Here is a 72,089-nt window from a genome sequence, read left to right on the forward strand (position 1 = left end):
TTCCCCTCCCTTTTGTCAGAAGCACAAATTTGTTTTCAGAAAAATAATACATTTTATCTTGGGAAGGAAGTTTAACTTCAAGTATTAAACCTTTCATTTCTTGAAAAAAAATTTTTAAAGCAAAACAAAATAAACAATTTAAGTTGCTTTCTCAAGACCATGGCAAAAATCCAAGACCATGGTCAAATCTTGTGGTGGTCATGGTTTAGAGATCATTAAAATGTATCTAAAAAAATAAAATGTTTGCCTTACCAAAAAAATAAATAAATAAATTAGAGAAATCTTTTACCACAGATTCCAGATATTCAGATGCACAAAGAGATGTGTATGTAGGTGATAAAATAGAACATTTTTTCTTGGGTTTTATTCCATTTGTAAAGATTACTTAAAACCAGTAGATAAGATGACATTGAAGAAGAGCAAGGATCTTATAACTAAACTAGAGGCCCAGTGCACAAAATTCATAAATGGGTAAGGTCCTTAGTGGCTGCCAGCTGCTGGCCTGGGTCTCCCTTCCCTGGCTGCCAGCTGCCAGCTGGGCCTTCCTTCATTCCGCACCGCCCCCTGGTGGTCAGCACACATCATAGCGAGCGATCAAAGTCCCGGTTGAGCCCCTGGGTCCGGGTGAAGCTGGATCCTGGGTTCAGGTGAGGCCGTGCGCCCCTGGATCCAGGTGAGGCCACGCGACCCTGGGTCTGGGAGAGGCCACGCGCCCCTGGGTCCGGGTGAGGCCACGCGCCCCTGGGTCCGGGTGAAGCTAGATCCCGGGTCCGGGTGAGGCCGTGCGCCCCTGGATCCGGGTGAGGCCATGTGCCCCTGGGTCTGGGAGACGCCATGCGCCCCTGGATCCGGGTGAGGCCATGCTCCCCTGGGTCTGGGTGAGGCCACGCGCCCCTGGGTCTGGGAGAGGCCACGCGCCCCTGGGTCCGGGCGAGGCCACGCGCCCCTGGGTCCGGGTGAAGCTGGATCCCGGGTCCGGGTGAGGCCATGTGCCCCTGGATCCAGGTGAGGCTGGGTCCCGGGTCCGGGTGAGGCCATGTGCCCCTGGATCCAGGTGAGGCTGGGTCCCGGGTCCGGGTGAGGCCACACGCACCTGAGTCCGGGTGAGGCCACGTGCCCCTGGGTCTGGGAGAGGCCAGGTGCCCCTGGGTCCAGGTGAGGCCACGCGCCCCTGGATCCGGGTGAGGCTGGGTCCCGGGTCCGGGTGAGGCCGCGCGCACCTGGGTCCGGGTGAGGCCACGTGCCCCTGAGTCCGGGTGAAGCCGTGCCTCTGGGTCCGGCCGAGACCAAACCAGAGGGAGTCCGACCTGCATTACCACCATTTGTCCACCATCCAGAGCTGAAAAGTCAGTGCCGACATGTACACATAAGGAATTGGTGGACATTGAAATTGGGTCCAAAAGAACTGTTGGTCCAGAAAGAAACTCACTATAGACTGATTCATTTGCCTGTCAGCATAACTATTATTGCTCGTCTCACATTCAGTTCTTATAAGTATATTTCTAGTGACACATGATCTTGCTCATCTAGGGGAAATGATGAACAACATAGACTGATGAACAAGAACAGAACCAGAAACAAGGAGGCATTGATCGGACTATCGGGCCTCAGAGGGAGGGTATGGGAGGGTGGGGAGACGGGGGAGAGATCAACCAAAGGACTTGTGTGCATGCATATGAGCCTAACCAATGGTTAAGATCAACAGGGGGTTGGGGCATCTGTGGGGAGGGATGTGGGATGGGAATGGGGGGGATGAGGACAAATATGTGACACCTTAATCAATAAAGAAATTTAAAAAAAAAAGTCCCGGTTGATCAAACTCCTGAGGGGAGACTTTGCATATTAGGCTTTTATCCTATCTAATAAAAGAGTAATATGCAAATTGACCCTCACACCAAGACACAAGATGGCCGCCCCCATGTGGCCAAAGATGGCTGCCCTCATGTGGCCACAAGATGGCCACCACAAGATGGCTGGCAGGGGAGGGCAGTTGTGGGCAGTTAGGGGTGACCAGGCTGGCAGATGAGGGCAGTTTGGGGAAACCAGGCCAGCAAGGGAGGGCAGTTGGGGGGACCCAGGCCTGCAGGGAAGGGAAGTTGGGGGGGACCAGGCCTGCAGGGAAGGGCAGTTATGGGGGGGACCAGGCCTGCAGGGGAGGGCAATTATGGGGGGACCAGGCCTACAGGGGAGGGCATTTGGGAGGTACCAGGCCTGCAGTGGAGGGCAGTTGGGAGGTACCAGGCCTGCAGGGGAGAGCAGTTTGGGGGGACCAGGCCTGCAGGGGAGGGCATTTTCGGGGGACCAGGCCAGCAGAGGAGGGAAGTTTGGGGGTGATCAGGCCAGCAGAGGAGGGCAGTTGGGGGTGATCAGGCCAGCAGGGGACGGCAGTTAGGGGTGACCAGGCCAGCAGAGGAGGGCAGTTGGGGGTAGACCAGGCCAGCAGGGGAGGGCAGTTGTGGGGGGACCAGGCCTGCAGGGGAGGACAGCTTGGGGGGGAACCCAAGCCTGCAGGGGAGGGCAATTGAGTGGGACAAGGCCTGCAGCGGAGGGCAGTTGTGGGGGGACCAGGACTGCAGTGGAGGACAGTTGGGAGCGGGGGACCAGGCCTGCAGTGGAGGACAGTTGGAAGGGGGGACTAGGCCTGCAGTGGAGGACAGTTGGGAGGGGAGGACCAAGCCTGCAGTGGAGGACAGTTGGGAGGGGTCAGGCCTGCAGGGGAGGGCAGTTGGGGGGGGGGGGACCAGGCCTGCAGGGGAGGACAGTTGCGGGGGACCAGGCCTGCAAGGGAGAGCAGTTGTGGGGGGACCAGGCCTGCAGGAGAGAACAATTAGGGGTGACCAGACTGACAGGGGAGGGCAGTTAGGGGTGACCAGGCCTGCAGGGGAGGGCAGTTAGGGGTAATCGGGCTGGCCAGGGAGCAGTTAGGTGTCAATCAGGCTGGCAGTGAAGTGGTTAGGGGGCGATCAGGCTGGCAGGCAGAAGCGGTTAGGGGCAATCAGGCAGAGGCAGGTGAGCGGTTGGGAGCCAGCAGTCCTGGATTGTGAGAGGGATATCCGACCACCTGTTTAGACCCTATCCCAGTGGGTTGGACATCCCTCAAGGGGTCCCAGATTGGAGAGCGTGCAGGCTGGGCTGAGGGACACCCCCCCCCCCCATGCATGAGTTTCATGCACCGGGCCTCTAATATAGATAGATAGATAGATAGATAGATAGATAGATAGATAGATATAGATAGATAGATAGATGATAGATAGATGATAGATAGATAGATATAGATAGATAGATAGATAGATAGATAGATGATAGATATAGATAGATAGTTAAATTGGATATCCATATTGGGGGTGGGGGGAGGAATCTTGAACCAACCTTTTATTATTAAAAAAAAAAATTCTGAGTAGACTACAGGTGTAAAGATGAGAGGCAGAATAATAACGCTTCCAGAGAGTTACAGAATTTACTAATGGTCTTGGTCTAGGCAAAGATTTCTTAAGCAGGACACAAAAAACACTACCCTTAGAGGAAAATGGGCTACATTAAAATAAAGAACTTCTGAACTTATATACACAGACAGTGCGGTAGGCCTGGGATGAGGGTGGGGGCAGGGTAGAGGGGGTCAATGGTGGTAAAAGGGGACATCTGTAGTACCCTCGACAATAAAGATGCATTTAAAAAAAATAATAAAGAGCTTATGTTCTTTAAAAGAAATCATGAAGAAAGAATAAGTGCAAGACACCAGATTGTAAGAAAATATGTTGCCCGGCTTGTGTGGCTCAGTGGTTGAGCATAGACCTAGGAACCAAGAGGTCACAGTTCAATTCCCAGTCAGGGCACATGCCAGGGTTGCTGCTCGATCCCTGGTGGGGGGCATGCAGGAAGAAGCCAATCAATGATTCTCTCTCGTTGCTGTTGTTTTTATCTATCCCTCCCTCTCCCTTCCTCTCTGAAATCAATAAAAAATACATTATATATATTAAGGCCCATAACCTGGGCATGTGTCCTGACTGGTTCTTAGGTCATGACCTCCTGGTTCTTAGGTCAATACTCACTGAGCCAGGCTGGATGGACTGTCCTGTTTTATTTTCTGATATCAGAGTTTTCACTGGGAATTATATTCTGTGATATGCTCTGATCATAAAATGACAAATTTAGTATCTCAGATGTTTAGCAGACTATATTAGTTATCTTTTTAAAATCTCACCTCTCCAGGGAATATGTATGACTACATCCTCACTTGAGTTTGATAGAAAAATTAAAGAGGGGGGGAAAAGGCCTCATAAGAGAGGAACACTGGGCAACAAAGAAGGCAGTCCTTCTTTAACGTTACTCTTTAGAGCCCTCTCACTGATATAAAAATGGATCATGGGACACCTGCAAGGAACCTGCTTTGTGGAGTGTCTTATTGCTTTCAGACCACTAGAGGGACCAACTAAACTACCAAGTTAGAAATGATCTCTAGAGAAGAAACAAATCTGCTGTTGAGAATGTATTTCTCAGAGATTGGAACATAGCTGAGCAATTTCCGAATGTGGATGACACCTCCATCAACATTTAGAGAATGGGTGGGAACCTCTCTCAGTCGCTGGGAACTGAGGTCTAGAGAAAATGAGAAATCTTGCCCTATTAGAGTCAATGACTTCCAGGTCTCACTGATCCTCAAGTAAACATCTTTATTTCTAAAGTACTCAAGCTTATCACGTGGGAATAACAAGCTACAGGAAATGTGATTTGAGAAAATTATTAGCAAGATAAAGCATGAGTTATACATAAACTGAATGAGGTATAACCCTAGTAGCAATAATAATAAATTAGCTAATCATTTATTATTATTGTTGTTATTATTATTATGATCACAAAGCACTTCTGTGACTGGCACAGCAATAAGTTCCTTCATGCATTTTCTCATGTAATCCTCCTCACAGTTTCCTGGGTTTACTGGTGAAGGAGGCTTAGAGATGAGTCTCCTCTACTCAGAAGTGTCCATCCAGATCCTAAACCCACATTTGCCTGACACTACAATCCAATCTAGCGAGTTATGCTGCAACGACAAGAATTAGACATACTTTTCGATCTCTTCTTCACACATTGCTCCAATTTTGAATGCAATAATTTGATGGACTTTCAAATTTCCATAACCAGGTCTTAAGATGGATAGCATTGCCCAGCCAGGGTGGCTCAGTGGTTGATCATCTACCTATGAACCGGAAGGTTGCCGTTCGAATCCCAGTCAGGGCACACGCCCAGGTTGCAGGCTCCATCCCCAGTGGGGGGCATGTAGGAGGCAGCCAATCAATGATTCCCTCTCATCATTGATGTTTCCATCTCTCTCTCCTCTCTGAAATTAAAAGAAAAAAAGTTTAATAAAAAAGGTGGATAGCATTAATTTGGGTGGGGGGGCCCACTTTTCTGGCTTCATGGGTTATGGCTATCGAAGGGTCTTTAGATTGGCCAGAGGCACCTGGTGACAGCATTCATGGGAGAAGGGGACTTTCTGGGAGATTTTGATGTCCTATGCCAAAAATGGAGCTTCTGTTTTTTCCATTTTAAAGTATTTCCTCATCTATTACCCATTATCTTATTTGTCCCCATAATAATTGTGTGTGTTAGATAAGCATTTATTAGCATCCTGATGTCAGAGAAGAAATTGTCGCCATAAGTGTGAAGTGATTTGCCTGACATCAGAGAGCACGCTGATTGCAGCTTTGGTACAAGAACTGTTTCATTTCTTCCTTTTGTGTGTTAATTGAGCTGCATATTATTTTCCTTCTGAAAATCAGATTTATTGAGTTACACTTTATATACCATAAGATTCATCAATTTTAAATGCAATAATTCAGTGAGTGTTGTAAAATGTATGCAACTGTGTAACCACGACTACAATCAAGGAACAGAATGGCTCCTTCTTGCCCTCTGCAGTCAAGCCCCTCTCCCCGCCCCCACACCTGGCAACCACATACCTGCTTTCTGTCACTCTAGTTAGTCCTTTCCTGGAATTTCATATAAATGAAATCCCACATTCTGTAGTCTTTCATGTCTGCCATACTTGGATTAGCATAATGCTTTCAATATTGATTCAGGTTATTACATGTATCAGAAGTTAGTTCTTTCTTATTGCTGAATAGTATTACATTGTGTGGCTGTACCATAACTTGTTACCCATTCATTAGTTATTGGACATTGAGTTGTTTCCAATTTGGGGCTATTATGTTAAAGCTATTGTGTACATTCCTAAGAAGTCTTTATAGGGACATGCAGTTTTGTTTTTTCTTGGGTAGATAGGAGTGGAATGGCTGGATTGTATGTTAGATGCATGTTTAACTTTATAAGGAAGTGCCAGACAGTTTTCCAAAGTGGCAGCAGCATTTTACATTCCCACCAGCAGATTGTGAGTTCCAAGTGTTCTATACCACGTCAGCCATTTTAGTGACTATGTTGTGATATCTCACTGGGGTTTAAATTCCATTTCATAGTGACTAAACTAATCAGTGTTGTGTGGGTTGTTTTTTTTTGTTTTGTTTTGTTTTTCACAACAAAATATGGTGAGGAATAGAATTGGAAGTAGGAATTATAGTCCCTAGCCTCATAGACAAGTTACTCAATCTCTCTACGTCTGGGTTTCCTCATATTTAAATTGTGAGTTGAATATGTGAAATGTTTAGAACAGTGCCTGGGGCTTGATACATGTTTAATGAATATTAGCTGGGTGCGTTGTTGTAACATGATCATCATTTTTGCTCAAAAGGGAGTGGAATATTGTTGCTATGACATCACAAAGATGATAAATAATCTTTCTGGAGCTGTGAGTGAAGTATGGTAGCAACCATACTTAGGTAAAAACTGCTGTTTGAATTTTAACCCTGCTATTCTGGCTTCTGCACGCACTTACTTGCTTAAACAATAGGGTAGTTACCTCAGCTTCCAGACTGAGACCTGGAAGCCCACATAAATCCATCCCACATCACAGAGGTAATGTTCCTGTGCCTGTGGACCAGAACCACAGGAGATTGATTCCCATTGACTCAGTAGCTCCAGGAGTTGAAACTGTAGATAACCTTTAGAGATTATTAACTCTGCTTGATTCTGCTTCTGTAAAAACTGCTTTCGTAAGATAGGGCCACATTCCAATGTCCAGCAGGATGTGGCTGGGAACGGCCCTGCGGGTTATTCCCAGCATTTAGAATTGAGAACAAAGGAAAATTTTTGTGGTTTGGACCTTTAAAAAGGACTGCCTACACCTGAAACGGCGCGGTCGTGAGGGTGGACTCCACCTGCGTGTGGTGCTCTCGCGGCTGTCGCTGGCCAGCTCAATAAATCCTTGCCTGCTTTTTTTAATCAATCAGCAGCCTCCGGTGGTCTTATTTTTGACTCCAGGGTTCGACCCCACAACAGTGAGGTCTGTGACAACTGTTTTATAGTTGAGAGGAGAAGCTGTAATAAGGATGGTTTGGAGGCATGTCCACTTCCTCCAGCTCCAAAAACTCCAGATACCATACCCACTGGCAGGAAACAAGGCCTTAGTTAACCGATTTCCATACAGAGAATGGGAAAACTCATTTAAGGAGCTACAGACAATTGGCAACATTGGGGTTGTAGTTAAAGGTAAAAGAGACAAAAACAAGAGAAAAGCAGTTCAGGATATATGCCTCAGGGATGGAAGGAAGGAAGGGTTAGCAAGTAAAGCAGGTTAGCCAGTGCGGGCAGATATCGGAGGCGCAGGCTGGGACAGGCTAAAGAAGCATCATGGGCAGCTCTGGGAATGATGGCTCGGATGAAGTAGGCAGACAGGATGGGGAAGATTAGAAGAGCAAAACCTATGCTTAACTAAGGAGAAGATCCAGAGGATCCTGGAGAATTAAATCGGGTTTGGGAAAAGGGAACCTGGTAGTTTCTGTAGGCTAAGATAGAATCTTTTCCAAAATATACCAGTTTTTCCAAGTTGAGAATAGAAACTCTAGAATACCTGCACAAAAGGCAGCAGGTATTACTGCAAACTAAACAGCGAAACGTTCATGGTGGATGGAGCAAGCCTATGCCAATGACAGAATGTGGGTGCAAGCCCTCTGCAGAAAATTCCCCACCTTTACCTTGTAGTCACTAAGCTTCAGGGTCTGAGTGATTCTGAGTCACTTGCCCACCCACAGCAACCTTCCTACTGACCCCTAGGCCAATCAAGGTTGTATTCACTGTGGCTTGTTTGGTTTCCTTTTGTGTGTTTGTTTTTGTAACATGATGTTTTGACATGATGTTATTCAAACTAGTCAGTCCTAAATAATGTAGCTTGCCATGTTAATTGTTGACTGTTAGCTATCCTGTACCCACCTAAGTAATGTGTCTACCGTTTTACTTTTTATCCAATCCCAGAGGTTTCCCCGAATTGCTTTCTCCGCCTCCCTAATCCATCACCAATGGATTTCCTGTAACCCACTTCCGTCTCCTCCTTTGACTGTAATGTATAAAACAAGGTGAAGAACTGCCATTCTCCAAAGCTTTATCCCAATCCGTTGAGATTCTGCTTCTCAGCAATTGTCAACAGTTTGGTTCAAATAAACTCACAAAAATTCTTTAAAAAAAAAGAAAGAAAGAAAGAAAGGAAATTTAGCCCTGACCAGTTTGGCTCAGTGGATAGAGCATTGGCCTGCGGACTGAAGGGTCCCGGGTTCGATTCTGGTCAAGGGCATGTACCTTGGTTGTGGTCACATCCCCAGTAGGAGGTGTGCAGGAGGCAACTGATCAATGTTTCTCTCTCATCGATGTTTCTAACTCTCTATCCCTCTCTGTAAAAAATCAATAAAATATATTTTTAAAAAAATTAGCTTGCCCTGCCTTGCATTTTCCCACAGAAACCCAATAAAGGCCATGGCCTAAGCACTAGCCTCGCCACACCCATCTCCACTCTGTTTCCTGTGGTGAGCCATGCTTCTCGTTTCTAGGGAGACTGAGTAACATTAAACTTGCCTGTCAATAGTGTTGACCTCTGTGTGCTGTCCCTCAGATCCCTTCATGAATTAAGTCCTGGACACAAAACAAACTTTCCCTGCCACTGCTTCCTCTCCACTTGTTTCTGAGTGCTTTTTTCCTACCGCCATTCCATCATTTTACATTCAGCCCCAGGATCTCTCTACCCGCCCCTTACCCTGAGCCTTGACCTTTGATCCCCCGGTCCTCCTGTCTCCCCACGCTGCCCCTTCCTCATCTCACCTCGGTGTCTGAGGCCTCTCAGCTGAGGAAAGGCGCAGGGCAATGGTAGCATCCATCCCTGCCCCTGATTGCACCACCTTCACTGTGAGGCCCGCGCACCACACCGCCACCTCGCCTCTCTCACCCCCTGACTCTGCCGAGCTAACGGCACTGGGTGGGCATCAGGCTCGGGTCCTGGTTCCACGGGCTCTGGCTCTCTCCGTCCCCCTTTCTCTGTGACCTCAAACAAGTCAAATACATAGTTTACCTCCCGCTTGGAGGCAGATGAAACATGCCCCCTTCGCGGGGGAGATGTGAGGACGCAGTCCAAGCCCCTCCAGGGTTTGAGGTCCTGCCGCGTGGGGTCGGGGACAGAGCAAGCAGCCTGGAGAGCGTGGCTGCGGGTCTCATGGCAAACAGCTCCCAGCCAGCTCTGGGGACGGGGCTTTAGCAGGCATTTCCTGGCGGTGGGGACGGAACTGAAGCCGAGCCTTCAGGGAGGTGGCCGTGCGCGCTGCACTCCTGCTTGCTGCAGGGCGCCTCGGGTGGAGGTACAGCCTCCCACTCCCTCCTCTAGAGGCGTCCAGATAGGGCACCCGGTGATGAATGCAGGCCACAGTGAGTGTGTGCATGTTTCTATGGGAAAGAAAGAAAGAAAGCTGTGAGGGAGGTTTCTCTTACATTTTCAAACTTCCCCGTCTTATTTGGCTGGAAGAAATCACTCGCTAACTTATATCTGCACATATGCCTTTGAAGCCACAAAAAGTCTGGCTCAAAATACAGTGCATGGTCAAGACCAGGGTGAGGGACACTGAGGAAAACAGATGCTGCCACCTTCAGGAGGAGGGTTCTATTTACTACAGGCAAGGGCAGGAGACTGTTTCTGAATTGGGATGGGAAAGGAGTCCAGGGGGTTACTGGGCTGAGGAGGACAACACTCTTTGCCCAAACTTGCCGGAGAGCAGCGGGGTGGGCAGGGAGGTGAAGTTGGCAAGCCCCACGTTTAACCTTCTGTTTCCATTCTTTTATACTCTTTACCGTGTTACTTCATGGAATCAACTGAAACAAATAAAAAATGGCAGAATACCTCGTGTCTGGGCCCTCCCCAAATTCATGTTGAAATCCTACTTCCCACAGAGGATGGTATTAGTCAGGAGGGCCTGTTGGGAGGTGCTTACGTGGTGAGGGTGGAGCGCTGAGGAGTGGGATCAGAGTTCTTTTTCTTTTTTTGCACATTTTAATTCCTTTATTGATTGAGGTATTACATATTTGTCCTCATCCCCCCATTACCTTCCTTATAAAAGACGCTCAGAGAGCTCCCTAGCCCTCCTCAGAGAGGACTTGGTGAGAAGGCGCTGGCTGTGAACAGGGGGAGGCCCCTCACCGAAACACGACCATGCTGGGGCCTTGATCTTGGACATTCAGCCTCCAGAACGGTAAGCAATAAATGCCTGTTGTTTATAAGCTACACAATCTGGGGTATTTTTGTTATAGCAGCCTGAATGGACTGAGACATCTACTAAGATGTTTTGTTTCTATAACCTTGAGCTGGATGGATAAGATAATTGGACAGGGAAAGATCTGAGGGAAGAAATTCGGAAATGTGAACAGTTAAATCAGTGGTTCCCAACATGGGGCACATGCCTCACAGGTGGGGGGCAATTGATTTCTTAAGGGGGGCAATTTGAGAATGAGTTATTAGCAGTGAATTTTTTGCATTTCTTATGGTTCTAGAGCAGTGGTCGGCAAACTCATTAGTCAACAGAGTCAAATATCAACAGTACAACGATTGAAATTTCTTTTGAGAGCCAAATTTTTAAACTTAAACTATATAAGTAGGTACATTGTTATTAACTTAATTAGGGTACTCCTAAGCTGGCCTTTGCTAAAAACTTAAGGGGCCAAAGAGCCACATGTGGTTCGAGAGCCGCAGTTTGCCAACCATGGTTCTAGAAGCCTCATAGACAGTATTAAAAATATATATTATGACATATTTATGCATTTCAGTTCTCTATTATATGTTTTGAAACTTTATTTGCTATTTTTTCATATCACTTCATATTATTATTATTTTAACAATTTCTTAGTGATTTCTTCCTCAGCACTTCAACTGTCCTTTCGTTCTTTTATTTTTCATGGATGCCATGTTCTTTGGAAGCTTGTTTAGACCAAGTTAATGGCCTTTTAGGCTTCCTCCACATGAATAGGAGTTCACTTTTTGAATAATAAGAATTATATGTCACAGGGGGCAGGGTTTGAATGTTCGTGTCTCGGCCCTCCCCAAATTCATGTTGAAATCCAACTTCCCACAGAGGGATGGTATTAGTCAGGAGGTGCTTATGTGGGGGGGGGGGGGGGGCGGGGGGGAGGAGCATCAGGATTTTAGAGATGCTTAGGAGGGGCCAGGCCAAAAAAGGGTGGGAACCACTGAGTTAAGTCAAGCTAGACCCAGCTGCACTGGTTTCCCGCAGGCACAGGCTCCTGCCTTCACTGTAACGTGACAACATTCCTCAGAAGAAGTGAAAGAAAACTCTGAATGCTTTCATACAGACCCCAGAGAAATACCTTGCCTCTGTTCCCTGAATACTTTTAAAAAATATCTGTTTGGTGTGTGTGTGTGTGTGTGTGTATTCCTTTTCATTTCTTCCCTTTCTTTCTTTCTTTCTTTCTTTCTTTCTTTCTCTCTCTCTCTCTCTCTCTCTCTCTCTCTCTCTCTCTTTCTCTCTCTCTCTCTCTCTTTCTCCCTCTCTCTCTCTCCCTCCCTCCCTCCCTCCCTTTCTTTCTTTCTTTCTTTCTTTCTTTCTTTCTTTCTTTCTTTCTTTCTTTCTTTCCTTCTTTCATTTTTCTTTCTTTCTCCTTTCTCTGTCCTGCTCAGTTTCCTAACATTCAAGTGAGACCTAGGGTAGTCACCCCTTTTGCTTAACACAATTTCATGACACTAGAGGTAACAGGCACTCGTTTCTAGGATGTTCCAGGAAGAAGTGTCTTACTTGGGCCTGACTATAGCTCACTTGTGCATCGAATCCCCTCTCCCAGATAAAATGGTGTCTGCAGATCTGGGCCTTAGTCAAAGCGCACAATGTCCTTTAAAACCAGGTCCAGTGGGGGCCTGTGTCACTGGCACACAGACTCTCGTGTGTGCAGCCAGGAGGATGTTCTGAGAAGCTTTATATAAAGAAGTGTATCAATGTAAGCAGACCACTAAAGCGAAGCATCATTCTGAGGGGCTGGCCAGAGAGAGTTAATGCTGGCACGACATTCACTGGACACAAATGGAGGAGAGCAGCAACCAGTGGAAATTTAAAACAGAGTACAAGACAGAGCCTGATGTAAGTGCTGGCTGTACGGCTGCTCTCTGAGAAATGTTGACTGTGTCTCTGAACCTATCTAAGCCTCCGCTTCCTCGTCACAGACAAAGTCTACCTGAGGTGTTATAAAGATGGACTGTGATAATACTTGCAAAACAGGCATATAAGGTTTTGGTTCAGAGGAGAAGCCTAGTACAGTCTGGCTGATAGAATTATTACTTTTGTTATTGTCATTTACTCTTAACAAAGGGGAGGGTGACTGTATCCATTTTTATTTTATTTATTTATTTTTCTGTTAATCCTCACCTAAGGATATACTAATCAATTTTCCATTGATTATTAGAGAGAGTGGAAGGGAGGAGGAGAGACAGAGAGAGAGAAACATAGGTGTGAGAGAGGCACATCGATTGGTGACCTCCCTCAAGAGCCTGATATGGGGGTGGGGGATAAGGAGGAGAGGAGAGTGCAGGATTGAGCCTGCAACCAAGGTACATGCCCTTAACCGAAATCAAACCCGCAACCCTTCAGTCCACAGGCCAACGCTCTATCCACTGAGCCAAACCAGCTAGGGCTGTATCCATTTTTATAGGGTGTTCATGTACTTGGTGGGGCAATGAGGGTTTAAAGAAATTTTATTTGAACAAACACAAGATCCTGGCACAAGCTGACACCCAACTGTCATCCCATATTAAAAATGAGGAATCTGGGCAAAATATTAAGAAACTCTCCCAGGGTCACATAACAAAGACATAGCAGAGTTAAATTCAAGCCTAAGACTATAGTTTGCTTTGCCTTGATAGCTGAACACTTCCAACACAACTCCTAGCTTCTTAGAGCCATCCACGCTTCTCACATTTCCCCAATAAGATACCGTCCTTTTCAGTTCTGTCTGGAATGTCCTTTTCCTCCTCTTCTCAAAGCAATAAACCCTTGCTCAAGCTTCAGGTTGCAGATCCAATGTTATCTCATTGGATCCTTGTGAAGCCTTTTCTAAGGCCATCCCGAAAGTGGGTCTCCCAGCATTGGGCTCAGGCCTGTCATTATCATGACAATGGATCTGGGGTTTGGTTGGAGGTTCTGTCCTTTTTCCAGGGCTCCAACCTTGATGTCTATGGGAAGGCAGCAGAGGGAGGTCTGTGAATCAGGCATACGGGTAAACGTGTGAACACACACGGAGACAGAAGAGCCCACGCACATACCCAGCAGTGACTTGATGTGACTTTTTTCCAAATTGTCTTGGTGAATACAGTATTTTTGTATCTATGTTGGCTGTTCCTGTTGACAAGCACCATACACGCATCACTTCGCCATGATCTGTCAGCAAGCTTTCCCTTAGCAGGGATTTTTAAGTATGTGCCCTGCCATTCTGATGAGGAGCATCTGTCTTTGTTTGCTTCGGGATTGGCTTGAGTTAGAGAATGTCAAAGAAAAAAAGCAAGAAGAGATAGCAAGTATCTGTTGGCTTTGCTTTTCACTGTGAGAGACAGATTACCAACAACCCAGTGCTTTTTTGCCAGGAGGAGAGCATGAAGCCAAAAATGCAGATATAGCAGCTCATAGCTGGTGCAAGGATATGTTAGTGTAGGTCTTTTCAAAAAGAGAAGGTGGGATTTGAAAAGGCAGGATTTTACCAGAATTTGGTCTGCCCTGAAGCAGCAGCCTGGTCTTAAAGTAGCAACAACATAACTGGTAAAAATTGTGTACCTTAAAATGGTCAAGTTAGTGTGTGGTTTGAGTCAAAGGAGGTGGGTTAAAGAAGTGGCTCTAAAAAAATGAAATTATTCTATGATGGTTGACTTTTTTATTTTATTTTTCTTTGTGGTTGACTTTTTTAAAATAATATTTTGAGGCATGAGATGGAAGAATTGCAAGCTTCTTTATGCAGCTGGCTGATGCCTTCAGAGCATATTTTTATATACCACGTCCTATTTAACATTTCAAATCCAATATCTTTGAAATGCTGAAAAGTTTCTTCTACAAACCAAACTCCTTGTGCATCTTGTGAATAGATAGAACACCTTTGGGGTTTGGCAGCACTGCTTAGACTAGAGGGTATATCTTTATGCAGAAAGCTCCACAACCTACAGCAAGGTCAACTTCATTAATGCCAGGGCCTGGGGTCATTGACTTCTCATAAAGTTTCCTCAAGAAAGCAGAACATGAACTTCTCTTATACAAATCTGTGATACAGAAATAGGCCGAACTTGAAACTCCACCTAACTCTAAAGTACTTCTGCTCAGGCAACCTGAAAATTGCAACATGTTTCCTCATCCTCCCTTTGCTGACATCAACAGCATCTCCTCAGTGAAGATGAAACTCAGCGATGCAAAGCCAGTGGAAATTAAAGGGCGGAAATCTAATTCAGATCCTGTTGGAATATCTTGGTGTTCCCTAGTCACTAGCCCACTGTGCCATCTGTGAGCACAAAGTGATGCTGTTTGCTACAACATGCTGTTGCGAGCCTGTCTTTTCAGCATGTGTTACCTTTAAAACAGAAAGTCTGCAGGAAAGTGCATGTGCTGCGAGGCCAAAGACCCCTCGGGAATTTCAGCTTCTCATTCAAGCCAAGAGAGAGATGTCTTCTTATGGACATTTATTTTTTAACAAAACCAAAGTACGTTTTAAATTTTAGTTGTACATTTTGGAGTCTTTTCTTCTTCCAATTTTTTTAGACCATTGCCTGAAATTAGAGAAATATGCTAATTAACCAGGACGCCGTAACAGGTTGACTGGACAGGAGGAGGTTGCATGCGCAGAGTCAGGGGCAGAGCAGCAGGGCCCTCTGAGCACCTGCGCTGGAGGAGGGCCTGATCAGCAGTGGCTGCAGCTGCTTCAAGGGCCGGAGAGGGAGGCAGGGCCAGACTGGTGACTGGAGGGTGGGTGGTGCCATGCGATCTCGAATTGCACTCTGGGCTCCTAGTTCTTTATAAAAAGTATTTTGATCCAGTGCAACAAAATAAGTTGTGGACATAATCTTGCTTCTAATCTTATATAAATATCTCTATGAAGAAAAGCTCTAGATTCCTAAAGCCTCCGTGATGCCCAAAAGGTGAAGAGCAATCGCGTGAAATTATAAATACCTTGAATGAGGACCATCTCTGTAACCTGCCCCTGCCCACTGCACCTGGAAGAGTGACTGACTGCTCTTAATACCCAGGGATGTTGGTCATGTTAGTCATGTCTTGTTTTTTTTTTACTTCCTAAAGGATATTGACCAAAGAGTCAATATTCTAAATAAACAGCTATACCCATCGATTTCAACTTTAAAACTGAGTGTAAGTCTTTTTTTTTTTTTTTTTTTTTACAAATATATTTTTATTGACTTCAGAGAGGAAGGGAGAGGAAGAGAGAGATAGAAACATCAATGATGAGAGAGAATCATTGATCGGTTGCCTCCTGCACACCCCACACTGGGGATTGAACTGGAAACCCGGGCATGTGTCCCTGACCAGAATCGAACTTGGGACCTTTCGGTCACCAGGCCAACACTCTATCCACTGAGCCAAACTGACTAGGGCCGGTGTGCAAATCTTTATTCCTTATCAAGGAAATGAAGAAAACTTTTTTATTAAATATCTTATACATTGAAGAAGGAAAATCTGACTGGAAGGATGGAAAACAAAAATGTATTTCCTTGGGTTGCTACCACAAAATGGTCGGGGGAGAATATGTTTCTGGTACTGAATTTCCTTACTGGATTCATCAAAGTCAAAGTCTTTAACAATGAATGTAACTATCAGGAGGGTATTGATATTGCTATGGATCGGATTATGTCCTGTTGAAAATTGTATGTTGAAGTCCTACCCCTAAGACTACAGAATGTGACCTTATTTGGAGACAGGGTCTTTAAAGACATAATTAAGTTAAAATAAGGTCATTAGGGTGGGCCCTAATCCAATATGACTGGTGCCCTTATAAGAGGAGGAAATTTGGACACAGACAGGGACAGATGGAAGATACAGGGAGAAGAGAGCCATTTATAAGCCAAGGAGAGAGGGCTGAAGCAGGTCCTCAGAAGAAACCAATCCTGCCGAGACCTGGACCGTGGACTCCAGCCTTCGGAACTGTGAGACAATACATTCCTGTTGTTAAGCCACCAGTCTGAGATACTTCGTTATGGCAGCCCTAGGAAATGAATACAGGTACACAGAATACATCCCAGGGAACTTCAGGCAAAGGCAGTGAATCCAGGCTAGGGAACCCTGGAGGGAACACTGAGCCTGGTCACAGAAGCAGACAGGATGACTACTCCCTCTGGGCACTGCCTAGGGGAAGGACCTAACATAGATTGGCACCTCTGAGGTTCCAAGTTTCAAGTACCTTTGTCATACATTAAATCTATTAGAGAATGTGATGCCTCTGGTGTAGGAATCAAGACTTATGAGCTCTTTGGTTATTGTATCACAAAGAAAGTTAGGCTCAGCAGATAAAGCAATGGCCTGGGGACCATAGGGTCCCAGATTCGATTCCAGTCAAGGGCACATGCCTAGGTTGCAGGCTCCTCTCCAGCTCGGGGTTTGTGCAGGAGGCAACCAATCGATGTGCTTCTCTCATATCGATATTTCTCTCTGTCTTTCCCTCTCTCTTCAACTCTCTCTAAAAATCAATGGAAAATATCCTCAGATGAGGATTAACAATGAAAAGAAAGAAAGAAAGAAAGAAAGAAAGAAAGAAAGAAAGAAAGAAAGAAAGAAAGAAAGAAAGAAAATAAAAGAATTATGTTCTGTAACAGATAAAATATTTTCCTTGTTCCTCACAGAAAATGTAACATCGTAGTGACTCTCACTGTACAGAGCAGAGCAGACTAATGGGTTTGGCACATCCCAACAGTACCACTGCTTTGTGGCTTCGTAGTTGGGGTTCTAAAAGGAAGTTTGAGGCCAGGGGCAAAAAGGTGTAGGGAAAAGTAAGAGTGGGTTGACCTACAGTCAGCCCAGGAATAAGAAAGGAGTTCTGAGATATTCTAAATTAAAAGTATAGCAGCCAGCGAGTGAGAGAAAGGGACAGCACAGTTAGCCTGTGGATCAGCTCTGGAAAAAAACAACAACTCACATTTCTTTACATCTGTTGGAATTTAGAATTCATTTCCAGGTGACTATTTCCATGATTACCCAAAGGAGAGAATAGCTAGTCACCATAGAACCCCAAGTCTCTGCTTCTTATCCTACATAATAAAAGGCTAATATGCAAATTGTCCCTTCAACTGGGAGTTTGACCAGGTGTTCAACCGGTAGTTCAACCGGGAGTTTGACCAGGGGGCAGGGCCAGCCAGCCAATGGCCTGAAGCCCCTCCCCCTGGCCAGCCTAGCTCAATTGGCCCCAATTGGGGCGAGCCACCCAGATCCCACCCGTGCACGAATCCATGCACCAGGCCTCTAGTTTACACATAAATTTTCCAATATTCTGCCTGCAGCAAACCCATAGGAGCAGACACTTCTTCCTTATGACCCAGCTGCACCTACCCCAGAACTGGCCCTGCTTCACCTTGTCCCATTCCCTTTGTCTATAGCTAATGGAAATCCTTTTAGAATGTCTTACTACCACCACCACATCATGTATTTAAAAAACACTTGCAAATCTCTAGGACAAACAGACATGCTATCTTTTCTACCTAGCCATGCAGCTGGGAGTCTAGACTCCATGCCCCAAGACCAGCCTTCTTTTTTTTTTTTTTTTTTTCTAGCAATAGCCTAATAAACCCTTTCTTTCAAAAATACTTTCAACCCTCAAAAAATGTTTTAACACCAGGTAAGGCATTCAAGTACCAACACTCTAGACCAGTGGTTCTCAACCTTTCTAATGCCACAACCCTTTAATACAGTTCCTCATGTTGTGGTGACCCCCAACCATAAAATTATTTTTGTTGCTACTTCATAACTGTAATTTTGCTACTGTTATGAATCATAATGTAAACACAGATATTTACATTAGTGACTCTCACTGTACAGAGCAGAGCAGACTAATGGGTTTGGCACATCCCAACAGTATCACTGCTTTGTGGCTTCGTAGTTGGGGTTGTAAACGGAAGTTTGAGGCCAGGGGCAAAAAGGTGTAGGGAAAAGTAAGAGTGGGTTGACCTACAGTCAGTCCAGGAATAAGAAACACAGATATTTACATTATGATTCTTAACAGTAGCAAAATTACAGTTATGAAGTAGCAACGAAAATAATATTATGGTTGGGGGTCACCACAACATGAGGAACTGTATTAAAGGGTCGCAGCATTAGAAAAGTTGAGAATCACGGCTCTAGACATTTGCAGGAGTTGAAGGAAAATTGTGTCTGCATCACTGAAAAGAATTTCAATCCTGTAATTAGATGCCTCCATAGAACCAGAGAAAGCAATGAATTTTCATTCATTTCCCTCATCTCTTTCCTCCTTTTTCCTTTTTTCTCTCCCACCCACTCTCTGCTTCCACTCCTCCATGCCTGCAAACAGGAGGAAAGAGGAACCCCAGGTTCTTAAGTTGATGGATTTTATTGATGGCTTTTTGCATTCCAATTACTAACCACTCCATGTCAAATTTCAGTGTCATCAACATGTATCTTGTTTATGATGATTGTGTTGAAACAATCCTGGCAGTTTCACAAGTAAAACAGATAATGTTAAATCCCAATATTCTAAGCTGGGGAACACTGGTAGGCCAGCTGCTGAGTTTTGAAATATGAATCCTAAACCCAGGGTTGAGATTTTAGTATTTGTCAAATTCAAACGAAACTGTCACTCACTAGGCGCAGTAATTTAAAAGGTCTTCCCAACAATGACCCTTCAATGAGAGATGCTATCTTCAGAGTTAGTCTAAAAAAGTGCACTTTAAAATGGTCATATTGTTCATTTCAGGTAACAGGTCCAGCTCTGTCTGAACTCACTGCAGAAGGATTTGTGAGAAACAATGTTAAAAAGCATTTCTGCTTCCCCCTTTGTTCTGAGCCAGAGTCTAAATGTATCAAGGTGACTTAGTGATGACAAGGAGGGCCACACGGGGAACACCAGGTTTGGGACAGGAAGCAGAAGCCAAAGAGAGGGGGGAGCCTAGCCAGAAGCCCTTAGTAGGGTGTTTTTGGGGAAAGGTAAGGCAGGGCAGATTGAACAGTTTATGATGGGCTAGTTGGAGTATTTTCAGCTGATCCAGGCCTTAGGGGGAGAAAAAAGTTTGACTCCACCCTCTTTGAGTTCCTGGTTGGGTATGAAAACTAAACTGATAAAGATAGATCAAGAGGAGAAGAGCATACAAATTTATTAATATAAGTTTTATGAGACATGGGAACCTTCATAAGGAAATGGAGATGCAAGTGAACAGTTAGACCTGTGCATTTTGATGCTAGTGCTGCTAGTGGAAATTGTGTTCTTTCATGGGATCCTGAGTGAAAGGTCCGGAGTGGACTGGGGTTGAGCACCTATGACATGAGGCCATAATGTATCAAAATAACTTTTATTTCTGGCCCCTAGGTGCAGGTGGGCTGAGTCGAAAAAGGAATCAGCGGAGACTGAAGGGAGAGGCAAGTTTTTATTAACTTCTGTCGGCTGCAAACACTCCTGCTGACTTAAGAGTCCTGTCTGTCCTTGGTTCCTCCCAGCGGTTCATGCCTAGTCATTATCTAGGCTATGCGGTGCTCAAAGTCGCAAGCTTTCTGTAAGATATCTGCTAAGCACAATAAGTTTCCTCCGTTAAGTTTCATTCTCTTTAACCCTTGCAGTGAGTGAGGAAAGCATGGTGACATTTATTCAGGTGGAAATAGAAGGCTGCCCCTGAGTTTCCAATGCCCACTCTCTGTTTGCCCCACCATGGAAAAATATCCAATTTTGTCTTCATCAAGGCAAAACAAAGGCCAGTGACTAGAGTTTCTGTTTCATAATAAAGCTTATTATTAAGCTTTGGAGCCCGGGCAGTCTATGGTGGGGGTGGGGGTTGGGGTGGGGTCCCAGATGGCTGCTAGACCCGCATGGCTGCTATAGAGAGAACATGCAAAGAAAGGGGCGAGCATGTGTTACTGGGCAAGAGTGTATTACTGGGGGAGACAGAGAATGACTTTGTTAGCTGGGAGTAAATTATCTTGAGCTTGGGAAGGACCAGCAGCTTTTTCAAAATAAGCAATCAATTTCCCAAGCTTCCACAGGCCTGTACTGGGTCCACCTTCTAACCAATCCATTCTTTCCCCTGGGGGACACTGACGGGCCTCTGCCGTTATCATCTTGACTCCTATTTCACATGCCTCATAGAAGCACCTTCCTCTACACCATTTTGCTTACCTTCTCCTGCTCCCCTCACAATCTGGTATGGAAGGGCAGGGTGCTCCCTACATGGGTGAAGAGAAGGGTGTAAACCCCCTTGGCAGGGCAATGCTGCAATCCCCCGGAGTGTGTGAAGCTGATTAAATAGGCTGATGCTCCCTGGTTGATTATGCTTAACTAGAGGCCCAGTGCATGAAGATTCATGCAATAGGCCTTCCTTCCCCTGGCTGCCAACACCGGTTTTCCTCTGGCACCTGGGACTCAGGCCTTCACTCCGGCTGCAGTGGAGAAGCCAAGCCTCTTCAGTCTTCAGTCTTCAGTCTTAGCTCAGGCCGGAACCTTCAGGCTTCGCTCTGCACCTGTGTATGCAAATTAACCCACCATCTTCGTTGGGTTAATTTGCATACTCACTCTTGATTGGCTGGTGGGTGTCCTGGAGGTACAGTCAATTTGCATTTTTCTCTTTTATTAGTGTAGATAATGTCTCCCTTTGCTCCTTTCCTTTATTAACATCTAACACTAGGTTTGATGAAAAGTGGACAGTCATTCTTTAGTATTTTGTGTGGGTCAACTGGATGAGCCTGTGTTCTTAGAGCTCTTTAATGTTTACACTTTATGTATATACCACACACTATGGACAAGTTCTGTTTACATGTCCATTATCTCCAGCATCATACAAGCTCCTGAAGAGCTGGGATACTATATTATCTTTTTGTACCTGAGCTATAAGCATGATCACTGACAAAAATATTTGCTCTAAATAGAAATACAACTTTGCTTTTGAAAATCTAATCAAATCAGAGTTATGTATTATATAAACTATTTCTGCCTAGTATCTTTTACTATTTTAGTGGCCTCTTACTGGGTTCATGGCCAAGTCTGCATGGCAGAAATCTACTGTTTTGGCATTCCATCTTACAACAGCAATAGAAGTACGTTTGTGTATGCAATAAAAATGTATTCATCCCTTTCCCACAGACACTTATTTCTAAGGCCAAATGCTTTCTACATATGATACTACTTAATCCTCTCAAGAACCCTAAAAAGTACATATCATTGCCATTTTGTCAGAATGGAAGCTGAGCCAGGTTAACTAATTCTCTCAGGCTCTTACAGCTAGAAATGTTGGAAGCTGGGATTTGTTTTTATAACTGTCCAACTCCAAAATTCACGCTCTTTCCAATTTGCCTTGCTGCCTCTGTTTGTTCTGAATCCTGATCATCTGACAGTCAATAATGTATTCAAAGTAAACTAGTCCATATAAAGTGTCCTTTTCAGGTCATTATCAAATTGTCCCTTTTCATGGCTTTTTTAAAAATTTATTTTATTGTTTAAAGTATTACAAATAGTAGTACACATGTCTTTTTTTCCCCATTGACCTTCCTCTAGCCTCCCCTACCCCCTCTCCCCCCGGGCACATTAACCGCCCCCCCCCCCATGTCTTGTGTCCATTGGTTATGCTTATATGCATGCATACAAGTCCTTCGGTTTATCTCTTACCTTCCCCACCCCAACCCTCTCCAGCCTTCCCATTGTAGTTTGACAGTCTGTTCGATGCTTCTTTGCCTCTGTATCTATTTTTATTCATCAATTTATAATGTTCTTTATATTCCACAAATGAGTGAGATCATGTGGTATTTTTCTTTCACTGACTGGCTTATTTCACTTAGCATAATACTCTCCAGTTCCATCATGGCTTTCTTTTTTCTTTTCTTTTTTTTAAAATATATTTTATTGATTTTTTACAGAGAGGAAAGGAGAGGGACAGAGAGCTAGAAACATCAATGAGAGAGAAACATCGACCAGCTGCCTCCTGCACACCCCCCACCGGGGATGTGCCCGCAACCAATGTACATGCCCTTGACCGGAACCGAACCTGGGACCCTTCAGTCCGCAGGCCGACGCTCTATCCACTGAGCCAAACCGGCTCCGGCCCATCATGGCTTTCTTATGCAAAGATGGCTTTGACAGTAGAATCCTAAGTGGAGTGGAGGTGGAAGAACAGAGCTAAGGGAAAGGGCAGCATTGGTCCAAGAGGACCCAGATTGTGAAAAGTTGTCATGACAATTCCCACACTTAAAAATCTCTAGTGGTTCCCTCTTGGATTTTATTTGTTCAACAAAAATTTATTGGGCACCTACTAAGACCCAGATACTGTTCATCACAACTGTGGATATAGCAGCAAGTCAGACAGACCAAATACCTGTCCTCAGGATGCTTACATTACAGAGAGGTGATGGGGGGTAAAATCATGTTATGATATGTGTGGATGGAAAAACAAAATAGAGCAGGTCAAGAGGTTTGAGAGTGCCTTTATTGTAAAGTCATCATTTGGCCATCTTCTACGTATCCCACTCTCAACTCCACACTCAATGTTCCTTCTGAAGTTCCTTCTGTCTCATGTTCCCACACACCTCACTGTTACTCATCTTCAAAGCCATAAACCTATGATCTCTTCCACGGCACTCTCAAAATTCTTCTCTGATACCTTCAAAGTCTTGTTTACATGCCAGAGTATTCGTTTTCCAAAAAAATTAAAAATAATAAGAAGAGCACTAAACTTGCACTTGAATGGAATATTTCATTTTTCGAGTTTAGAACGGATTTTATACAAATATCTCCCATCATACATACATCGATAGTAATTTTTTGTGTTAAATTAACTTCCGTCTCACAGCTGGTGTTGGGATAGCAGCTGCAATGAAAATTTTCAGCAAACTGTTTCAGGTCTTCCACCGAGGCTTTTCCTTTTATTTTGAATTTTCCTTTTGGATCAGTTTCAATAGTGAGATGCATTGGGTTCAGATGGAGATAGTCACTGGAATCCACGTTTTTCCTTGTGCAGTATCCTTTCTCCTGGCAAAACACCTGGCTACACATTTTGGCTGCTAGGGTGATATTGATTATGTAAGGATTCAGAGTGGTATCCATGTAATCGTGCAGTTTTTTGCAGGCGGCCTGTAAAATTATAAGAAGGTCAGCATATCAAAATCCTATTTAGTTCATATGTGAACTTATTCACTGCAATAGGGAATTGCTAAGGAAACATGAAAACAAACAAACAAACAAACAAACAAACAAAACAGACCCAGCAAGTGTTACAAAATATTTTATCTTTTTTACCTTAACAAACAAACTTATTCTGGTTTTTGGTAACATTTGTAAGTTTCACATGTTATTTCATGTCACTGAAATAAATGACTGATTGAGGCTTAACATACCTTAGCCTTGGTCTTCTTTAATAATTTATAAACTAGTAAGGGGGGCGGGGCAGAATGTGCTCTGGGGTCCATCTTCTCTGATTGGATTGGACTCCCAGTGAACATGTAAGTCTCACAAGCCTTCCACATCTTAGTTTTCTATCGGGGTGACCTTGGGCATATGAATTAACCTGGCTGTGCTTTAGCTTTATCATCTGTAAAATAAGAATAATTATAGCATCTACCCCATGTTGTTGTTGTGAAGATAAGGAGATATGAGGTATATAAAAGTGTTTTGCCCAGGGCCTAGTATATTATTAGTTAGCCTTCAAGAAATTATAAATCAATGTAATAAGTACCACTTATCAAAACTTGTCAGCTAAGTTTAAACAACATTGGAAAGAGGGATTTCTAAATTGCTAGCTCAAAACAACTACACATGGCAACTAAGTATACTTTACATTAAACGTTATATATCGTTCAGGTTATGGATGAATTATAACAACTCTTTTCCAAATATACTTAGTTGGCAAAATATTGAGTGATGAGGAACTAAAATGATTCCTCTTGATATTAGTGCATTCTAAACCTGGGCCATTGTCATTTAAAAAACATAGGAGATAGTCACTTTCTTTCTTGAACAACAGTATCCAGTGGGCTGGCTGTGCTAGTCCTTCGGGTAGGTCAGCAAGCAAGTCAAGGAATTTTGGCAGCTTTCACTTGAATCTGTTTCTTGTTACCTTCCTTGGGGTGACACCATCGATGGTAGGCAGAATAAAGGCCTTTCAAGGATGTCCATACCCTAACCCAGTGGTCGGCAAACTCATTAGTCAACAGAGCCAAATATCAACAGTACAATGATTGAAATTTCTTTTGAGAGCCAAATTTTTTAAACTTAAACTTCTTCTAATGCCACTTCTTCAAAATAGACTTGCCCAGGCAATGGTATTTTGTGGAAGAGCCACACTCAAGGGGCCAGAGCCGCATGTGGCTCGCGAGCTGCAGTTTGCAGACCACTGCACTAACCCCCTGGAACCTGTGACTATTTAACTTAGAAGGCAAAAGAGACTTTACACATATGATTGAGAGTATGGACCTTCGGATGGGGAGATTATCCTGAATTTTATCAGGAGTCCTTCAAAAGGTAGAAACTTTTCCAGCTGGGATTTAAAAAAAAACACATTAGATGGAATAAGGAGGAAAAAAATCAAAGAATCAACCCAGCATTGCTGGCTTTGAAGACAGAGGAGAGAGCCAAGAGCTGAGAAATATAGTGACCTCTAGGATCTGGAAATGACCCTTAGCCACAGCCAGCCAGAAAATAGAAATCTCATTACTACAAGCAAGAGGATATTGTTTAAACCACTGCTTGTTGTAATTTGTATTGCAGCAATAGAAAACCTCCTCTTTTTGCAAATTGATTTTTTAGAGAAAGAAAGGAAGAGAGACAAACATCGATTCGAGAAACATCGATCAGCTGCTCACACACACAACCCAACAGGGGATCAAACAACCTGCAGCCTGGTGTGTGGCCTGACCTGAATCGAACCCGCCATCTTTTGGTGCCTGGGACGATGCTCCAACCAACCACACCGGCCAGAGCAAGAAAACTTCTTCCTAATTCTCCAATAGTTTTGCATGGTGTTTAAAGTTTAACTTCTCTCCACTTGTATATAGACTCATGTCATATAATCCTTTTTCTTTTTTTTTTTGCACTTTAATAACAGCTTTATTGAGATATAAATTCACATACCGTATCCCTTCCTTCTTCTTTTACAGCCTTCCCTCACCCACTCTACCTTAGACATCCTAGTTGTTTCACAAGATGGCAGTTTTGTTTCAAACTGCACTTACTGTTCCCTCTGCTTGGAATACTCTTTCTTCTAGTTTCTAACATGGTTCACTCTATCTTGTCCTTCAGCTCATCGATTTAATTAGACAATGCCTTCTCAGACACCTTTTCTATTTTAATTCTCTGCATAGTTCATATCACACCAAATATTTATCTTGTGTGCCTATTGTTTCTATCCCTCCAACTTTAACATAAGTTCCATGAATGCAGGGACTTTGTCAACATTCTTCCACACTCTATTCCCAGTGCCAAGAATATATGAGAATGTATACCAAGTTCAGATGACATTGCAGTTGTCCAAGAGACAAGAACTAGGCAAAAAGTGGAATGAAAGAATGAAAATGATTTGAGAATCATTAGCCTACACAAGGAGTAGCTCTTGAAAATATCTAAAACTGACTTTAAGAAAAATACTAGTAAGTCCTGGTTTATAGCACTTTTTATTACCTATGGTGTAAATACTCTTACCATTGCAAGTTTTAGCCTACCAACCTGACATCACTGAATGCAAAGCCATTATACAGTATGGTAGCATGGTGTGCAGTAACACATCATTGCATAATATTTCTACTTACAGAGACAATAGATGTGAACAACCCCAATAAATGAAGTAAGTAATTGACACATTGTGGGTATTGATTACTTCATTTTTGACACAATTTATTTTACTCTACATTTTTATAATTCAATTTTTAATAATTGCTCTGTTGAACAACCAGTTCACAAAATTTATGAATATTGAATAATCAGGTCTCATGAGCTGGGACCAATAGAAGCTGGCTCTATCACACCAATGGATCTAATAAAATGGAATGGAAAGGAATGGTTCGCTGACATTTGATAACAATTGTTTTAAGTAAATTAAAACTGAATTTGCAATTACCAGTTTCTCAAGTTGTCAGTGAATCTTAGGAAATGTGACTAATAATCCATGACTATTGATTACAAATAACATAGAAAAAGAGGGGGAGTAATAATAGAACTAGCATTCAGAATTATCATAAATTGGGAAAATTGGCAAAAATATATAGAACAGAGTCCATAGGGGGCAATTACAAGGCAATGTCATTAAATGGAAAATAGTGACATTGAAGTTGAAGGACTGTCCCCATATAAATAATACTGAAGACAGTCTGAGTTCCTTGATAAAATATTGTGAATCTAAAATAAAAGTGCAAGTTAAGAAAAGCGTGACAATTAAATAGAATGTCACATCATTCTACTAATTAGGGAATGCCTGATTCACTCCTTATCAGAATAACAGGGAGTTCTCAGGTTATAAAAACAAACAAAAAAACACCCGATAGTACAGAAATTTATAAATGATCCATCATAACCCATCAAGGACCCTTGAAAAGTAAGTTTATAGGTCTGGGGAAACTACTAATGAAAACTCGGAATATACTTAGGTGAATTATAATATTTAAATAATTCTCTGACATATGAAAGATTTTGCAAAAGGAACATGTATACCTTTCTCTGAATTTATATTTTATATTATTTCTCTTTATTGGGGATTAAACCATAGAAGTCTGCCAAATAGGCAAAAAGGCTCAGATTATCTTGAAAGTATTTCACAGAGATGACTTCTGTTGAGTACTTTTATAAACGAAGTAAAAATATGACTGGTCTCCTTAAGGACAAGAGATCAAAAGGTCTCTTCTGGTCTTAGAGTACAGTCTCTTTTCTGTGGGTCATAGGATAAGACCCCTGTGCCATGAACTTTATTAGATATTCTTCATGGCACCTACATCACTAGTATTTCCATATCCATCAGAGAAAAAGTGCAGCTCCAATTCAGCAGTGTCCATGTGACAGCTTTACTCTTGCTTTGAGACAAGAGGATCAAAGCGTTAGAAGATAAAGCCCTGAGATGGAGAATCAAGCAAGGATGAAAGTAAAGGAAGAGAGAAAACAATCAGGCCATGATAGTTAAAGGCTTTTTGAACTAAATAAAATGCCTTAGGAGAAAAACGAATAAAATTCATATTCTACAGACCAAAACGGACATTTTTTCCTCTCATAAAATAAGTTTTACTTAAAATTTTACTTAAAATAGACACCACTAAATATAATCTGAGGGAAATAAAGAAGGGTTCCTTTTCCTTCCAGTTAGGGAAGCTTTGAATAATTTACTAATATTTTCAAAGAATAACTCCCAAGAACCCCCATCCCAATTTACTCTTTGCCCAGCCCTCACCACAATACTCCTTAAGTCTTTCCCATCTCAGAGGCAATTTCTTCAAGCCAAAAACCTTGGAGTCATTTTAACCACTACTCTCATCTATGCAATTCACCCAACCCCTCAGCCAGTCCCCTCAGTTCTACTGTTGAATTATATTCAAACCCAAACAGCTATGGTCCAAGCCATCAATAGCCTTCTTTCCCTGCTCCCACTCTTGCCCCTCTAAAACTTACTCTCAACTCAACTGTCATTCTTCTGAAATGTTCATCAAAAATTGCAACTCTTCTGCTCAACCTTCTAGTGGTTTTCCACCTCTGAGTAAAAGCCTATCATGGCCTATAAAGTCCCATCTCTGATCCTCTGCTATCTCACTGACCACACCCTTTAACACTCTCTTCCTTGCTGACTGCACTCCAGTCACATTGACTTTCTTGCTTTTTTTTGGAAAAGTACATTCTGGCCTCATAGCTACTGCACTTACCATCCCCAGGTATCCAGAGACTTGGTTCCTTATTTCCATCAGGTCTCTAATCCAATAGGACTTCAGAGAGGCTTGTTCTATGACTACCACAACTTAAATATTACGATTCCATCACTATCTTGCCTATACTGCTTCATTGCTCTTCATTGCCGTTATACATCAGTTACCTGACATATCTATACTAATAAAAGGGTAGTATGCTAATTAGACCAGATGTCTTCCAAACGACCATCAGGACATCCTTCCGGACAAAGCCAGAGCAGCTGCCTGAGGCTCAGGCAAGCCGCGAATGGTGGCTGCCGCTGCCCAGTGCTGGCCCAAGACTCAGGCAAGCTACTGATGGCAGATGGTGGATGGTGCTGCCACTGCCTAGGGCTGGCCCAAAGCTCAGGCAAGCCGGCGATAGCAGCTGCCACTCCAAGGGCCCGAGGCTCAGGCAACGAGGGCCAGGCCAAGGCTCAGGCAAGCCACGGTGGCTGCAAGGGCCAAGGCTCAGGCAGCTGCAGCTGCCAACAGTGGCAGCAGCAGAGTGTGATGGGGACATCGCCGACCCCTGATCGTCCAGTCGCCTCCCGAAGAGGGAGGCCAGACTGCAGCATAGGCCTGCTCCCCACCATCAGTAGGACATCCCCTGAGGGATCCCAGACTGTGAGAGGGGGCAGGCTGGGCTGAGGAATCCCCCTCCCAGTGCATGAATTTTTGTGCACCAGGCCTCTAGTCCTATATAATAAAAGCCTAATATGCAATCGACTGAATGGCAGAATGACTAGTCACTATGATGTGCAATGACCACGAGGGGGCAGATGCTCAACGCAGGAGCTGCCCTTAGCCCGCAGGTCCCAGGCCAGCCAAGACGGGTGCCAGCAAGGGCCCCCTTATTGCCCTGCCTGTTGCTCCACAGATTAGCCCTGTTCACTGGCCAGGCCTAGGGACCCTACCTATGCACAAATTTTATGCATCAGGCCTTTAGTTATGTATATGAATTTATATTTCCACTTATGAGGATACAGGTTCATGGTGAAAGGACTTTGTTCACTGCTGCAGTTCTAGCATCTAAACAACTACCTGGCACTTAATCAATAAGCTAAGGGTTGGGAACGTTTTCTGTAAAGGACAGACAGTAAATATTTTGGGGTTTTAAATGAGACGGTCTCAGCTATTCCTGTGTACTATAAAAGCAGCCACAGGTACCTAAACAAATGAGCTTGACTATGTTCCAATGAAATTTTACTGATAGACACTGACATTTAAACTGCACATAATTTTCGTGTATTATGAAAAACTATTTTTTTGTTTTTTAATCCATTTTAAAAATGTGAAAATCACTCTTAGTTCATGAGCTGTACAGAAAGAAGCAAGCAGTAGGCCAGATTTGGCCTATGGACATTGCTTGCTGACCCTTGGAATAAAACTGTCACCAAATCACTAAATGACTAAGTGGATAAAGCAGTGCTTAATGAACAGTAGTTGAATGAGTGAAAGAATGAATGAATGCATTCATTCTTTTGAAAGGAGATATAGCATGGTGTAATAGAAAAGAAAAAAAAAAAAATCAACCAAACACTGATAACTGAGATTGTAGTCCTGGAGAACTTCAATTAGTCTAACTGAATTTCTGTTTTTTCACTGAAAAACAAGTACAATATTTTCTGCCCCCAAAATAACCGCACAAATGATAGTATGATTAGCCAGTATTAATTAAGAACCTCCTGCTGTGTGCCAAGTATAGTGTTTATTTTATTATTTAATACCTCAACATTCCTCAAAAAACATTAAAATTAAAAATGTTCTCATCTATGTCTTATCAATTCAACTTACCACACTTTGGCTTAAATTGAGGCTCCCCCATATTATAAGTCCAGAGGCACCTAGAGAAATAGTTTCACCAAGTGTATGTATAAGGTCCTCCTGGCAAATGAGACAGAAAAGTTAGCAGATAGGAATAAAATAAAAATGTTATACATAGGACAATAACACCAAAGCTAAGAATGATGACCCAACAACAGTAATTTAAATTTTACATAATTTTCATCTATTATGAAATACAATTTTTCTTTTGTTTTCCCCACTATATAGTTCCATCTTTCACACTACCACTACCCTACTACGAAAAAAAATACAGGTATTCTATTATTTTTAGTTACTTCTATTGACAGTAGAGCAGGCCCATGAAAGAAAAAAAAGAAACTGAGTGAAAATATGGCCTATACTACCTAATCTTCCATGGTTGCTAAGATGATTGCATTAAAATGAAATGTATTCTTATTTTACATGCATGTGATAAAGCATAACTATAAATGTGCATATTTCTAAAGGATATTAAAAGCTAAGTTTCATTCCCTTCAAAAATGATGTTAGGCTGCAAAACGTTTATTCTCCAGAGCATTTGACATCTTGCTCCTGGCATATGGTTGTCAGTTTAGCTCAAATTCTCATTAAAAAAATTTTAATGATGTAAAATTCTATCACACACTATTTGTGGGCTCTATTTCATAGTCCTCATACCTTGATTTGCTCACCTGATTAAGGAATTTTGAAGAATCATCAGTAAAAACTGGGCGAGCATATATATAAATCGGAAGTGGACGTTTTTCATTGGGTACTACAGAAACCCGAATGGCTTCCTTAACACGGTTACGGACAAAGGGTGCAGCTAGTGGAGAAGATGATAGGATGGTATTCAAATAAACGGATGGGTAAAGAGCAGTGCTTTCATTCCACATCCAGTTGAGCTCATTATTTCTTTTCTTTTCTAAGTCAAAGCAAGTCCCATTGTAATTGGGTTTAGTATAATGATGATTGTAACAATCAGGAAAAAGATAATAACCCCATAAGTGTTTTGGTCGAAGGTGTATTCCCAATTTCAAAGTGCCTATCATGAACTCCCTTCCTGCTTTTTCAAAATTTATTTTGGCTACATTGGTGGCCTGTGCAACAGTAAGGGTTGAATTTTGTTGCTGAACCAGCCGAATAGACTCATCCCTGTAAACATCTTTAGGTTTCCAGTTTCTTGCCCAGAGAGGCCTCCATTCTTCCCAATCAATGATAGCCAAGCCCAGACTGTCTTTTGGCATGTAAAACGCAATGTCTTTTGCAGATTTAGTGAGATGCGCTTTTAAGTCACCCAACTGGGGGATTCCTCCATGCTCTTTATGGCCCTTCTGATCTATATGAGGATATAAGCCAAGTCTATCAACATAAAATAATATAACAGGTTGTCCTATGGCATCTTTTTGAGGGTATCCTATAAAAGTGAAGAGGCTCAAATCTATCGACACGTTAAACTTCTTAGGACAAGGCTCAGTTGGGGCATTCCAAGCCCAGAGGAAAGGAATTTTTGGGAGAACAGGGGTTGCTCTGTAGTCCTTAGTGAAGCAACATGGAATCAGAAGGAAGATGAACACAATCTGGGATGCTCCATTGGACCCAACAAAGCTCCTAAAGAAGATCTGCTTGAAGCTGAGCACTCCCATGGCAAAGAGCAATGACTACAAAAGTCACATTTCTTCCTACACACTTTGGTTTACCCAGTGTTTGATGCAAGATTTATAAGCACAGGAGACAGACTCATGGAATGATGCTTCTTTGATGGGTAAAGGTGTATAACGATATTACTTTTAAATATTATTCTTCCTGCTTCATGTTTTAGGGAGATATTGCAAGTTGCTTCATCTATAACTGAAAAAGAAAGAAATATCGAATCTGTTGTTATACTCTATTTCTGTATCAGAGATTGTAAGCTTTACCAAGTTCTTAACTTTAAGTATAGGGAGTTTAACTCAATCTTTGGAGATGGAAGACTCCTGTATTTGAATTAATGAAGTCATCTCCTCTTATGTATGATACAAACCCTATAATAGCAAACATTTGTCTCCTTTTCCCAAATCATTACTGTGCAGCTGCAACAGGTTACGCAGCTATTTTTCCTCTTGCCTTCCCTGTTGTGCAGAATGCTGTACCGATCAATGCCTTACCAAAGCCCCTTAAATAAAAATAATTTCCAAGTTGAACCTTTCATTCCTGTTTATTTTTTTAAAGACCAATTTATAGTGTTCTGCCAAAATTTGAAAACACCCTCTCATAGAACTGTGAGATTTTATTTTTTTGAAGGGGGGCGGGGGGGGGGGGCAGGAACAAGAAAAGGCAAAATTCACTTCTGAAATAGTAAGTCTAAAGTTTCCCTAAAACTACTGACTCTGTCAAAATCACCTACTGAAGTGATATTTGGAACAGAGCTTTATTGTATCTCAAAGTAATTTACTCTCATGTTTAAAGTTAATAAAACATTTTAGGACTTTATATCTTCCCCCATATAATTCCTCATCACTTTCTGGCAATCTACCACCCCTAGCTCAAACCCCTTTTTCTCTTTGTCTTGCCACACCTGCACAATTTATCATTCTTTCTTTAAATGATATACAAGCTCTCAGACCTATCCTATGCTTGGTACTTCATTTCTTTTCTAAAAAGTCTCCCATGCCACGTAAAAATAGTAACACCAAATAAATGTTTTTACACTTTTCTCCTGTTAATCTCTCTTTGGTCAGTTTAATTCTCAATCCCAGACACAAAATCACCTCCCCTACAGAACTCTACATGGTCAATTTTGTCCTTAATGTCCTCCCACTCAATGTGAGGAAATTTTCTTGTCTCAAGAAACCATTTTGATGATGTGGTTTTAACAAAATTCCACTGAAGAAGAAATCCTCTTATAGCACGTGTTAAGTTATCCAAATTTAGCAATCAAAGATGTTGTTATTTTAGTATATATTTATGGAACTTGGATACCTGATAAATTATACACAGCATAAATATATGCATGTATCTGTGTCAAGAGGTATATTAACTATCAGTAAAGTTTATATAAGTCATTAAATCAACCTTCAAGTTTTGGCCTCACTTTCTTTTACGTATTAGAGACAAATTTTATATATATACTTTAAAAAAATCAAGAATAGTAAGGCTTATATCTGGTGTGAGTAAAAATTTTTTTTTTAAATTTCTTTATTGATTAAGGTGTCACATATTTGTCCTCATCCCCCCATTCCCATCCCACACCCCTCCCCACGGATGCCCCAATCCCCTGTTGAACTTAACTGTTGGATAGGCTCATATGCATGCACACAAGTCCTTTGGTTGATCTCTCCCCCCTCCCCCCACCCTCCCCTATCCTCCCTCTTTGGCCCGATAGTCCCATCGATGCCTCCTTGTTTCTGGTTCTGTTCTTGTTCATCAGTCTATGTTGTTCATCATTTCCCCTAGATGAGCGAGATCATGTGTCACTAGAGATATACTTATAAGAACTGAATGTGAGACGAGCAATAATAGTTATGCTGACAGGCAAATGAATCAGTCTGTAGTGAGTTTCTTTCTGGACCAACAGTTCTTTAGAGACCCAATTTCAATGTCCACCAGTTCCTTATGTGTACATGTCAGCACTGACCCCTCAGCTCTGGATGGTGGACAAATGGTGGTAACGGAGGTCCGACTCCCTCTGGTTTGGTCTTGGCCGGACCCAGGGGCACGGCTTCACCCGGACTCAGGGGCACGTGGCCTCACCCAGACCCAGGGGCGCGTGGCCTCTCCCAGACCCAGGGGCGCGTGGCCTCACCCGGAGCTAGGTGCGCGAGGCCTCACCCGGACCCGGGACCCAGCCTCACCCGGATCCAGGGACACATGGCCTCACCCGGACCCAGGGGCGCGTGGCCTCTCCCAGACCCAGGGGCGCGTGTCCTCACCCGGACATAGGTGCGGGAGGCCTCACAGTAAAAATTTTTTTGAAAATAAAAATAATGGCAAAGTCACAGACGTCTATCAGTGAAATATCATAAGATAAATGGGTTTGCACCTGTCCTATTAGCAATAACCAATGTTTCTCTTCCATTGACCAGTCAAGATAACTTTAGTTTGAATTATCAACATCATAGTTACTTCTTCTACATATGGGATTATATCAAGGATCCAAATGACCACTGTAGTCTAACACAAACAGAAAACACCTATCTGTTCATAAATTACTTTTGTCCAAAGGTGATAGGGACCCAAATGGCACCAACATAACTAAGGAAATTTAATAATGCTGAAGATAAATGTCATTAAAGAAAGCATATATATGAGCTCAGCTTCACAAGAGAATGCAACAGGTATTTTTTGCTCTGCAGAGATCCTGTAGAGATACCTGGCTTTTAAATGACCACCTAGGATGCAGACTGATTTTTTTTTTTCTTTAGGATAGAGAACTGGTTCAAAAATCTCATCAGCTTTAAGTGATTTCTTAGTTATCTTTCTAAAAATCCTTGTACTGTGGTCTAGCTTGAGAATGCACATTTTGTGAAAGCAAAATGCTGGCTGAAGTCTCAAACAACCAAATATTTCCCCAGCATATTCATCTCTTCCTCCACTTCTGAGGAATGTGTGGCAACTCAGTCTAGGTCAGTGGTCGGCAAAAGGCGGCTCGCGAGCCACATGCGGCTCTTTGGCCCTTTGAGTTTTTAGCAAAGGCCAGTTTAGGAGTACCCTAATTAAGTTAATAACAATGTAGCTACCTATATAGTTTAAGTTTAAAAAATTTGGCTCTCAAAAGAAATTTCAACGGTTGTACTGTTGATATTTGGCTCTGTTGACTAATGAGTTTGCCGACCACTCAGTCTTTAGCCAGCAACTAAAGGAAAATACAACCAAAATCATTATTATTCACATGAAAGTCCTTTTTCTTTGAAGTGGAAAGGTTATGTGGTTACAGGTTCTTATGGGCGTAAGTATCTCATTCGGTGGATCCTACCTTGCAGCTCTGGTGTAACCCTCTTTGCCCTGGACATTTCTTAGCCTCTCTTCTGAGCCCAGAGAGACATCTCTCAGAGACTGCTTCTACAGGGCAGCCTTGCCAAACAGATCAGACTGTTGAGGTGTTAATCTCTAATTGCCACCAAGGCTACTTTAAATGTACCAAGGCTCTCACAAAAATTGTACTTATTACTTAACACCACTCCCAGTTTGCTTTCTTTTTTTCCTTTTTTTTTTTATGGAATCATTTTGTTAAAATCTTTATTGTTGAAAGTATTACATATGTCCCCTTTTGCCCATCAACCCCTCCAGCTCACCCCTGCCCCCTGCCCCAGGCCCTCACCATCTGACCAACCATGGGTTGTGCATATACACTGAGTGGCCAGATTATTATGATCTCTGAATGCATAATAATCTGGCCCTCAGTGTATATCCTATATAATAAAAGGCTAATATGAAAATTGTCCCCTTGACCACGAGTTCGACCAGCAGGCAGGCCAGCAAACCGCCCATGTCCCCTCCTCCTGGCCAGGATGGCCAAACCCCACCCATGCACGAATTGATGCACTGGGCCTCTAATATATATATATATATATATATATATATATATATATATATATACTGAGTGGCCAGATTATTATGCATTCAGAGATCATAATAATCTAATAATCTGCCTATTCAGTGAATACATACAAGGTCTTTGATTGATTACCTCCCTCCCACCCACCCTCCCCCATCTTCCCTCTGAGATTCCACACTCTGTTCCATGCTTCCATGTCTCTGGATCCACTCTGTTCATCAGTTTATTTTGTTAATTAGATTCCACATATGAGTGAGATCACATGATACTTGTCGTTCTCTGACTGGCTTATTTCACTTAGCATGATACTCTACAGGTCCCTCCATACTGTCTCAAAGGCTAAGAGATTCTTCTTTTTTGCTGCTGCATAGTATTCCATGGTATAAATATACCACAGCTGTTTTATCCATTCATCTACGGATAGGCAATTGGGCTGTTTCCAGATCTTAGCTATTGTAAATTGTGCTGCTATAAACATAGGGGTGCAGAAATTCTTTCTGCTTGGTATTTCATGTTTCTTAGGCTATATTCCTACAAGTGAGATCACTGGGCCAAATGGCAATTTTATGTTTAATTTTTTGAGGAAACTCCAAACTGTTTTCCATAGTGGCTGCACCAGTCTGTATTCCCACCAGCAGTGTACTAGGGTTCCCTTTTCTCCACATCCTCACCAGCACTTGTCATTTGTTAATCATCTGTTGATGGTAGCCATTCTGACAGGTATGCCAGTTTGCTTTCAAATTCGAAATGTCTGTCTCTTTTGTTAGACTGTAAGGTCACCATTGTGTCCCCAATTTCCAGGCCTGTGAGTAGTACCTGAGTACTTAATTGAACTGCTGAATGAGTGAATCTATCTATTCATCATTAATCTTTTCATCAGATAATTTTTTTCTTTTCCCCGTTTTCAATCATTCTCTCAAAGCACAAGTTCATCTATTAGAAAAATCCAATTTTCTTATGCTACACATTAACAAGATAAAAAATTAAAGAGGTGACAACTATCAACTTTAAGTAACAATAGTTACTTTTGACCTTACCATGTTATATAAAAAGTAAGATGTGGCATTTTTTTATGTTTTTTTTAAATTGATTTCAGAGAGGAAGGGAGAGGGAGGAGAGATAGAAACATCAATGACAAGAGAGAGAATCATTGATCAGTTGTTTCCTGCTTACCCCACAGTGGGGATCAAGCCTGCAACCTAGGCATGTGCCCTGACTGGGAATCAAACTGTCACCTCCTGGTTCATAGGTCAATGCTCAACCACTGAGCCACACCAGTAAGATGTATTTTAGAGGTTACAAATTATCAGGGACTATAAAGATAACATAATCTGATCTAATCTTATTTTCACAGAACTGCCCCCAACTGCTGCCATTTCTTTAGCTAATGGTGTCATACAGTCTAAGATTAGAATACTAGTGCCCCATAGCAGTACTAAAAATATTCATTGGTATCTCCCTTTACGGAGTCTTTTTCTGCCCTCTCTTTTTGCATTGATTTTTTAACCTTTTTCTTTATTAACAGAATCTTCCACCTCATGGCTCCTACTCCTGGCTGAAGGGTTAGGAGCTCAGATCCAGAAAAGGATTGAGACTTTAATTCTGCTTTCAGCTCTATTATGTGACAGCTGACAGATTAAAATTATATAATCATCAGGTATCACTTAACTCTAAAAATACATTGGTAATACCTGAATCAAGTTAACTCCCAGGGCTGCTGGGCTGATGTGGGCAATGCTGGCTAGGAAGCTCCATAAATCTGAAGTGCAGTGTTACTTCCCCTGGACCACCTACATTATTAAATCTTGCTTATTACGGTTCATTTGCATTTACTCCAAACTGTAAGACAGGCAGCTGTCATCAGTGTGGAGAGCATTGTTTTTAACTTATAGTACCCAGAAAAGCCAATACGTAATTGGATTAAAGGTCTCTCTAGAAAAATTTAGGGATTGTGAAATCCTAGTCCAAGAACACCAAGGAAATATTTAGCATGGATATGATATCCTTAGACAATACAGAGAAGTTTGGGTGTAATAGCAGTAATCTAAGTCTCCTTTAAAGAACGTGGTCAATGAAGAAGGGAAACTAGGAAGAAGAAAAATTCACTTCAAATTGTAGTCATGTAGTAAAAGTTGCATTTACAATTGAATTGCCCCTTTACCAGAGATCAGGGCGCATGGAGGGAGATCAGGTGCTTCTCGTTAAAGGAAACAGGACCCCTAAGTCTACCCTTCCACAGGAGACCTCAGTTAGCCCTCCGCACAGACAGCCTCTGTGGCCAATTCCATCTCTAATTACAAAGAGCGTTTTGGACAACTTCACGAAAGTGGTCCTAGACGCACGTGGAGGGTAATTGTAAACACAATTATCCAAGAGAGTGGTGTAGCCATAAAATTGATTGATTGTAGTGAGCATTTAAAAAAAAAAAAGTAACATAGACTGTAATAGAGTGAAGTAAAATAGGATAGGGTAGGAAGCACTAGAATGCCATCGCATGTAGTAAGGGAAAGTATTATTTTATGAATTTTTTCTGTCAGTTATATATTTATATATGTATGTACTCTCAATGCAACATGTATTTTTTTACTGTGGATCAATCCTCTTTGATATACAAAAGCTTTGGATTCTGGCACATGTGTTTGGGTGTTGTATTTTTAATCCTAAAACCATCCCTTTTCTAATTAAGTGGTCTGGGGCAAGTTATTAAATCTCTTTCATCTCTTCAGCAACCAGAATAGAACTCTTATCTGTCTGAGGACTCCTTGAAGTAATGTTTGTAAGTGACTAAACTACTAGACTAATCAGTTTAGTGTTCTAGATGAAGCCCAAGAGGCCTGGAGTCTGGCTTGTTACCGTTGTAGCAATGTGACCTTGCCCAAACTAAGCACTTCACTTTAGTTGTTGCTTTTTTGTTTTGTTAATCCTCACCCGAGGATATTTTTCCATTGATTTTTAGAGAATAAAGGGACATAGAGAGAAACATCGATGTGAGAAACACACATCAATTGGTTGCCTCTCGCACACGCCCTGACCAGGACCGAGATCATGCCTGCAACCGAGGTACGTGCCCTTGACCGGAATCGAATCCAGGACCCTTCAGTCCAAAGTCCAATACTCTATCCACTGAGCCAAACCGGCTAGGGCTAGTTGTTTTTTTAATTTTAAGCTCCCTAATTCTGGTGCTCTTGCTCATTACATTTGAAGTGGACATGTCACTCTCATTACAGAGATAAAAGTATGAAACAAACATAGCACATTTTCTTAGAGGGGCGACTGGATAGTTTATTGTCTAGTACAGTATAAAGTGGTGGACCTTTTTGCTTATATAACTAACCATCCTACTTTCCTATTAAAATCAAACTCATTTGAAAAAAAGGAATTAAAGCTTACTCTAAATATCTTCCAATGTATGCATTTAACTAGACCCCATTGCAGGGCTTGTACCTCTAAACCACCTGCCTGGTTTTGATTTAGATCATTTTAAAAGAATAGTGACATCTTTTATTAACTTTTTCATTCACCATTTGTGTGTATTTACTCCAAATGATTAATGTGTTAGCATGGCAATAGCTTGCTAAATTTTTATCAAGAAAATAAAAATACTATATGCACATTTACAAACTTTCCAATGTTTACAAACACTGTCTATATTATTGGCCTTTGATTGGAATATCATGTTTGAGAGACACATGCATAGACTCATATGTGACCAGACAACTTTAACGAACAAAGACTGACTTTATGGATGCTAGTAAAGGGCCCTTGGAAAATATCAGCCTGGTACATGGCTTACAGGGTTCCCAGCAGCATTATCCGATCAGTAAGGAAGGTTACAAGAACCTCAGGATATTTGGCAGAGCTTGAGGGTAGATGAGTTAACCCTGTAATCTAAGGTCTTACAGGTAAAGTGTGATGGCAAATATCTGGCTTGGCTTCTCAACGTCTAGAGGCTATTAAAAGTCCAATCTGGAGATTCCTTATGAAAAGTTTATACAGAGAAGATTTAAAAGAGCCTATCTGACCAATTGCTCTTCTTGCTGCAGTGATATAATCAGGGCAAGGTTTTTGAAATTGGACTTTTTTATGTATAAATTAGTATATATAATTTTTTATTGATTTCAGAGAGGAAGAGACAGAAACATCCATGATGAGAGAGAATCATTAATCAGCTGCCTCCTGCACCACCCACACTGGGGATGTGCCCAGTACCGGAATCAGGCTGTGACCTCTTGGTTCAAAGGTCGATACTCAACCACTGAGCCATATCCAATGGGCTAAATTACTCTTTTTTTTTTTTTAAATTACTCTTAATGTGGCTATATTTGATTTAAAAATTAGGGTGATAGTAGACAGAGAGAAAATTATGTTTCTATATAAAATATATTACTCCCTTATGGATTAAATTCAAGTTCTGTTCATCATCTTTGAGGTTTTGTTTTCCTGCCTGTAAACTGGACTGGACCTTGAATTCTTCTATAGTCCTCAAATATCTGGCTACAACTATCCAACTGATGTTTCCAATTTCTCTCCTACTTTTGACTTGGAATCACGGAGAACTAAAGCTGCTCTTTTTCTGAAGCCTTACACACTGAAGCTGAACAACCTGATAGAATCTTAAGAGAGATCAATCCCCACAGTAGCTCATGCTTAGACTACCTTCATGCCTGTTGTTGTGTAACCCATTCAGAAAGTTTACCTGAACACCGAATGATATCATAGGAGACATTCCAAGCTGCAAAGGTTGCTTCAACTCTAATTACAAGGAAACTGCTTGACTGGCTACCACCAAGACCCAGAAACTGGTTTATTTTGCTCCAGCCACTGAACTTTGTCTATCTTTTGTTTCCATAGAAATGCCTTTTATTGAATACCTGGTTGGTTGCTTATATAATAAAGGCCTGACTCTGGTACCCCACCTACGTCACCACCTCCTGAAAAGAAATGAACTACACTGACCAATTGTCAGGACTAACTGGTTTGATGAGATGGTGGAACTGTAGGGGAGCAAGATGTGCCCCCCCTCCCCAAAATGTGTCTCTTTGGCATGAGGATTAATTTAGGTTGAGTGTTTTAAAGAAACAGAAAACTTGGAAAATATTTCTTGTTACTTCCCCTTTAATTGCCTAAAAGAATTTAGATAAAGGGCGCATTCTAGAACAGAGCTAACACGGAGGACTACAAAGAATCCGGGCCACCTGTGGTGAGGGACACTCTGCAGGGTCTAGAGATCTGAGTGTCCTCTGGGGGCCGTTGTCTCTGTGTGGCCCAGGTGACCTGTGTCCCCAAACATGTGCTCCTCTATCTCCATGTCAAGTGCCTTCCTCCACTTTGAAGTCCTAAACCACTATGCCCTGCTCCTTAGCTCAAGATAGCTATAAGCCTCATCTGCCTGATTTGCCAATGGGCCCCATGTTCTTATGGCGCCTCCATATATACCTGTGTAGTTAGATTTGGTTATTTTCTCCTGTTAACCTGACTCGTGTCAATTTAATTCTTAGACCATCCAGAAGAACCTAAAAAGGTAGAGGAACATCTCTTTCCATCCCTTGGCACCCAAGGTATGGCCACTTACCTGGTTGGATGCTGCACTTTGGGTTGCTGCAGCTGAGAGACCCTGGTGTATCTGACCAAGTAAGCTGATAGGAAGTAAGAGTCCTTATCATGCCAGCCTCCCAGATCTCAGCCTGCATGGTCCATTGGAAGCTAACCTGGTGAGATGCGTTTTTCTCTCTTTCTAAATTTTAATTAGTCTGATAGCATACCTATGCAACTATATCTTTGGGGGTTAGTGACTGGTAAATTTGTCAGGGGACTCTTGGCTTTATGGATTCATTTTCTCCCACAGGTGGTCACTGTTCTTTGTCTCTCTTTCATTTTGTTTGTGTTGTTCTCTGCCTTGAGAGCTTTTCTTTTTGATCAGTAAGAATACACTGCCACCCAGAAGGCCCACATATCGGTGTGCATTTTCCATCCAATCAAACTGACTCAGATTCTGAGCAACTGTAGCCAGGTGAACAGAAGCACAGGTAAGAAGCTGGGCCTGTGACTGGCATCAATTTGTGTCTTTATCCAGTCATGCCAGCTAATAGGATAATTTATTATAAAGTGTCTCTCAGTTTAAGGGGCCAACCTTATAGAGTCAACTTCCATTGCCTCAGCCTAGGACAACAAAGGTCTATGTTTTCTTAGGCTGGCTCTGGGAGTGAACTTTCTGGATCTTGTGAGGGCTGCCTTTATTTATTTATTTATTTTTTTTTTTTTTAAATTATTATTATTTTTTGCAATCTCATGTTGGATGCTTCTTGTGCCCTTTGTTAAGCCATAAAGAGGATTATCGGTTAATAGATCCTGCTTATCAGTGGCCAGATATCGGATCTTTTTTGAAATGACTATACTTGAGAGAGAAAAAAAATTAGAGGGCTCTCATATAAAGTATAACCGCAAGCCTAAAATGAAAGAAGAGGAATAAGACTTAAAGCAAAAATCTAACATAAAGAACCACTTTTAAAAACTGCCCCATTTCTTCATCAATGCCCAAGGACTGGGGAAATAAATCATCTGGAAGCCAATGTTCAAGGGCTAACAGAAGCAACTATTTTTGTCTTGTAAATCTGTACAAAATCAGGTTATATAAACACAGCCCACAATTGTCTGAGACTGAGCCCAGCTAATTTAATTACTAGAACCTGAAATCTAAGCAGCTGGGAGGGGAGAGAGGGTGGGGGAGGGGGAGGAGGGAAAAGGGCTTTTTTAAAAGTACAAACTGCAGCCCTGGCCTATGTTTCTCAATGGTTAGAGTATCGGCCCTGGCACCAAGGGTAGTGGGATAAATTTCCTGTCAAGGGCAGGGACCTGGATTGTAGGTTCAATCCCAGCCCCAGTCAGGGTGCATGTGGGAGGCAACCAATCAATGTGTCTCTCACATCGATGTTTCTCTCTCTCTCTCTCTATCTCTCTCCTTCCCTCCCTTTCTTCCACTCTCTCTAAAAAATTAATGGAAAAAATATACTGAGGCAATTATTAACAAAAACATAAAAACAAATAAAAGTACAGCTGAAAGGCTCCCTAGCCTAAATTTACCCCGCAGCTCCCTTAAAATTGTTTGTCAAGGACAAATAGAAATATTAAGTTTCTTCTCCACAAATAGTAAAAAACTGTAGCAATCTCAGCTGAGAAACTTAACCTATTCAAACAGTTACTTTAAACAAATGAGTTTTGCATTATTGTACCTATCTCATGACTAAAAATTTTAAACAAATGTTAAAAACTCAGTATATATGTATATGTATACATATGTGTATTAAAAATGCATATCTTCTACCTCTGAGTGGTATTGCCAAAATTAATTTATGAAGAGTGCTATTTAATTGGCTTAAAATTAATCACTTAGGTTAATTAAGAAATATAATAAAAACTAACACAAATAACTTTCAGGTTCCTGTGCTGATCTGGAAAATATTTGGCACTAAATCTTGTTTGGGTTTATTGGTTTAATTAAAACAGGCATGTCTTTAGAGTTATCCACATTTAATACAATATTTTATACTACCTATGTTTACTATAGTCAAATAAGTTCATGTTATCTCTGTTTATAATATTTGTTGGCAAGAAAAATACCTTAGTGTGATAAAATTTTCATAAATAACACATATATGATTGTTAAGAAAACAAGTAAATTAAATAAATGTAAATAAGATAATGTTAAGATTTAATAATGTTTTATGGTATGTATACTTACAAGTAGCTTCCAAAGTCTTTTGGTAACATGAAGCTAGACTTTTGCTAAGTTGAGTTAAATGATGGAAATTTATTGAATATCTACATCATTTTTGAATAAGATAATGAAACATTAATTACTGAAAGTAGGTCTATCTACTTTTGGCCTTTCTATTAAAGAAGAACTAAATATAATTTTGAATCACTTAATAAACAACACCTATATTACATTAAAAGATCAAAAAGGGCATATAATTTTAGATATTGTGAAAATTTAAAAGATTGCCAAGCCACAAAATATAATGTACAGACAGCTTATAATTGTTTACTTCTTAGTTAAGTTTCCTAAGGATTAAAAAGTATAATTAATATATGTGATGAAAGTTGTTAAAAATGAATAAGGAAAACAACTCTGTATACAAGGAAAGTAGGATATGTTTGCGGGGCGGGGGAGGGGAGGGATGTATGAGGAATGGAAATGCATTTTCAAAGGGGGAATGAAAGTAATTGTTTCTTGGTTGTCTCAGAATGGGAAGGGAGAAAATGAGAACTTTGCCTTGTGTAATCAAGCTGTGAACGTTGAATTTATCATTACAAGGTTTTTTTTAAAATGAGTGTTAATACCAATGGTGTACTTATGAAAAAAGTAATACTTAATTTTCTTTTATCTACTAAAATGACAAATTTTCTTGGACTTCCATCCACTTTTGATAATAGATTATGACAGGTTTTTCTTTATATTTTAAAGTTGTTTTCCTAGAAAGCAAAATTTTGTGTCCTACTGTGTCTTCATCAGGTTTTAATATTTAAAAAGCTAAGTTTAGTTTACAACTGTTTAACGTTCTATATTTGTTTGTGAAGTTTTTAACTGTCACCATGGTTAAATGGATAACTATTGTTTCACAATAACTTATGATCCTATTTGACCAAGTGTTTTAAAACCTCTTCGATATTTCTAACAAACTTTCCCAAAATCAAATTCTAAATTAAATAATTAATTACATGGGACTAAATGAACTAATGAAGAGGGTTACATGTTTTTTTTTACTTTTTATTTGAAATATTAGTGGTTCTTTCATTTTTTCTTTTTTTGGTTCAGTTATAAGGGTATTTTCTTTTTCCTAAACTTGCTATACCTAGAGCAATTTGGTTACTTAACTTTGTAAGCACACTTAAAACATTTATCTTTGTCTCCCTACCTAATCTATACAGAATTTTAAAACTTGTAGTGAGGATTCCTATTTTCATGTCAATATAGTTATTCACATAAGTTTACTAAGAATATGTTCCACTTTTAGTAGAAGAATTAGAAACAGTGTCTATATTACTAGCCTTTGATTGGAATATAATGTTTGAGAGACACATGCATAGATTCAGGTATGACCAGACAATTTTAAGGAACACAGACTGACTTTATGGATGCTAATAAAGGGACCTCGGAAAAAATCAGCCTGGCCCTAGCTGGTTTGGCTCAGTGGACGGAGCATTGACCTGCAGACTGAAAGGTTCTGGGTTTGATTCTGGTTAAAGGCACATGCCCAGGTTGTCAGTTCCATCCCCAGTAGGGGGTGCGCAGGAGGCAGCCAATCAATGATTCTCTCCCATCATTGATGTTTCTCTCTAACTCTCCCTTCCTCTCTGAAATCAGCCTGGTACATGGCTTATAGGGTTTCCAGCAGCATTACCAGGTCAGTAAGGAAGGGCACTCCCTGGCAGGCACAAGAACCTCAGGATACTTTGGGGACCTGGAGGAGAGAGGAATTAACCCAAATCTAAAAGTCTTACAGGTAAAGTCTGATGGCATATATTTGGCTTGGCTTCTTAACATATAGAGGCTGTTACAAGTCCAACCTGGAGATTCTTTATGAAAAGTTTTTACAAAGATGATTTAAAAGAGCTTATCTGGCCCAGCTGGTGTGGCTCAGTGGTTGAGCTTCAACCTATGAACCAGGAGGTCATGGTTCAATTCTCAGTCAGGGCATATGCCCCAGGTGCAGGCTCCAGCCCCAGTGGCGGGTGTGCAAGTCGCAGCTATTCAATGATTCTCATCTTTAATGTTTCTAGCTCTCTCTCCCTCTCCCTTCTGCTCTGAAATCAATTAAATATATTTAAAAACTAGAGGCCCTGTGCATGGAATCGTGCACGGGTAGTGTACCTAGGCCTGGCTGGTGATCAGGGCCAAACTGTGGGGTGACCAGCAGGATGATCAGGGGACCCCACTGGTATCCCCCTTGGAGGCAACTGGCAGGGTGATTGTGGGGGTGGGGCAGCGCTGCCCACTCACCGGCCAGCCCTGCCCCTTGATCACCCCGCCACTGCCACTGGTCACCTCCCTCTGTGGGGTGACCCACAGGGCAATCACCGGGCCCCCACTGGCACCTGCCTTGGCTGGCCTGGAGCCTGAAGGCTAGGGCAGTTCCTGCATTGAGTGTCTGTCCCCTGGTGGTCAATGCACATCATAGCCACCGGTTGTTCCGCCATTCAGTCCATTTGCATATTAGGCTTTTATTATAAAAGATAAATAAATAAAAGAGCCTATCTGACCAATTGCTATTCTTGCTGCAGTGATATAATCAGGGCAAGATTTTTGAAATTAAATTTGTTTTACAAATAAATTATTCTAAATGCTGTTATATTTGATTAAAAATTAGGGTGATATTAGACAGAAAGAAAATTATGTTTCTATCCTATCTAATAAAAGAGTAATATGCAAATTGACCATCACTCCAAGATACAAGATGGCCGTCCCCATGTGGTCAAAAATGGCTGCCCCCATGTGGACACAAGATGATCACCACAAGATGGCTAGCAGGAGAGGGCAGTTGTGGGCAGTTAAGTGTGACCAGGCTAGCAGAGGAGGGCAGTTGGGGCAGACCAGGTGTGCAAGGGAGGGCAGTTGGGGGGGACCCAGGCATGCAGGGGAGGGCAGTTGGGGGTGACCAGGCCTGCAGGGGAGGGCAGTTAGGGGCAATCGGGCTGGCCAGGGAACAGTTAGGTGTTGATCAGGCTGGCAGGGGAGTGGTTAGGGGGTGATCAGGCTGGCAGGCAGAAACAGTTAGGGACAATCAGGCAGAAGCAGGCAAGTGGTTGGGAGCCAGCAGTCCTGGATTGTGAGAGGGATGTCCCATCGCCCGTTTAGGCCCGATCCCACTGGCTCAGTTGGGGGAGGGGCAGGGATTGGGCCTAAACAGGCGGTCAGACATCCCTCAAGGGGTCCTAGATTGGAGAGGGTGTAGGCTGGGCTTAGGGACATTCTTCCCCCCCCCTCCCCATGCACAAATTTCGTGCACCGGGCCTCTAGTAGAAAATATAATATTCCCTTGTGGATTAAGTTCAAGTTCTGTTCATCGTCTTTGTGGTTTTGTTTTCCTACCTGTAAACTGAACTGGACCTTGAATTCTTCTATAGTCCTCAAATATCTGGCTACAACTATCCAACTGATGTTTCCAATTTTCCTCCTACTTTTGACTTGGAATCACTGAGAACTAAAGCTGCTCTTTTTCTGAAGCCTTACACACTGAAGCTGAACAACCTGATAGAATCTTAAGAGAGATCAATCCCCACAGTAGCTCATGCTTAGACTACCTTCATGCCTGTTGTTGTGTAAGCCATTCAGAAAGTTTACCTGAACACCCAATGACATCACAGGAGACATTCCAAGCTGCAAAGGTTGCTTCAACTCTAATTACAAGGAAACTGCTTGACTGGCTACCACCAAGACCCAGAAACTGGTTTATTTTGCTCCAGCCACTGAACTTTGTCTATCTTTTGTTTCCATAGAAATGCCTTTTATTGAATATCTGGTTGGTTGCTTATATAATAAAGGCCTGACTCTGGTACCCCACCTACGTCACCACCTCCTGAAAAGAAAAGAACTGCACTGACCAATTGTCAGGACTAACTGGTTTGATGAGATGGTGGAACTGTAGGGGAGCAAGATGTGCCACCCCAGAATATGTCTCTTTGGCATGAGGATTAATTTAGGTTGAGTGTTTTGAAGAAACAGAAAACTTGGAAAATATTTCTTGTTACTTCCCCTTTAATTGCCTAAAAGAATTTAGATAAAGGGCACATTCTAGAACAGAGCTAACACGGAGGACCTACAAAGAATCCGGGCCAGCTGTGGTGAGGGACACCCTGCAGAGTCTAGAGATCTGAGTGTCCTCTGGGGGCCATTGTCTCTGTGTGGCCCAGGTGACCTGTGTTCCCAAACATGTGCTCCTCTATCTCCATGTCAAGTGCCTTCCTCCACTTTGAAGTCCTAAACCACTATGCCCTGCTCCTTAGCTCAAGGTAGCTATAAGCCTCGTCTGCCTGATTTGCCAATGGGCCCCATGTTCTAATGGAGCCTCTGTATGTACCTATGTAGTTAGATTTGGTTATTTTCTCCTGTTAACCTGACTCATGTCAATTTAATTTTTAGACCATCCAGAAGAACCTAAAAAGGTAGTGTAAAATTTCTTGCTCCTTGACACCTTTTTTTTTTTAAATCTTTATTGTTGAAAGCATTACATATGTCCCCCTTTTTCTCCAGTTGACCTCTTATATCCCATCCCTCGCCCCACCACCTTGAATGTGCCTGACCTGGTCTGCCTTCTGGACACCTTCCAACTTTACCAAGTGATTAATGGAAGAACATACTTGTTAATAACTTTCTTAGGAAGTACAATGGGGATGATGGATAAAGTCTGGGTTCAAATTACTGAACCCACATATTTTGGTGATATAAGATACACTGAGGAAAAGAGTGGACAAAGGGTACTAGCTTGAGTCTAGCCTGTTAGGTCGCCAAAGGAGGAATGCAGGAGGCCAGAGTGGTGAGGGATTAGGAATTTATTCAATCATCCGCGCACCAGGTGGCTGAGCCTGGATTGCTCCAGCCCCTAGTGAAGGGAGTCAGCAGCTTTTAAATTACTTTTGGTGGGCTTTATTCTGGGTGGAGACTTCTTTATGCATACCTGGAGGGGAGATAATGGAATGTGGTCACCCCAAGTGAAATGTGGTCTCATCAAAGGGAATGTCCATAGTGAAATTATCTGAAAAGCCAGTTTTCTGGGGGGAGGGGTATTAATTCAATTGTTTGATCAAACCTAACATTCCAGCCTTTTTGTTTTATGGAATAGGGACTGAGGTGGGATATCTAGATCACAGGGGAATGGACTTTGATAGTAGTGGGCTGGACGAGGGGTGCAGCAGCATGATTTCCCCCAAGAGATTGGTTGGTGAAGTCTCAAAAGTGGTCCTGTTGAGTGACTTGGGAGGTGAAAGGTGGTCCCGAGGCTGCCACAGCATCACTTGTCTAGTTTTGCCACTTTTCTGGGCCTGGAGCTGAAATACAACTGAGACCTAGATGTTATCTTTAGGGGGGGCGGCGGGGGGGAATATTAGGAGTCTCAGTTGCCTGACTAGTGCTATGAAAGGAGAGAAAGGTTACCCTGTGGGTGAGGTTCTTGTTTTTCCAGTTTTGCCCCTTGCTGAGCATCCACATGTTCGTGTAGGGCCTGACACAGGGTTTTAAGCTCCCCATGGCAGTTCCAACCCCTGCTGTGATGCCCAGGGTTATGAGGAGAGGGATGATCTGCACTCCTCTTTTGTGTCAGATATGATGGGTTACAGGGACAGGTTAAGACTGATTATTGGGGGCTACATTGGGTGAGAAATGAGAGTACAGGTTCCTATCTAGCTGATGGGGAGACAGATGTATGTATTTTCCCTACAGAGGAAGAAAAATCCCTGATCATGGAGACAAGCTGAGAGGTGTAAGGAGAAGAGGTGGGTTAAAGGGTATGAGATTCCCTTTCCCAGTTCCATGCTTCAAGCTGAGAGGGTAGTTGCCATGGCACAACCAATAAGGGGTGACAGATGAGTGGTCTGAGATTTTATTGCAGTGAAAGTGGACAGGAAGTCTAGAATTGGATGTTATGCAAGGGGAAAGAGAAAGGGAAGGAAAGGAGTAGTGGAAGCTGGGGACCTGGATGGTTGGATAAGAAGTAAGACAAACTGGCTATGATCAACTGGTTGTAAGACACCACTGCACTCAGACCAGCCAAATTTAGTACTTTACATTTCCTGAGGTTATAATCTCCTGTTCACTGGCTTAACTTCTTATTTTTACTGAACCTTAACCCTTGCTGTTTTTACTTTTAAACCTTAAACTGCTATGTTAAAGACATTTACTTTTTTGGTTGCCTTCCAGAAAAACATACTGCAATACTGCAATGCATATATCTCAAGTAAAAGTAACTTTCTTTTTATTTATGGTGTCTCATTAATGGTGAGACTTACTGCTTGAATAATAACTTTTAGTTTATTCTGTAAATAGTAGTGGAAGAGATTTTTAAATTTCTTTTTAAGCTTAAATCCTATATAATAAAGATGTAATATGCAAATGATCATTACTCCGTGAAGCGTAACAACTGACCACATAATGACCAATCATGGATCAGCAGGAGTGTGGGGCAGCAAGCTACAAGCAGGCGGTGGAGACCTACAGGAGGGGGCAGGGCAGCAAGCTATGAGGAGGGGGTTGGGGATAGGGAGGTGGGCGGAGCTACAGGAGGGTGGAGCAGTGGGCAACGAGCTACTGGAGGGTGGCAGGGAGCTACTGGAGAGCTACTGTCACCTGGATTCGTGCACAGGGCTAATAGTTTACTTATAAACAGCATTCCTTTTGGCTAGTGCTCATTTGTATATACATGAAAATTTTACTTTGGACTTTATTAGAACCAGTTGCTCATAAAATATTGGTTTCTCATATGAATGAGTTTATATGCGACCTTGATTATATTGTGGAAAGCTAACTTATCAAGTAATAAGCAAACCTATACATCTGACCCATGAAGTACAGATGCCATACCCCGCCCCAGCCAATCTGAAGAGCAGGCTGGGTGGGGGTCTGAGGCATTATGTACACTCCTGTCTTAAAATTATGCTGCTGATTTAGCTTAAGAAGTATCCAGCAACCTTGTCCTGCCAGGCTTAGAGACTGAAACTTCAAGCTTTCTTGCTCAGAGTAAAATGGCCCTTTTACAATTCTTGTAAACTAGAGGCCCAATGCACGAAATTCATGCAAGAGTAGGCCTTCCTTCCCCTGGCTGCCAGCACCGGCTTCCCTCTAGCACCCAGGACCCGGGTTTCCCTCCAGCAGCCAGCAGTCACCTGAGACCCAGGCAGTCCCGGCTTCGTCCAAAAGGATGTCCTGTCTAATTAGCATATTATGCTTTTATTATTATAGGTAGTCAACTTTAGAACTTATTTCTTTCTTTCAACATTTCTCTTTTCCTTCTCATTACATACCCAACCTTCACAAATTTCACACTTTCAAATTAGCCTTCAAACCTTCTTTCTATGTCCTTAAAAAATGCATAACCATGCTTCAAACCTTCCATTAAGTATTTCTACTCTAATATTCTTTCTTTCTGTCATACCTTCAGCAACTTTTACAGACCTTTTCTTTGTTTTGTTTTTAATGTATTAGAATTCTTCACTCTTAGAAACCTTAATTTTTCAATGATAACCAAAAAGTAAACAGTCAACATTTTAGATTGTACTTTCAAGAAAATATACATGCAACAAAGTACAAGAGACCTTCTGTAATAAAAACTAAGAACAGGCTAATTAAAAGGTGTCTAGCAATCAATGTTTCAGTAATGTATGCTATTTTAAAATATTTAGATGTTTATCATTTAACCCAGCAATGCTCCAAAGTCTTTAGATTAATAAAGACTTTGGGAAATTATGTGTAGGCATATGAGGCTAGAGAAAAGACAGGGGCGGAGAGAGCAGGCCCCACAGCCTGTTCTCAGGCCTCTAGCCACTTGGCTTCAAAACGGCCAGATTTTTCCTTAGAGATAACATGCTAAGGTTTGGGAGATAATGAGCTCAGCTTCTGATAATAGCCAAACTGCTAAGTAAGCATGTGCAGTACAGAAAGTTGATCTTTGGGAAGAGTGTAGTGGGGCGGGTGGGGGGGACGGAGGCTGAGAAGGTGCTGAGGTCAGAGCAGTTTTCAGAGCATTAAAGGGATGAGAATATTGGCCTTGGGATCTAAAGACTCAGTGAGGGGTTCCCTTCACCATGACATGCCATAGAGGAGCTTTGCAAGAAGACTAAAATTGTGAACCCGGAGACGAGATTACCCAGTGAGCCTGAGAAAGGAGGAAATTTCTTGTTCCGAGGAGGGGACAGTCTTAGAGGAGATAAGGAGATAAGGCGGTTACAGTCCAAGGAATGGCTCAGCCTTGTGGGGTGAGAGAGTGAAACTGAGGTAGCTGACTGTCGTTTGGGACCACTGGGTTTTATGAGGAAATGCATGGTAGCCCTGGCCGGACACCGAGGTAGAATGAGAAAAGAGTGAATGGGGGAATATAGTAAGATGCAGTGTAGAGGTGAGGTGGCTAATGGCTGTGAGACTAATCTGTCAACCCCCATAACAGAGACTGGGGAGTGGACAAGAGTCCCAGCGAATTCGGAGAGGGCAGAATAAGTGGCCCCAGTGTCTATTAGAAAGGAGATTGGCTTGCCTGCCACCACAGTAGTTACCCGAAGCTCTGCCCTGGTGATGTAAGTGTGTGGGGCCCTGTCAGGGCCTGGGAAGCTTCTTCAATGGTCAGTCCCAGGAGGTCTGGGAGCTCCAAACTGGATCCAGAGGGCAGCCTTGCTGAACTGGCTGAGGTCCGACCTGGAGGGGCCAGACTACAGTCTGATTTCCAGTGACCTTCCTTTCCGCACCTTGGGCAGGGCCCAGGCGGGAGTCTCAGGTTTGAGCAGGACTTGGCCCAGTGTCCTCTCTTGTTGCATGTGAAGCATGGGCCCGGAGGAGGCTTAGCCCATGACTTACCCTTGGTTGGAGGACTGGCACTTCGTTTGGGGTTCATGAGAGCAGTGGCCAGGAGCTGGAAGGCTTCCTCCGGGGACTCACCCTTGGCCTGATCTCGCTTTTGTTTTTGGATTTGGGTCTCCTCGTCTCTATTAATAAAGACCTTCAAGGCCAGGTTAATGAGGTCTTTTTAAGGGGTTTGTGGACCTCTGTCTATTTTTTGAAGTTTATGATGTGTGTCAGGGGCTGATTGGGATATAAAATGAGTGTTCAGAAGAAGAGCTCCCTTTGGGGAGGTGGGGTCTAAGGTGGTAAATTTCTGTAGAGGAGGACAGGGGGACATAGATGTCGTGCCAGGTCAGGTCATAGGACTGGGACAGGCACTCAAATCCCTTATTAAAGATGGTTGGGTCAGTGGAAAAAGACCTGAGAGGCTTCTCAATCTGTGTAAGGCTGGACGTAGAGAATGGGACCTTGACTCAGACTATACCCTCAGTTCCTGCTGCCTCCCTCAGGGGTGGAATTGGTGTGGGACTAGAAGAGGTTGTTGAGGGTGGTCTTTGGGTGGCCCAAGAGCAAGTGTTAGGTGGGAAAAGGCTGTTTGGGAGCTTGTGTTCTTGGGATTTGGGCTCTCAGGAGCAGGGGAGAAGGTGGTTGCTGGTTAGGAAGGTCTGGGTTTGGGAAATCTACTGCAGGTGAGGGAAGGGGTGTTTAAGGGAGTGGAGATCGGTGGTCTGCTGGGTCAAAAGTAGATTCAGAATCAGAAGTGTTAGTGGTAAGATGTTTTGTGTGAAGGAGAAAGATCTGATGGGTAGAGCAGGACTGAGAGAGAGGATGGAACTGAAGCATGAAAAAGGCCTAGACGTAGGGAACCTCTGACCATTTTCCATTGCAGTGACAGCGATTATCTAAATTTCTCAGTGTGTTAAAATTGAAAGTGCTGTTTTTAGGCCATTGAGACTTATTATCTAGTTTATGTTGTGACCAAACAGTGTTACAAAATGAAGTGAGGTGGTTGGGCATGATCTCCCCTGTGAGTGTGCAGAAGGAGTATGGCATGGCCCACGAGAGAGGAAGGGTGAGTGACAGACTACAAATCTAAAGGTGACTTTTTAGGACAGGTGTCCCTGCTACTAAACAAATCACCACAAGAAACAAGAGGTGACCCTCAGGACTGGGCATCCCCAATCCAGAAGGACCCAAAACCAAACGGATGAGGAGTCTTCTGGCCTAGTGCTAGGACTTTTGAGATGAGAGACTTGCGAGAAGTTAGTGAGAGAGAGTAGGCAGAAGACTCGAGATGAGAGGAACTGTGGAATGTCACTCACCTAGAGAAGATTGGCCTGTGTGGGATGGAGGGTCAGCAATGGAGAAGGAGAGATTCCCGGTCCAGCATCATCCTTGTCTGGCTGGGGGGACCCCAAAAGGGAGGGAGGCCTAATCGAGGCCTGCAATCAAGTCACCCTAGTAGGATTCAGAGGTAAGCCCAGGACGAGCTGCCACTGCCTACTGCTCTCCGAGTAGCAAACTCGGGGTGACCGAAGCCAGGATGATGGCTCCTCTTCCCCGGTTCGGGAGGCCTCTGAGGGAGGGAGGCCTGATAGAGGCCAGCAATGGAGTCACCCAAGTAGGATTCGGAGGTAAGCCCAGGACGAGCTGCCGCTGCCTACTGCTCTCCGAGTAGCAAACTCAGGGTGACTGAAGCTGGGACAATGGCTCCCCATCCCCATAGGATCCTCCCGAGTTTCAGCACCAAATGTTAGGTTGCCGAAGGAGGAACGCACCAGGCCAGAATGGTGAGGGATTATGAATTTATTCGATCATCCTCACACCAGGTGGCTGAGCCTGGATGGCTCCAGCCCCCAGTGACAGGAGTCAGTGGCTTTTAAAGGACCTTTGGCGGGCTTTTTCTGGGTGGAGACTTCTTTATGCATACCCAGAGGGGAGATAATGGAATGTGGTCACCACAAGCAAAATGTGGTCTCAGCAAAGTGAAGGTCCATGGTGAAATTACCTGAAAAGCCAGTTCCGGGGCAAGAGTTAAATAGTCATGAACAGTTTAATGTTTTTCCTTTTCTTCCTTTCCTCTACCTCCCTCACTCAGACACTTTACATAACATATTAATATGACACATTAAGTCCCAACGGTTAGGCACTCTTACACTCCATTATGCCCTGCTGGGGGCTCTTGCCTCTCCTGGCAATTTTCCTGTTATCCTCATTGTAGGTTTCATGATTAATGGCCTGGTCTTTGGCTTCCAGTAAACCGCCTCCCTCGGTTTCCAGTGACCACCTACACCTGGCCCCCACTTGCACCTGACAAGAGTACTGGCAGGAGAGACAGAGATTATTCCACACCCCAACCCTACCTCCTTTCATATTCTTACGAGTGGCAAAATTGGGGAGTCTCCATTATTTGTTGTATTTCTACCTAAATTGACTTGCACCACAAATGTTCCCCTCTTTACCCAAAAATAATGCCACGTATTCCCTATAAATCCTCTGCAACTATGGGGCATGCTAGTCTCTCTAGGCTATTGTTATAATGCATGCCCCCCTCCCCCTGGTGTCCGTGATCACTCGTTAGGCTCATATGCAAGCACACAAGTCCTTTGGTTGATCTATCTCCCTTGTCCCCACCCTCTCCTACTTTCCCTCTGAGGTCTAACAGTCTGATCAATGCTGTTCTTGTTCTTCAGTCTATGTTGTTCATCTTTTCCCCTTGATGAGTGAGCTCATGTGATACTAGGAATACACTTATAGGAACCGAAAATGAGACAAGCAATAATAGTTATGCTGAGAGGCAAATGAATCAGTCTATAGTGAGTTTCTTTCTGGGCCAACAGTTCTTTTGAGTCCTGGTTTCTATGTACAACAGTTGTTTATGTGTTCGTAAGAGCAATGATATTTCAGTTCTGATGGTGGACAAATGGTGGTAATGCAGGTCCGACCCTCTCTGGTTTGGTCCTGGGCAACCTGTAGTGACGCACAGCTGCTGACTGCTAGTATGGCAAGGCATCGTCAGCGTCTTCCATCTCTGGACTGTTTCTCTTCTGACTTCATGGCTGGAGCACTCCTGTCAATTCCTCTCTGTTGCAGGAATCCACATGGTCTCAGAGTTGTTTTCTGAAAATATACAAACATATTCTCGACCAAGAGCTACAGACTTCTTATTGTACCTTCTGATGTGGAAGGGCCTAGGGAGCTCACTGGGGCCTCTTTAGAAAGGTATTCATTCCAGCCTTAGCTGGTTTGGCTCAGTGGATAGAGTGTTGGCCTGCAGACTGAAGGGTCCCGGGTTTGATTCCCATCAAGGGCACATGCCCAAGTTGTGGGCGTTCAGGAGGCAGCGGATGCATGATTCTCATCATTAATGTTTCTATCACTCTCTCCCTCTCCCTCTCTGAAATCAATAAAAATATATTTAAATAAAGAGGAAGTTATTCGTTCCACTCATTAAGGTTCCTCTTAATGGCCCCACCTCCTGATACCATCACATCAGGCATTAGAATTTCAACCTATGAATTTTGAGGGGACACAAAAACATTCAGACACTAGCAAATGTCATTACAGAATTTAAAAAGAAGAGTGAGAAAAAGGACAATTAGTGTTGAAAAGGCAACCATTTCCATTTTAAAGTATAATATATAATGCTAACTCTCCAAGAGATTCTATCAGTTAACACTTACTCTACAAGTTGTATTTTATTTTCCCCTATCCAATACTCTATTATCATACTTCGTTAAGTAATGTAAAAATGGTACCTGCTATTTTAATCATAATTTATTTTATTTTGGGAAATTAAGCTATTCATACTTTCTTTACTGTGATTTTAATGTTCATGTCCTTTTCTCATGTTAGGTTTGGGTCACTTTGAATTGATTTGCTTAATAACTCTTTACATATTAAGGGAATTAGCCCTTTGTTATGAATTCCAAGCATCTTTTTCCAATTTGTGCTTTGACTTGTCCAGGGTATTGTTTCCATGCAAAAGACAAACTCTTTTCTATGTTTATTTCTAAATATTTGAAGAATAAATGGTCAGGTTCCCCAGTTGTAGACCCTAACATGAGGTTTTATATGCAAGAAATTTATTAAGGAAGTTTTACCAGAAAAAAATTTTTAAGAGAATTAAAGAAGCAGAAGAGCAGGAAGCCAGAAATGTTGCAATTTCACACAAAGTCCTGCAGAGGACACTATTTGCCTGATCATACTGGGGATCCAAGGAAAGCCATTAGAAGCAAACCAGGCTGAATGAATGGGAGGGAGGGAAGACAGGAAGCGGGGGAAAAGGGGTGAACAACAGACAATGAAAGGGACATTGGGGATCCCTGTGGGCCGGTGGCTGTTAACAATCTGTGAGTCAAGGGTCAATGAAAGGAAAAAAATAGAGAAGTTCAAACCGAGCATTTGACCTAATCACTCATGAACAATTTATTTTCTCCTTTCCTTCATCTCTTCCTGGATTTACATAGTCAGACCTGATAGTGTCAAAGTTATTGGGAAAGTCCATTTTCAGAACGTTGAAGGCCAAGTATGTGTAGATGTATATCTTGGGAATCTGTGGAAAGAGGAAATGGATTGTAAAGGGGACACTTGGTCTTGGTTAAGGAACACAGAATTCAAGTTTTTCATCCTTACTACTAAAGGATATCTTTGTTATATTTTTGGCATAACTAGAAACTAGCCCTGATAGTGACTTTCATTAGCATCTCGGTCTATTTCCTCTTGTAGGATGCTTGAGCACCACTAAGGAAATGTTTTTTGCAATCCTGTGGTGAAATAACCTTTAATCCTGTAAGGTACGTGTCAAACTGAGAGCATTTGAAAGAATTGTATGATTCTTTTAAAAGCTAACACTTCTCTGGCACAGAGTACTACCTAATTTAGGGCTGCTCTCGCCCAGTTGTCACCCCAGGCATGTCCAAGTGTGTATGAATGTTTCGCTATGGTTGAGGAGGAGGGGGAAATCAAATAGTGAGATTGATAATCTTCCTTCATTCTTTGTAGAGCAGAGTCTAAGACCATCTGCCTCCAAAAGGCAAAATGTAAATATATAAAGAGGTAATATGCAAATTAGCCTGGACGCCATAACAGTCATAACCAGCTCAGGAGGAGATTGCATGCACAGATTGACGGGAGGGGACTACTTAGACTATGAGGCAAGCCATGGAGGGCGCAGCTCCAGAACAGGAAGGCAGGGGGCATGCCCAAGCTGCTGCCACCGCCTTGCCCCAGCACGCCTGCCTCTGTGCGTGAGCTGCAGAGGAAACACCTTTTCTGACCACTCATTGCTAAGCTCCCTGTTTGCCACTTGCAGCATTCTTGATAACTTGGGTAATAAGAATCCAAGAAGGTAATCTAGGGTTTTTCCACCTCACTCCTGGAGGAAAAAATGAAGGTTCACTGCTGGAAGGGCTAAGAAATGTCATATCCTGCCCTAGCCAGTTTTGCTCAGTGGATAGAGCCTCAGCCTGTGGACCACAGGGTCTGGGTTCGATTCTGATCAAGGGCATGTACCTGGGTTGCAGGTTCCTCCCGGGCTGGGGCGCAGGTCAGGGCTCATGCAGGTGGCAACCAATTGAAGTGTCCCTCTGTATTTCCCTCTCTTCCACGCTCTCAAAAAATCAATGGAAAAATATCCTCAGGTGAGGAAAGAAAGAAAGAAAGAAAGAAAGAAAGAAAGAAAGAAAGAAAGAAAGAAAGAAAGAAAGATCATATCCTATGAAAGAGACATCTTGAAAATGCCTAAAGAAAGTTGTCATTTTTTCACGGTGAAGGGACTGGAGTTCATGTTGATGAAATCACCTTGGCAGCCAGCAGTGGCAGCAGCAGTAGGGTGATGGGGGTGGCACCTTCCCCTGATCAGCCCGAAGAGGGAGGCCAGACTGTAGCTTAGGCCCACTCAGTAGGACATCCCCTGAGGGCTCCAGGACTGTGAGAGGGGGTAGGCTGGACTGAGGGAATCCTGACACCCCCCCCCCCCGAATTTTGTGCACCGGGCCTCTGGTAAATTAATAATTTTAAATAGGGAATAATGACACATTTCTTAAGGCCAAAGGGAAAATGGTTGTAAGTATACACACAAATTAAAATCAGTAAATGTTCCTAAGTGAAAGAGTATAGCACCCTGTTACATTTAGGTGCACAAACAGTGCAACAGGTAGTACGTTAGGAATACAACATTTTCTGTCCATTTTTCCTTGACAAGAGAACTGTAAGTTACGTTGGGGTAGCAATAAATTTCATTGCAGAAAATTACTTTTCTCAGCATCTGAACAGAACAAATGTGCTGAGTGGTCTCAGTGATGACCTAAGACCTTTACTTCCCAGGCCCAGTGAACAGAGTGCCCCATTCCAACTTCCTACAATTAAAGTGAAATTTAAGGTGAAACATTGATGGTTCCTGGTCCCACAGAGAAGAACACAGTGTCAAGTTCATAGATGAGTGTTCAGTAACATTAAAAAATTTTCAGTGTTTTAAGATTAGCATTAAAGGCAAAGGAAGCAATAAGTTTATATATTTAATTCTCTGGTAGAAACAAAAAGCATACTATTATCATTCACTTTGACACAATATTGATTTTCCCATTAAATTTTATTCTATAATTTTAAATTATAATAAGCTAACAGGGCTGCTGCTCAAAGCTCAGAATAAGAACATATCTAAAAAATTGATAGCACGATACATTACGTATCATATACATGACTTAGTAGTGGCTTTCTTGATGAGGTTATAGTTGGTCAATCGCTTATGGTGTCTGTATCAGTATCCCTTAGAGTTCCATAACCAGTAGATGCTTAAGAAACTTTAGATTTGTTTAGCCATACCCAGGAAGTTGTTCTAAATTATGATTTGAAATACACTGAGTGGCCAGATTATTATGATCTCTGAACGCATAATAATCTGGCAACTCAGTGTATTTGCATCTCAAATGGGTACCAAAAGTATTCTAGACTTCTGCTGGAGATCAACCACCTACTTGTCCTGAGCTTTTTATCAGCCAGTGCAAAGGGGAAGACTGATCAGGTGCATGATTTATAGTATCTTTGGTATCAAATAAATGAGGTACTCAAGAGAAGTACACTGAGCGGCCAGATTATTATGCAGTCAGAGATTATAATAATCTGGCCACTCAGTGTACTTTTCTAATGTATTAGATTATGAGTTTTCCTCAATATTAAGTACTAGTTACAATAACATCTAAACAAGATAATTGTATTTTAAACATCTTTTTTTTAATGTCTTTATTTATTTATTTATTTTTATTTTCTTTTTTTAGAGGGAGAGAGAGAGGAAGGGAGAAGGAGAGAGAAAAACATCAATTTGAGAGAGAAATATCAATTGTTTGCCCCCATATGTACCCAGACCAGAGAACAAACTTACAATCCAAGCATGTGTCCTGACTGGGAATCAAACCAGTGACCCCTCCATGCACTAACAACGCTCAGCCAACTGAACCACACCAGCCAGGGCAAAACATCTTTTGACATCAGCATATAGAGAACTTCCTCAATTCTTTTTAAAACTGAATATTATCTCTTTGTACAAACATACTATACTTTATTTAGCAAACCCCATGTTGATATACATAAGGGTTCTTTATTTCTTCTTGATATTTTTTTTGCATTTATTTGTTGACAAAACCAACTTTTTAAAAATACATTTTTTTTATTGATTTCAGAGAGGAAGGGAGAGGGAGAAAGAGATAGAAACATCAATGATGAAAGAGAATCATTGATTGGCTGCCTTCTAAATATATAATCTATGCCCTCTACTGGGGATCAAATTTGAAACCCAGGTATACATCCTTAACCAGAATCAAACGTAGGATCCTTCAGTCTACAGGCCAATACTCCATCCACTGAGCCAAACCAGCTAGGGAAACAACTCTTATTTGTCCTGTAAAGTTCCCTAGGTTCTGAATTTTTATCATTACACTAGAGGCCCAGTGCACGAAATTCGTGCACGGAGGGGGGTTGTCCCTCAGCCCAGCCTGTACCCTCTCCAATCTGGGACCCCTCAAGGGTCTAGGACTGCTGGCTCCCAACTGCTTGCCTGCCTGCTTTCCTGATTGCCCCTAACTGCTTCTGCCTGCCAGCCTGATCACCCCCTAACCACTCTGCTGCCAGCCTGTTTGCCCCCAACTTCCCTCCTCTGCTGGCCTGGTCACCCCTAACTGCCCTCTCCTGCAGGGGTGATCACCTCCAACTGCCCTCCTTTGCAGGCTTGGTCCCTCTCAACTGCCCTCCCTTGCAAGCCGGGTGCCTCCCAACTGCCCTCTCCTGCTGGCCATCTTGTGGTGGCCATCTTGTTTCCACATAGGGGCAGGATCTTTGACCACATGGGGGCAGCTATATTGTGTGTTGCAGTGATGATCAATCTGCATATTACTCTTTTATTAGATAGGATAGAGGCCTGGTACAGGGGTGGGGGCCAGCTGGTTTGCCCTGAAGGTTGTCCCGGATCAGGTGGGGGTTCCCTTGGGGTGTGGGGCGGCCTGAGCGAGGGGCCTGTGGTGGTTTGCAGGCTGGCCACGCCCCCTGGCAACCCAAGCGGAGGCCCTGGTATCTGGGATTTATTTTCCTTCTACAATTGAAACTTTGTAGCCTGGAGCGGTGCCAAGCCTGGGGCTCCCTCCGAGGCCAGCAGCCATTTGTGTTGGGGTTATAATTGAAACTTTGTTGCCTTAAGCGGTGGGCCCGGCCAGGGTGTGCAGAAAGCTTTGCTTCCCCTGTTGCCGGTGGCAACCCTAGCCTGCTCTCTCAAGCTCCATTCTGCTGCCATTTGTTTGAATTTGTTTACCTTCTGTAATTGAAACTTTGTAGCTTGAGTGGAGGCTTAGGCCTGGCAAGGGCAGGCGGAAACCTTGGCTTCCTCTGTTACCTAGGAAACCTTGCTTTCTGTGGAGGTAGCCATCTTGGTTTGGGTTAATTTGCATGCTTGCTCTGATTGGATGGTGGGCGTGGCTTGTGGGTGTGTCGGAGGTATGGTCAATTTGCATATTTGTCTATTATTAGATAGGATTCTTGATGTGTTGCTTTATATTTTTCTTTGTTTTTTATGTTTCCTGTGAATTGGTAGAGGCAGATCAGATTTCAGTTTGATTTTTATAAGGATTTCTTCTTAATCGATGCTAACACCTACTTCAATTAGGTGGTTTGTAATGTTTGGTTTTATCTCTTTGTGTGATGTTAGCTGTCATTGAGAATCAGTGCCTAGATCCATTAATTCATAGAAACTGCAAAATGGTTATATTCTGTCACACCTTCTTCAGTCATTGGTTTCAATAAGATAAAATGTCCCTTCCTCCACTATTTGGTTACCCTGAGTTATAGTTCTTATAGAAAAAGTATAATAAATGGTTGATTCTTTCCCTTTATTTATCTGATTTCAGAGAAATGAGTTGGTTCCTTGACATTCTTCAAAGGCGGTCCATAAAGGTTTCCTCTTGTATCATTTTGACCTCATGGTTTTACATATAATTAATGCATTTCAACCCACTGCAGCTTTTCTTTAGTTGTTTTCAAATTTTCCCTCTCTGTCAGTAGGAGACTGACTCTAAGTTAACGAGTGAGCATTTTTGTACAATCCTAGTGATCATTGATAGCATCTTTGTTCTATGATATAAAAAGATGTTCCAGACTCATCTTGTATGTTTCCCTCTCTTAGGCCAGGGATCAGACATTTTCCTAAGAGACCTTGGTATTTAAGTGTAAATGATATTTATATATTTAGATTAGGAGAGCTCAGGCAATGTTGATAGTAGATTAGCTAAGTAAGTTAACAGTTTTTCTTCCATGTGGTCAGAAAAAAGCACTGACTGCCTAAAACCAGAATCACTGTACTTGTGGGTTATGATTCTATGTCAATCAGTAAAAAGAGCCCAACCGGTGTGGCTCAGTGGTTGAGCATCAACCTAAGAACCTAGAGGTCACAGTTCGGTTCGATTCCCGGTCAGTGCACATGCCTGGGTTGCAGGCTCGATCCCCAATGTGGGGTGTGCAGGAGGCAGCCAATCAATGATTCTCTCCCATCATTAATGTTCCTATCTCTCCCATCCTCTCTGAAATTAATTATATATATATATATATATATATATATATATATATATATATATCTTACCTTATAATAGACAAATATGCAAATTGACCGCACCTTCGCTACGCCCCAGCCACGCCCACCAACCAAGCCACGCCCATCAACCACGCCCACCAGGAAACCGTTGCAGGGACGCTGGGGTGCAGCGGAGCCCAAGGCCCGGAAAGCCGCCCGGGGCTTTCCCAGCCTTGGGTACCTGCTCCTGCAATCGGGTCGCAGGGATGCTGGGTGCAGCCGAGCCCAAGGCCACCGCCCAGGGCCAAGCCGGGACCCTGAAAGAAGGTAGAAGGCGGTGGCCACAGCCAAGGCCTGGGTCCCCGGTGCCGGCAGAAAACTGGTGCAGGCAGCCAGGTGAATGAAGGTCTATTGCATGAATCTTCGTGCAAACGGGCTACTAGTATATATATATATATTTCTTTTTGAAAGAAATTTGGTGCAAATAAGTCTTCTGCAAAAGACACCAACTGAATTTTCATTCACAAGGCTCAAGCTTCCGGATCTAGGCAAGGTCAGCCTAGGTGAGCATGAATATTACCCTAAGGCCTTTCCCAGAGTTTAGATCCCCAGGGTCTGTGAGGGAGGGGCTCCGGTGGGTAAGAGGGGCCCATATTGCAGACAATGCCTGTGCAACACGTTGGGAACAGCTCCCCTTGCCTCAGTCCCTGAACCCTCCTGAGAAGCCTCACCAGGAGCTGGCTCTTCGCTCCAGGAGCCAAGGACGGAGCAGAAGCTAAGGCTGGACAGGGACTCTCACTTGACCTCTTCCGGGGACCAGATGGCCAGGTCACACCTGAGGGGACCCTGTTTGTCGAATCAGATGATTACATAGTCATCTGTCTCTCCACTAAACTGCTAGTTGGCAAACCAGTCTTTGAAATCAGTAATTTAATATTTATAGGTATACATTACATATATATTATGTTCATATAAAGACTAAAAATACTAGCTCTAGTTTAAAAACAACTTAAACCTTTTCCAATAAGGAAAAATAGTGCATTGATTTTTACTCCTGGGTCTGGTTTCTTAGCTAAACTGAAGCTAAAGAGAGTGCTATGTTACTATTTATGTTACGTGACATCCATCATGTCTTCTTATAATGCCTCTCAGTGGATTTCACAAGATAAAGATGGTTGTAGGTTTCAGCTCTTTCCTAAATGACTGCTCTAGAGACCACACAAGTGCCTTTGCACTCAGTTGGCTCACAATGAGATGCTAGAATAACCTGCTAAAACCAGCAGACACAGCGTCCCCAGTGAGCCAGGGGAAGGGGAAACCCCGGGGCAGGTATCAGCAGTCTCCACGTCTCTGCAGTCAGCCCCTTCGTAGCCCTGATAACAATGACAGGAAAACTTCTCCGCCATCCCTGCCAGTCTGCATCAGATGCTTCTCCTTTCACATTAAATTCTCCGTCCTCAGAGGCCTCTATGTGGTAACTTGCAGGGTTCAAGTGGAGGTAATGCGGAGCTTTCCACGCCTTCCGGACGCACCTCCCGTTATTCCTGCAGAGGCGAAGGCTGCACATCTCAGCGGCTCTGGTCACGTTGACGATGTAGCTCCCTAAATCGGAACTCACAAACCGCTTCACCTGTGTACAGTTGCCCTAGACATGTAGAAACAAACGCTGTTAGTGTGTGTGTGGTTTTTGCTTTGTGTTTGTTTGTTTGTTTGTTTGTTTTTGGTGTGTGTGTGGGGGGGTGGCACTGATAGGGTTAGAGCATTCTGGGCCCAGAAAACATCAATTGAAACCTGACAGCTTGGTTCCAGTTGCTCAGGCCGATAGCACAGGGGACCCAGACCAGAAAGGGGGAGAAGTCAAAGGGACAGGAGACGGAGACTGTGACAGCAGCGCTAACCACTGAACTTGTAAACGGGCCCAGAGTCAGCAGACGTGGCCTTGCCTTCTTCCAGTTCACATCCTTTTTCCTCCTCCTAGTTCCCAACTTAATGGTGTGAAGGAAAGAGGAGCAGACCCAGTGCAGAAACCACGCCACAACTGCTGTTCCCCTGCCGCCCTTCAGGTCAGTGTTACCTTTCGCGGCTGTGTTAGAACCTGAAGCATCATGTTCTGTGAATCTATGGTTTACCGCCTAGCCTTCTGGACGCTCCTGTTAATGATGCTCCAATATCAATTCTCCTGGGTTCTAGTTGTCTGCACACAATTCAAATAGGGGAAAGCCTGGAATCTGACTAGGGGTGTGTGTGTGTGTGTGTATTTCTCCTATTATGGTTCTAAGTAAAGGCCAGCCGGTTTGTGAAGTCAGCTTCCTTATCAAGCTCTTCACGTGAACCACAGAGGCTGGGGGGAAATGTCACATCTGGAGAGACAGGAATTAATTCTGTCCATTTTTACCTAGTTCATATGTGGACAGAGAAGGCTTTTAACCTTATATTGTCACAAATAGTTACATGGACAGTATCTTAGTAGCAACAGATTGAGGCTATGAAATTTGAAGAATTATCAGATGATTGTGAACATTCAAAAAATTCAATTTAACAAAAATTGCTGAGGGTACAAGTTAGGACAAAATACATTGCACTACAGTGATATAAACACACAACATCTGGAAATACAGAAGAGATTGTGATTAATGTGGATTACAAAGAACTAGGAAGACTTCTTGGAGTAAATAGTGTCTGAGCTGAAAGGAATTTGAAGAGCCATATAAGTCTTATTTTAAATGTCATTAATTTTCAGCTGATTTCTCCCTAGAGGAACAATAAGTTCAATGTGAGGATTAAAAAGTTACTGTCTGTTTCTATTTCTCAAAATAGGATATCACATATTTTATGTGATTGTTGAATGCAAGGGCTCCAGAGTGAAACTGTGTGTGGTTAACGCCAGCTCCACCACTAACTAGCGTAACTAGCTATTAGCTCAGTTTCTTCTTATTTCATCAGCTGCAAATAAGGATAGTAGTTCCTACCTCATAAAGGTTATTATGATTAATAAGCAAATCCAAAACAAAAAAGCACTTAGCACAATCTTAGCACATAAACATTCAACAAATACCAGTATTTTTATTACTACCTTTTTAAAAATAATTCTTTATTGTTGAAAGTATTACATATGCCCCCCCCCTTTTTCCCCCAGTGACCCCCTCCAGCCTTCAGCACCCTAAGGTCCATGGGTTATGCATATATGCATACAAGGTCTTTAGTTGATTACCTCCCACCCGCCTTCCTTATTACTATCTTTAATAAAAGTTGATATTTATTGAGCTCCTTCTGTGTATCAGGCACTAGTTTGGACTTTTTTTCTAAAGCCGGTTTACTGGGGAAGCCATGAGACCTCTAGGAAAACAGAGCCAATTCTTTAAACAACATGATCTAGACCTTCGAGGTACTGTCTTACCTTGGATGAAGTTAAATTCATGTCTCCCCAAATAACAATGCCTGCAGCTCCCAAGGCAGCACTTTCTCCAATGGTCCTGATTAGATCTTGCTAGATTGAAGAGAGTAGAGTTCATCATTCATTTGAATATAAGACAACATGCCAGGAATTAGGATTGGAGGCTGAGTTCAGTCTAATAGGATGAAACAACTTTCTATTTTCTCAGGATAACGAAAATGTTGAAAGACCCAAGGCTCAGATATTAACACTCTATAATCCTATGGACAAACCTATTAACTATTTTTAAAGAAACACATTTAGTCCAACAAGATATTATTTTTAAGACAATTAGCCTATAAATAGCCACCAAAGGTTGTTTCATCGAACCTGTGATATGTATACTACTGGCCTGCTGCATGAAATTCCTGCACATTAAAGGGATTAATTAGAGGAAATATTTTAATATTTCTATTTGCCCTTTCTCTATAATAGAAATGTCAGAGATGAAAGAAAATTAGTAAAATGTATATGAAAATCTTCCTCCTGTCAGAGTCTGGGGCATGCCGTGGGACCCAGAGTCAAGTCCCTGCCCACACGCAGCACCTCAAAATTGCATGAGATCCAGACCCTGCTGGCCCCACCCTTGTCAAGCCCCACCAGGTGGGGGGCACAGCCTCATGTCCCCTGTCAAGCCCTGCTTGGCAGAGGGAGCAGTGCCACGCAGACTCAGGTCCCTGCTGATTGCACATTAAGGCTTGTTACGGGAACTCAGCCTCCACTGTGGGCACAGCCATCTTGTGTTACGGAAACACCCCCCACCACTGTGTGTGCTGCCATCTTTGTTGCAGTGTGATAGTCAATTTGCACATTCCCTCTTTATTAGATTAGATAACTCAGAAACAGAATCCAAAAGTTTTCCTTCTCCAAATGTGAGGAATGGCTCAGATTTCTCTTTGCTAAGTTGCCTTTTCAATTTGCAACACTGCTGAAAACGTCAACTCTTCAGTGACTAGAAGAATTTTGTGTCATTTGGATCCCAGGACCAGGCAAAGGAGTGCAGTGTGGAGGAGCTGCAGGATCTGATGGGTCTGGCCCTTCTATTTGGTCCCTGAAATCATTTGTGTTTAATATCAGAGTACCTGTCTCAATAAACTTCACTTATGACTCGTCAAGTTCTAGTAGCCTGCCGAAACTTTTGTCAACATGGTTAAGATAGATGAAAACTGAATTTCAGCAGGGAGAATTTGGTTTTGTAACCCTAAATAATCCTCATTTTAGTGTTTAAAGATTACCACGGATCCCTTGATCTCAGAGGGAACTTCAGAGTTGAATGTATGCAATTGGTTTCCTAAATGAAGTTCCTATAGCAGGTTTCCTAAATAAGTTTCTTAAATTATAAAATAGTCCCCCATTAGTTATATATGCTGGAAGATGTAATTAGGTGATTTGGTGGCAAAGAAAAGCAGAACTTTAAGCTGTATTTTGCCTGGGATATTTTATATTAATACTAGAGGCCTGGTGCACAAATTCGTGCATCAGTGGGGTCCCTTGGCCTGGCCTGCAGGATCGGGCCAAAACCAGCTCTCCAACATCCCCTGAGGGATCCCAGATTGGGAGAGGGCTCAGGCCAGGCCGAGGGATCCCACCAGTGCATGATTGGGGAGGGACGCGGGAGGTTGGCCAGCCTGGGAGGGACTGCAAAAGGGCTCCAGGGCATGTCCAGTCCGTCTCACTCCCAATCGGCCGGACCCCAGCAACAAACTAACCTACGGGTCGGTGCATCTGCCCCCTGTTGGTCAGTGCACGTCATAATGACTGGTCGACTGATCAACTGTCTGCCCTCTGGGGGTCAGGGCACGTCATAGTGAGCACTTGAGTGGCCTTAGCATATCATTAGCGTATTACACTTTGATTGGTTGAATGGATGACCAGACAGCATATTAGGCTTTTATTATATAGGATCAATACTGAAGAAATAAGTCTCCTTACCTGATACTTTTATCTGATACCACTCAAATTAATGGTTTTGCAATCTCAATTTTTAAAGTTGTTTTTTTTTTTTTTGGACATTTTCAAAATGAAAAATTATTTTGGTTTAAAGTAATTTTCCTTTCAGGTCCACATCCATTTTCATTTGCAATGACCACAGCATCTGCTGAATAGGGCAGCAATAACATGACTGGAAGGGGAGATTTTGTGAGACTCAAGTGAGAGAATGCAAGTGCCCAGAATGAAGCCTGTCCATGGCCTTTTTTGGCAAAGACATAAGAGAGCGGAGCTCCTCCCTCTTAGTTACTTTGAAACATCCCTGAATACAGTGATGCCATACTCGCATGATGTCATGCTGTGATCTGTGTGGCCAAAATCTCCCACAGGCCTTCTATGAATTTCAGCGATCTCAGCTACCGTGGATATTCTGTTCTGGTTTTTTGTTTTGTCTTAGTCTTTATTTGCTTTCCTTTTCAAGTTGTGGAAGCTTCTATTCAGATACCCTGAAGCGCAAAGACTCTTTTCTCAGTCATGTTCAATCTAATAAGCCCTTCAAAGACACTATTCATTTCTGTTACAGAAATGTGTTTTTGATCTCTAACATTTCTTTCTGGTTCTTTCTTAGAATTCCCTTCTTTCTGCTAACCTTGTTCATCTGTTCTTGCATGCAGTCTACTTTATCCATTAGAATCCTTAGCATATAAATCCTTAGCATATTAAATTCCTGGTCCAATCATTCCAACATCCCTGCCATCTATATCTGGTTCTGAGGCTTGCTCTGTCTCTTCAAATTGTGCTTTTGCCTTTTAGTATGTCTTGGAATTTTTTTCTTGATAGCTAGACATGATTTAATTTTTCTTGATGGGCAGATAGCTCACACTGGGTAAAAGGAACTATGATGAACAGACCTTTAGTAATGTGCTAGTAAGATTAATGTGCTAGTAAGGGGTGGGGGGAATGGAAGGGTTTACAATGTTATGATTAGGTCTGTCTTTAGTGACTCTATATCTAGATTGTGAACTTCACAAATGCTTTTCCCCATCTTAGGGGGACAGGCTGGCTAAATATGGCTAGAGTTTGGTATTTCCCTTCTTCTAAGGGGAAGGCTGGAGCCAGCTGAAGTTGAGTATTTCCCTTTCCCCAGATCAGTTAGGCTCTGATAAGACCCAGGTAGATTTGGCTCTGGTTAAATAGTTTCTCCTGAGAGTGCATTCTGTTAAGAACAGAAAGCTCTGGAGTATTCTAAGTGTTTCCATTAGAGTGCAGAAACTCCAAAGGAAAGGGTGTGTGTCGGGGCGGGGGGCGGCGGGGGAGAGAGGAGGTAATCAAAACAAGGACCTTGAATGCATATATGCATGGCCCATGGACACAGACAATGAATTAGTGAGGGCCTGGGGGGAGAAGGAGGAGGCTGAAGGGGGTCAATGGGGGAAGAAGGGGGACATATGTAATATTTTCAACAATAAGGAATTATTTTTAAAAATAATAATGAATAAAATAAAAATTTAAAAAATAAAAATTCAGTGTAGACCTGGAGAGTATTATGCTAAGCTAAATAAGCAAGTCAGAGAAAGACAAGTATCATATGATCTCACTCATATGTGGAATCTATAAACAAAATAAACTGATGAACAAAATAGATCCAGAGACAAAGAAAACAAACAAACACCACCATTTCTCCTCTGCCTGACAGATGCCTGTGGGGATTGTCTCTGATGTTCATGGTAAGGACCCGATGAGCTCCTGGAGGTAACACTCACATAAGTGTACCCCTCTCCCCACTACCCATGATGGAGTCCCTAGCGTTTTTAATCTCTCAGACCTGTCCACACAGAACCTCCAGCGATTATCCGTCACCGTTCAGCTTTCCCTACTCCACACAGCAGTGGTGCCTGCAGAGGTCTGGGCTCACAGGTTTTGATGTGGTGAGTTTTGATTCTCTACATTTACCTGTCTGTCTCTCCGATTTTGAGGGCAGCCCTCCAAAGAACACAGCCCTTAGGACTCCAAGAAGAGCTGATTTTTCAGTTTGTTAAGATGAAGTGGTAACTTTCAAGCTTCTTACATGCTGGACTGAAAACCAGAAATCTCCCATGAATGCCTTTGGGTTATGGCATTGTCATTAGAGGGAGAAGGGAGACACAGTATTTACATTTTGTATTTATAGGTTATTGATCCATATTAAGTAAGGAAGCTACAGAAGTTTGTCATGAAAGCCACACCTTGCGAGGTTGCTATCAGGAGAGAATATTTGTTTCTTCTCTCTTTAGTGTCATTATCAGAGAGAGTTTATTGGGGCTGATTAAAAATGGCAGGTCTTCATGCACATGTTGACTGGAGATAAGGAGAAAGTAGCAGAAGTAAATGGAAATTTCTGTATCAAATTAGCTTACCGTCACCTCGCTGAGAGCAAGGTTCTGAATGAATCAGAGAATAGCTTTTTTGGAGATCAAAAAAAGCAAGGGCACTACTCAGGGAAGTCATAGTTAAGGTGCCTCTGGGAGTAGATTGGGACCACCTGAGTGATGTCCCATGAAAGGAGAAATAAAGAAAATAAAGAAATAAAGAAAAAGCAAAGCCCTGTGTCAGTTGGTAGGGCATGGTCCTGATATGCCAGGTTACAGATTCGATCTCCAGTCAGGGCACATACAAGAATCAACCAATGAATGCATGAATAAGTGGAACCACAAATTGATGTTGTTCTCTCCCTTTCTCCTCTCTCTCTCTCTCTCTCTCTCTCTCTCTCTCTCTCTCTCTCTCTCTCTCTCTCTCTCTCTCTCTCATAAATAAAAAAATAAAAAGAAAAGGATGTCATAACAAGTCTCCCAGGCCCTAACATGGTATAGGGCTGTTCGCCCTGCTCGTGGTCTTTGGAAGTAGAGTGTATGGGTACCCAGAGGACTCATAATCCATAATCCACACTCAGGTTTCTCTCCCTGGTAAACCACAGCACAAGCACATACAGTACCCACTGTGGGGAGCTGGAGCATCACTAATAAGCCTCCTTGGTGTGTTCCCAGAGGGAATATTAATCCGTTCCAGGGGAAACCATCTTGAAATCTACAGTCAAGAGAACTGCTTGCATTATTATGTGATTCAGACATCAAATGATATCTAGGTTGTATTTATATGTAAGTAATGTAGGCAGTCTTCTGTGTGATATGACATGTTATTGCTCTTTATCCTTCCCCCAAGCTGTGGCTACTGACAGGGATTCCATTCTGAGGTATTCCCCTCCCAAATGTAAGGCTTGAATGCTTGATAAAAAGTGGTAGCTTTACCACATGCATTTCTGTAGTGTTTCCAATTCTCACATTTATTTTCCCATTTGGCTTTCCTAAGACTTCTGCTACGTAGATAGGCATGTAATACTGTCCCATTTCATAGATAAACACAGTGAGACACCGAGGTCTGGAGAGGTTAATAGATTTGCTACTTATTGGTAAATCCTTTTTCTTTTAATATATTTGTATTGATTTCAGAGAGGAAGGAAGAGGGAAAGATAGAAACATCAATGATGAGAGAGAATCATTGATTGGCTGCCTCCTACATGCCTCCTACTGGGGATCGTGCCCGCAACCTGGGTATGTGCCCTTGACTGGAATCAAACTCGGGACTCTTCAGGCCACAGGCAGATACTCTATCCACTGAGCCAAACTGGCTAGAGTAGTTAATCCTTTTTCTAATCCTAATTACACGTGTGTGTACACACACACACACACACACACACACACACACACACACACACACACTTTATAAAATGCAGATATCTTTGAGAAGATCAGAAAAGGAAGCCATTACTGGTCATTTATGTGTTGGTATCAATAAATAGCAAGTTTCTAAAAATTTGTGGGCATGTTTTTATGGAAGCTAGAGTAAAATGGTGGTTAAACTGATGGCTTCGAACAGTTGAAAATACCTTGCCACGCAGAAAGTTTTCCAAATGATACAGAATGATCCCTCAGGATGGCCAAAGAAATCTGCTTCTAGATAAGACCTGACTGCTGTTCCCTCTTCCCCACAGGAGAACATGAGCTTTTCTGAGGCTGCAGCTACTCATGAAGTAGCTTTCTCTACGTCTGGGTAATGTGAAGAATGTGCCAGCAGTCTAAAATAATCTCACCGAAATGAACACTTTGTCCCTTGAAGTTTGTTGTTTCTTCCTAAAGTGAATGTATTATCACCAAAGAAGGAAACTTATTTCAGCCAAATACAGAAAAGGAAAAAAAGTTTCAGAGAAGAAGGTGGTACTTAACTTTCAATTCCAGAGTCAAGACTATTTTGTAAAGATTTAGATAACTTTTTTAAGCCTTCCTATATGATGTCTAGCATTT

General features: G+C 42.6%; 1 protein-coding gene across 1 annotated transcript; it reads right to left on the reverse strand.

Moving 5' to 3' along the window:
- Positions 1-23,014: 23,014 nt before the first annotated feature.
- LOC103297372 (hyaluronidase PH-20) lies at positions 23,015-47,203 on the reverse strand. Its single transcript, XM_054726371.1, has 4 exons — positions 47,141-47,203; positions 30,956-32,114; positions 30,255-30,344; positions 23,015-23,676 (listed from the first exon to the last, which is right to left on the reverse strand). The coding sequence occupies exons 2-4, from the start codon at positions 31,907-31,909 to the stop codon at positions 23,221-23,223; spliced, it is 1,500 nt and encodes a 499-aa protein (XP_054582346.1). The 5' UTR covers positions 31,910-32,114; positions 47,141-47,203; the 3' UTR covers positions 23,015-23,220.
- Between the last annotated feature and the right edge of the window lie 24,886 nt (positions 47,204-72,089).

The sequence above is a fragment of the Eptesicus fuscus genome, chromosome 14 (genome assembly GCF_027574615.1).
Source record: "Eptesicus fuscus isolate TK198812 chromosome 14, DD_ASM_mEF_20220401, whole genome shotgun sequence".
NCBI lineage: Eukaryota > Metazoa > Chordata > Mammalia > Chiroptera > Vespertilionidae > Eptesicus > Eptesicus fuscus.

Bases quoted from the DNA above. Each gene is read 5' to 3' on its own strand.
- LOC103297372 (XM_054726371.1), bottom strand. From the start codon at position 31,909: ATGGGAGTGCTCAGCTTCAAGCAGATCTTCTTTAGGAGCTTTGTTGGG. The intron at 30,345-30,955 runs GTGAGCAAATCA...CTCATTTGCCAG, and splicing joins CTTCAAAATTCCTTAATCAG to GAGGACCTTATACATACACT. The intron at 23,677-30,254 runs GTAAGTTGAATT...ATAATTTTACAG, and splicing joins TCAATTTAAGCCAAAGTGTG to GCCGCCTGCAAAAAACTGCA.